General features: G+C 40.4%; 2 protein-coding genes across 5 annotated transcripts; one reads left to right on the plus strand and one right to left on the minus strand.

The window, feature by feature from the left end:
* Positions 1 to 3,900: 3,900 nt before the first annotated feature.
* On the minus strand, positions 3,901 to 17,981 carry METTL13 (methyltransferase 13, eEF1A N-terminus and K55). 2 transcript variants are annotated; one of them, XM_024739848.1, is made up of 9 exons: positions 17,817 to 17,981; positions 17,404 to 17,665; positions 15,239 to 15,998; positions 13,762 to 13,961; positions 12,118 to 12,313; positions 9,457 to 9,624; positions 7,933 to 8,148; positions 5,598 to 5,729; positions 3,922 to 4,382 (listed from the first exon to the last, which is right to left on the minus strand). In XM_024739848.1, exons 2-9 carry the CDS (start codon positions 17,554 to 17,556, stop codon positions 4,108 to 4,110), a joined length of 2,100 nt encoding a protein of 699 aa, XP_024595616.1. In that variant the 5' UTR covers positions 17,557 to 17,665; positions 17,817 to 17,981; the 3' UTR covers positions 3,922 to 4,107. The 2 variants fall into 2 exon arrangements, with proteins under 2 accessions (XP_024595615.1, XP_024595616.1); XM_024739847.1 differs by having other exon boundaries at positions 3,901 to 4,382; positions 17,404 to 17,981.
* Positions 17,982 to 29,808: 11,827 nt separating this feature from the next.
* Positions 29,809 to 57,933, plus strand: VAMP4 (vesicle associated membrane protein 4). 3 transcript variants are annotated; one of them, XM_024739844.1, is made up of 9 exons: positions 29,823 to 29,975; positions 30,509 to 30,743; positions 32,776 to 32,895; positions 38,851 to 38,897; positions 42,386 to 42,436; positions 50,719 to 50,819; positions 52,778 to 52,857; positions 55,752 to 55,803; positions 57,839 to 57,933. In XM_024739844.1, the coding sequence occupies exons 3-9, from the start codon at positions 32,830 to 32,832 to the stop codon at positions 57,865 to 57,867; spliced, it is 426 nt and encodes a 141-aa protein (XP_024595612.1). In that variant the 5' UTR covers positions 29,823 to 29,975; positions 30,509 to 30,743; positions 32,776 to 32,829; the 3' UTR covers positions 57,868 to 57,933. The 3 variants fall into 3 exon arrangements, with proteins under 3 accessions (XP_024595611.1, XP_024595612.1, XP_024595613.1); XM_024739845.1 differs by having other exon boundaries at positions 30,509 to 30,634; XM_024739843.1 differs by lacking the exon at positions 30,509 to 30,743 and having other exon boundaries at positions 29,809 to 29,975.
* Positions 57,934 to 72,089: the final 14,156 nt, after the last annotated feature.

The raw sequence follows: 72,089 nt of genomic DNA on the forward strand, positions 1-72,089 counted from the left end.
AAGGCAGAGGGATGGGGGAAGAGGGGGGTTGGTGGCAGTGATAGTAAAATGGGGGTCAAAAGATAAACTTCCAGTTAAAAAATAAGCAGGTTTTGGGACTTTGTGGTGTAGTGGTTAAGAATCCGCCTGCCAATAGAGGGGACACGTATTCAAGCCTGGTCCGGGGAGATCCCACATGCCGCGGAGCACCTAAGCCTGTGAACCACAACTACTGAGCCTGCGCTCTAGAGCCCGCGAGCCACGATCACTGAAGCCCACATGCCTAGAGCCCGTGCTCCGCAACAAGAGAAGTCACCGCAATGAGAAGCCCGCGCGCCATAACGAAGCATAGCTCCCGCTCGCAGCAACTACAGAAAGCCTGCGCACAGCAACGAAGACCCAACGCAACCGGAAAAAAAAAAAGGTCATGGGGATGTAATGTACAACATGGGGACCCATAGTTAATAATACTGTATTGCATATTTGAAAGTTGCCAAACGAGATTTTAAAAGTTCTTATTACACACCTTTCCCCTGTATATTAGTTTTCTATTGGTGCTGTAACAATTTACCACAATTTTAGTGGCTCAGAAAACAAACTGATTATATATGTCTATAGTGCAGAAGTCAGAAATTTCACTGGGCTAAAATTAAGTTATTGGCTGATTTGCATTTCTTACTGGAGGCTCTATTGGAGAAACAGTTTTCTTACCTTTACAGCTTTTAGAGGCTGCCCGAGTTCCTTCCATCTTCAAAGCTAGCCGAACCTTTCTCACATCACATCACTCTGACACTGGCTGTTCTGCCTCTCTCTCCCACATTTAAAGACTCTCGTGATTATGTTGGGCTCACCTGGATACTCTAGGATAATCTCCATATCAGAGTCAGCTGGTTATCAACCTCAACTCCTTCTGCTACCTTAATTCCCCTCTGCCATGTAATGTAACATATTCACAGGTTGCTGGGACTGGGATGTGGACATCTTTGGGGACCATTATTTTGCCTATCATATCGGATGACACCAACATGCAGCTGAGAACTACTGGTCTACCTGTAAGAAGATGGACTCAAGCAGCAGCCCAGTTAGCGAGCTGAGCCATGAAGGCAGATTGGAGACACACAGTGAAAAACTGGTGTGAGGGGGGAGGGGGAGGAACAATAACCAGTCTCACCAGTTCTACATTGTTGCAGAACGTGTCTTGGTGGTGGTGGGGTGGGTCGTGTGATATATTTTCATTCAGTTCTCTGACAGTCCTGGGAAGTTAAACTGTACACTATCCCAAAGGTGGTGGGACAATCCCCACTCAAGAGTAGCCATTACAGAAAATGTAAGTCATAACACAAGATGGAACTTGTCCAGAATTTTGAGATTGGTAGCTATCAGCTTGTTCCTTGTTTTATGCTCATTTGGAGCCTGGGTGTATGCCAGATTCTCAAGTGTTCTGAAGGCTGTCCCCTGTAGTGGAAGATGACTGGCCAACTGGTTGAATATGGCTTGAAGAGGTGTTCTGATTGGCTAACACTTTAATATTCACACACACACACACACACACATCCACTTGGGATTTCTGGCTTCTCTTTAAAAAATCTAGCACTCCTGCAGAACAACTCTCCACTGGAAGAAGAGCTGCTGCTTTTCTACGGGGCATATATTCTCTGGCTTACGGCAGGCTTTATCCTAGCCTTTCTGTTTCACACCTGGCTCACTTTACACTTTTGTAACTTGCCTGGTCTAGAAGGAATATGACTTTACAAGCTTCCCTATCCTCCAGAGTTCATATGCCTAAAGTCAGGCAAAATTCTCATGAAGAGCCATTTGCCTGTCATCAATGCCAAAGTGAATAGCATACTGTGACCATTTCACAATATATACAATTGAATCACTGTGTTGTACACCTGAAACTAATATAATGTGTCAATTACACCTCGGTTTAAAAATATGAAATAACATGAAATCCCCCACCCCCCCAAAAAAGAAAAAGTTAATAGTTCTCCAGTAGGAAAGATGGTATACAGGCCAATGGCATTGCCTTGTACACACAAAACCCTTTCCTCACAAGTGAGCACACCGAGCAGTTAGACTAGGGTTTGAGTAAAAGCCTGAATCACCATGTGTCCTGGTAAACACAGTGGTCTCCATCAGCATAAACCTCTTTGTAGGAAATTAAGCCGAAACCTGCCCAACTGTAATTTCTGCCCATTGGTCTTTCTTCAGCCTTTGGAGGCACGTGTAACCAACCTCACTCTTCTTACATACCCAGAGTCTTTCAAAATTTTTAAGACAATTATCATCACCACTGAGTGCCTCTTCCTACATCCAAAGGCTTCTCTCCAGTGAACCTAATTCCTTCAACTACTCCTCATAAGAGACACAGTTGAGACTTTGTCAGCATTCTGGTAATTCTCTAGCTTGGCTATACCACCAAGTATGCTGTTTCAAAGTCCACAGCACTAGATCCTCCAACTCAGACCCTGTGCCTCTATAACCTATCCTAACACTGCATACGTTTACAAATTAGAAAACAGTGGAGGAGTCCCAAGCTGAGGTCCTTGGGGTGCAGGGCATGCTAAGCTTTATGTTAGCTTCCCTTTACACAGTTCCAGGGAAGTCCCCCCCCCCCCCCGCTGAAGAAAAGACCTAGTATTTCTAATGGATACCATCTAAAATCATTACACAGCCTTCTCCTCAAGGGGCTGCAAATTTTGTAAGGATGACAACCTAGTTTTGAAATATGCTTCACCTCAAGAGGTTAGAGTTCATTTTAAGGGCCTGTGGAGAGAGGTACTGGGGTGGTGGATTTTCCATGGTGCTGCTCATTAAGTCAGCCTTGGCTTACTACTACTAGGAGAGGTGAAATTCCAGCCATTTTCTGAACTGCTGGCATAACAGTTTCAATAGGTAAGATTGATACTTCTGGCCAAGTGAGATTTGGGGTTAGATGCAGTTTTGGTTTAACTATCCTTTACCTCAGATCAAATGAGACAGTGTATTGAATTACTTAGAAAAGTTCCTGGAACATGTTAACTTTTATCACTAATTCGTGGTTTTGGGCAATTCTTAAACATCTTTACTTCCACTACAGCTCTTTACAGTGGGTCTGGCATGTAGCTGCCACTCAGTAAATGTGAGTAAACCAATACTGGAGACTTCAGCCTGCTAAGTCTCTGACACATGCAGTCATGGGGCCAGTTACATCCATTCCCTCCACTGGAACAGAATAGATGGCTTAGGCTACAAGGAAAGTTGTTAAGCAGAGGAGTGGGTTAGCAGATTCTTAAAACTTGGGACCATTGGGCTTCCCTGGTGGCACAGTGGTTGAGAATCCGCCTGCCAATTCAGGGGACACGGGTTCGAGCCCTGGTCCAGAAAGATCCCACATGCCACGGAGCAACTAAGCCTGCGTGCCACAGCTACTGAGCCTACGCTCCAGAGCCCATGAGCCACAACTACTAAGCCCACATGCCACAATTACTGAAGCCCGCACACCTAGAGCCCGTGCTCTGCAACAGGAGAAGCCACTGCAATGAGAAGCCCACACACTGCAACGAAGAGTAGCCTCCCCTGGCCGCATGGAAGACCCAATACAGCCAAAAATAAATAAATAAATTTATATAAAAAAAAAACTTGGGACCGTGTCAGCAGCTGTTCCATCTGTAGGGAGACAGCGTAGATGTTCTCTTAAATGATCCTACTCTATTTATAGTCTTTTGGCACAGAATGTTCTGCTACCTCACTTGAGATTGTTCCTTTAGGACCAAGAGAAGGAGAAAGCAAAGCAAACCAGCAATCACATTTGATTGTCTCCGGTCCTAAGGAGCTTGGGGCATGCTCGTTAAGGCATAACACCTGATGGGGGCTCCAGCAGGGACTCCTACTCAAGGACACAGTAAAGGAAGTGAAGGCAATCAACCCAAGCAGTACTGAAGAAGACAGGATGGAAAGGACTTTTTTATTTTCCCAGATCTTCAGGCAACCTCACCAAGCAGGAGGTCGCATGCAGGTGAGTATGAAACTAAGAAAAATACAAGGCTTAAAAAGTATTGTGCATTATATTTCTTCAATCTCTGGTAGGCCAGGAGCCCAAGGTCAGTCTGGCAGGAAGCTGAGGGGACTGCCTGGTCCTGACAATCACACAATCTTCACAGTTTTGAGCATGTCTGACAGGACGTACGTGTCATCCCAGCCCTTTCCAGGCTTCCTCAGGGTTTGCTCCAAGGCCTGGGCCATTTCCAGCAGCTCTGGCGTGGCAAGTTTCCGCTCAGGGTGCGGCTGACAGAACAGGATCTCGTTTACTTCACCCTCAATTCGCCGGACATACAGGAGGGGGAACACCGCCTTGAGCCCAGCCAGCACTGAGTCCTTTAGCCCTAGGTCTCGGCACACGAGGTTGAGGATAAAGACACCTGTAGGGTGGGGAGGAAAGGGTCAGAATGACTGGTTCAGGGGACACGTTGGAGACAGGGTTCAGCTCTGAGGAATATAGCCATTCCTGCCCCAGGGAGGCTGGGGGACCAAAGAACACACCTACAGCGGCAGTGACTTTGCAGAGAACACACAGCATACAAAGGCAGGAAGAGAAAAGCGTGGGGGATGTGTGAACCATGAGAAAACTTCAAGCTAATTTCTTGCTCTTTTGTGCTGCCAACAAATGTTACCATTCTCCATGCTTCAGTTTCACAAAGGATTGCTTTGAGAAAGAAGTAATTAATACCCCCAAGTAAGAATGTAGCAATTCCACAGAGAAATTATGTACTTGACATATATATCACATGCCTTCACTGGTGACAATTAAGGGTTCTAAGTCAACTCTGTTCACCACAGTACCTTAGCCAAATCAAAATACCTGGGAGGCAGTGAACATAAGGATTAAGAGCTCCAGCTTTCAAGTCACAAGGATCAGGGTTGGAGCCCTAGCTCTTATCTTGTGTCACCTTGGCAAGTCTCTACTTCAGTTTCCTCATCTGAAAACAGGCTGCTATGAAGATGAAATCACATACTGCCCAGTCCAGGGCATGTGGGAAGAATTCAAATGGTCACTAGCGCCCCATGCTGGTGGGGATGTGAATTGCTACGACTACTTTGTAACTGTGTGGCAGCATCTACAAAAACTGAACATATGCATCATCTGTGATCCAGCAATTATAGCCCTACATCTATGTCCAACAGACCTGCACACACATTTCACCAAAAAGCATCTACTAGAACGTTAATGGCAACACTTCTTATAAAAGCCCCAAATAGGAAACAACCCAAATGCCAAAAGCAGAATGGAGAAATAAATTGTGTATCACCCAGTGTCAACACAACACTATGGGCGAATCTCACAAACATCATGCTGAGTGAAAGAAACAGAGAACATTCCGTACGGGCAAAACTAAGCTGTGCTGATAGAAGTGAAGACAGTGGTTATCCCTGAGAGGACAAGTTACTGAAAGGAGGTAAGAGGTGGACTTCTGGGGCACTGGAAATGTTTGGTGTTTGGTGCTGGTAAATGAATATGTTCAATGTGGGGAAACCGATCAAGGTACACACTTATGATACGTGCATTTTTCATTAAAAAGAAAAATTTCCTTAAAGGGCCCATCCCTTCTCCCTCCCCAACCTTCTGTTCTTCATACCTTCAGGAGTCAAGATGCTTTTGACCTTCTGCAGGAAAGGCTGGGCCACAAACGCTGGGGGTGGACAACTCATTCCCAGGGTTGGGTCCTTACTGTCCACATCAAACATTATGACATCGTAGTGACGTCGTGCTGGGAAAGAGAAGCAAACGAGTCTTTGTCTCTGCTGGATAAAATAACACCATTTACATTCCTCCACCACATCTCCTCTGTGACCTGTGGTGGACACAGGTGGCTACGTCAGAAGGATGGCATGGAGGATGTGGTTTGCTTATAAGGGCACTAATGTCACAGTCCAGAGGAGCATGTCATCAGCGTTCTGCCGTGAGTACTCCACGTCTAAGATGGAGCCTTCATCTCACCTTCTTCCTCCACATTTTAAAGCCCTTTCCACAGACACACATTACTGGGGTCCACTCCAGCAGGAGTACTGCTTGGTTAAGAGTCCATCTATACCAATGATTTTCAATCCTGACAGACCATTAGAGTCAAATGGGAAAATTCTAAAGATTCAGAGAATCTGGGCTCCACTCCTAATCAACAGAGTTAAAACCCTGGGGTGGTAAGGAACAGATGGGAGGGGAGATGGGAAGCCTCCGGGTACTTTTCTTAAGCTCCCCAGGTGATTCGAAATATAGTCAGAGTTGAGAACCATTGATCTAGACAAAGCAGCTGCCTCTGCCTTTAAGGGCTGACCCTGCAAATGGTAACTTTAACTTAACTCTGGAAACAGTATATGTTGCCTCCTAGGAGAAAGTGTTCTCAATTAAAGTTAGCATATCTTTTCTAGCTGCTTGAACAATTACTGGCTCAAGAAAGAACTGATTTTGCTCAATGAGTGAGAAAGAACTGACCATGAATCTGATCCACTCCTTACTATAATGTTAGTTTTTACAAGGGGTAGGCCTGTGATACTAATGATGTGTTTTGGGCAAACTTCGAGACAGTGCTAATGATTATGCAATAAATACGTATTTACTTAGGACTACAGCATGTCCATCACTGTTCACAGCACAGATCTGATTTTGGTTTCTTCAAGAGCAGAACATGTTGGCTCATCAAAGTCCAAGGACAACCAAGGCCCACATTTGTGGCACTGAACCCTCCAACAATCCGAAAGGTTGTTGTTAAGACGAAGGCCAGGGCTGTTCAAAACTGACTTAGAGGTAATAACAACAGCAGCACATCATGGATTGAGTACCTACCATGTGCCTGGCACTGTTTTATGTGCTTCACATGTATCAGCCCTGGGCCCCCAGACTGGTCCCAGCCTCAGAGAGTGAACCTGTGAAACTCTGATAGAGTTAAGTTCAGTTTGCTATTACATAAGACAGCATCTGTCCATCCCAGCACCAAAACACTTATCCCAGGCAACCCGTTTTGCCACACCCTTCCTGGAAGATACTCTAACCCAGCGAGAACCAGAGCATCTACTATAGAATGAGCAGACCTGGAAGGGTGTGTGGCCTGGGCTCCCCAGGTTCACGTAGGACTGAACCAACCTAACTGAATTCTCCCTGAGGGGCTCATGTTCTTCAAAGCATCAGTCATCAGAAGCCTACATATTAAGCTACAGAAGGATCAGGGGAGCTATTGTAAAACATTAATATGCCTTTTGTCCAAGTCTGGGATACAAATTATTATAGCAAAATGGAGCCTTAATTCCAGTAGCAGCAAGGCTACTGGAATTCCCACTAACACCTGCATCACAGTTTAACCTCAGCACTATTGACATTTGGGCTAGATAAGTCTTTATCATCAGTGGCTGTGCTATGCATTGTAGGATGTTGAGCAGCACCCTTGGTCTCTGCCCACTAGATGCCAGAAACACCCGTACCTAATGGTTACAACAAAATAGTGCCTGCGGACATTGTCCCTGAGGTTTAGAACCACTCGTCTACGTGAATGCTGTTTTGCTCTGTTTCTGGCTTCACCTCTAGCTGAAAGATTTACCAAACAACTTCCCAACACCCCCCCCCAACGTTTCGTCCCCTTTTCCTCACTCAGATACAGATTCTGGGTTTCTTGGGGTGATGAGAAAGTGGCAAGGTTACAGGGTCAGAAGAGATTCAGAAGGGAAGCCCACTCGTTTGTTAGCGTCATTAGGGCAGGAAACGGTCTGTTTTGCTTGTTGCCATAGCCCAACCCCTAAGAGTACTGAGCATGTGGTTGACACTCTGTATTTACTGAATAACTGTCAACAAATGAATGGACAAACGAACTGGGATGATGTGGATGCTGCCCTCTCAGAGATGAGTTCTAGAGGCCCTTGCAGGCCTGACAACCTTGGATCAATCCTCCCTCAACACCCCTCCAAATTCTCCAATAGCAGTACCTTCTTCTTCTGCCAGGCTGGTAATATAGTCCAGGCCATCTGCGATGTGGACCTTCATACGGTCACTCTGGGAGAAGCCAAACCACTGAGTGGCCACTTGCAACATGGAGGGGTCGATCTCCACAGCATCGATGCAGGACTTTGGGAAATGATCGTGGACAAAAAGGGGGAGGCTGCCCCCACCCAGGCCTACCACCAACAATCCCAGTGGGGTCTCTGTAATAAAGAATAAAAGCATTGTTTTACTACCTGCTCACTGTAAAGTTTTGTACCACACTTGGGGAGGGCGAAAGAGGGAGTCAGATTGTTGGTGCTGCCCAGGGGAAACAAGATTTAGAGACCTGGCCTCCCTTGTCTCTTTCTAGAAACTCGGGAGTCAATTTAACATCTGAAAACTCAACCCTGGCTTCACAATCCTTCCTTTACTAGATCCAGAAGATGAACCAGTGTATTATTATTATGGCCCCTTAAAGAGCACAAAGCACTCAGCTGACATTATAGCAATAACCCCCACCATAAGCATTATTAAACCCCTCTAGGAAATGGGAGGGACAATGGCCAACATCTTGTTTATGATCACAAGGAGTGTAAATGTGATGCCCTCTGCTCAGCTTTCAACTCAAAGGCCACACTGCCTTCTCAGACACAGCCACCAAGTGAGGGCAATCCACCCAAGTTCCAGAAACCACAGGAAAACAAAGGCCCAAATCCTACACACAAGCACAGAAAAACCACAGCAACCACAGGGGATGAAAGGAAGGTAAGAAAAAAGAAAGAATCACCAAAAGGAGACAGACCCTGAGGATTAAATGGAAGACCTGAGACTCTAGGGATATACATCAACACCAAGATAGATCAAATGTACAGCGTGTTCCAGTAAGACATACTTGGGGACTTTGGGTGAAGACAGTTACAAGAGTAGACAGAATCACGAACATTTTTGCTACTGTGGTCAGATCCAAACCTATTATTAGTGATAAGGCTATGACTGTACTATCTATACTATGTTGTTTTTTTTTTAAGTAGAAATTCAAGATAGAATTACATCTAGTGCTCAAATAATGCATCACTGAAAAGCCAGAAATTCTCCTAAAGTGCACATGTATATTGCTCCGGAGATGTGATTTTTAAATATTCCATCTGGTTACATGGGTAAATGCATGTGCAAAAACTCATCAAGCTGAACAACTTAAGATCTGTATACTTTACAGATCTCACTGAATGTATTTTATACATTAACTTTTTAAACTGAGTATAGTTTATTTACACTGATTTTTAAAATAAATGAATAGAGGAAAAAAATTTAGGTATCAGCACATGTAGCTGTTTCAAACAATTTGAGTTTGAAGGAAAAGTTATTTGGATGTTCATGAATGTAGAAGATGGTTGGGAATAAGAAAGACATGACCATATGTGCATCTGTTGGTCTATAATCATGGTTCTTAAACTGCAAGGCAGCTGACACTGATTACCTCTGTAATCTTACATGTCCCCTCCTGTGGAAGGCAGTGGCGACCCCCTCACCTAGGAGCAGCTCCGGGTTTCTCAGCAGGGCAAGGCCGGCAATCATGGCTTTATGGTGTTCACAGCACAGGTAACTCTTATCAATGGACTGCCCCGGAGCTGCAGGGAGGTCCTCTGGAGTATCAGCAGGCCGCTGCTTCTTCCTGTCCTTTTTCCGTTTCTTCTGGGCTAGATCACAGACGGAGATGAATGAAGTCATATGCGTGGTACACTACTCCTTGGAAAGTAAGGCACACCAGCAGCAGTATGCTGCAACTGGTTTGATGAGACTCGAGAACCCAACTGTGAAACATGCAGGAATTTTGTGAACTGGTTGACATGTTGGTGCCTTGAAATCTGGCCATGGTGGCCATTTTTATGCCACAGAAATTGGCAAACAGTGCATATCATGGCTTTTTTCCCCAAAGAGACGGTTGTTAAATATTTAACATACACCAGAGAGTCAGAAAAGGGAAGTGGCAAAGAAACACCCCAAAACTCAGAACATTGGGAGAACTCAAGTGAGGAGTACTAGTACCTCTCCTCTGAGAAATATAAAGCCACTAACAGGTGAGAAGTTTATTCATCAGTTCTTTTAGGGGAAAAAGGACTTAGTTTCCAACTACCTCCTCTATGCCAATTACCATACTAGGACTTTTACTCTTGTAGCTTTGAAACAACCCTATATCAATGCTCTTATTCTAATTCTTGGCAGATGGAAAAACTGAAGATCTGAAGAGTTATTAATCAGGCCCAAATCAGTAGGCAATGCAGCCAGGATTTGAACCTGGGACTACCTGTCTGCAGCAGCTATCACCTTTCTACTACATCACACAGACAGTAATTCATACCACCCCATTGGACAAGGACATCACAAATGTTCACAGAAGGGGGGGAATCGTACAAAAGGACCCTCTACTCTCCCTCTACCTACTCCCTCAACTGCTCCAGGATAGAGTGAACAGATGGCTCTGGGGTTTTCCTAGGGACCAGCTGCACCATTGGGCACTGTAATGTAAGTGGCAGCATGCTTTTCAGAGATGTTAAATTGCTTTTTAACACATTCTTCTTCTTGCTCACCAATACTTCCATGCGGGAAATCATTCCCCTAAGAATTAAGTGATACTAAGAAGGCTTGATAACAGTGGGGAAAAAAACCAAAACCCAAATTGGAGGGCAAAATGTTCTTTGAAGCACTTTTACTGAGCTCTCAGTGAGAAGAAACTGAACCAACCTGCAGCCCAAGTGACCCAATGACAGCACAGGAACCCAACAAATATGGGTGCACATGACCAGGGGACACCCCTCAAGAGGAGACCATCCTGCTGAGAATAACCTGATCCTGAGCTGTGGGCAAACCCATGACCTCATGAGGTTGTGAATTTTCTCTCTTTTCACCCTCCTTCCAGATGGCCTTGCCGACAAGACAGCATCATCAGGCAAAGGGAACGACCGGCAGTCAGGAGAGCCAATTTCAGATTCCAAGCCTGACTCTCTGTGCCTCTAAAGGGAAGTTATACTGGAGAAGCGGTAGGGAGGAATATTTTCCTACTCTATACATGTGATCTGTGACTGATTACAATGAGTAAGTATTACTTTTATAATACAAACATATAATGCCCCAAGAAAATAAACAAACGATTGCTCTCCCCATTAGTGGGTGTTTCTGAGCAGCACCTGGGAGACCACTTAAAAGAGAACATGGTGGAGGGCTTCCCTGGTGGCGCAGTGGTTAAGAATCCGCCTGCCAATGCAGGGGACACGGGTTTGATCCCTGGTCCGGGAAGATCCCACATGCCGCGGAGCAACTAAGCCCGTGTGCCACAGCTACTGAGCCTTGCACTCTAGAGCCCGCGCGCCTAAAGCCCGTGCTCTGCAACAAGAGAGGCCACCGCAATGAGAAGCCCAGGCACCACAACGAAGAGTAGCCCCCGCTCACCACAGCTAGAGAAAGCCCACGCACAGCAACGAAGACCCAACACAGCCAAAAATAATAAATAAATTAATTAATTTTAAAAAGAGAGAGAACATGGTAGAGATCTACCCTGTTGACACCTGTAGCCACGCGCCACTTGTGGCCATTTAAATTTAAATGTAAGTTCATCAGAATTAAAAAAGATTAAAGATTCAGTTCCTTAGTCACACCGGCCATGTTCCTAGTGCTCAGTACCACACATGGTTCATGGCTGCCACCCTGGGCAGCTAACTGGGTATTAAACATTTCCTTCACTGTAGAAAGTTCTACCAGACTAGCTGACCTCTAGGGCACCCACCAACTGTACAACCCTCTAAAACAGGTGCTAGGAGGTGGCCCCATGAAGGAGGGCAGGCCTACTGAATTAATGTACAGACATATATGGAGCAACTTGTAAAACACGTGGTCTTTGAACTACAGGCGTTAAAGTGATTATCACATTTGTCTGGTAAACCACCACCCCGGCTCCTTATCACTGCAGAGTCAGGCTTTGCTCAAGAACAGAACATCGACCTCCCTTCTGTTCATCGCCACTCACACCCTAAGAGCCCAGATGATAAGAGGACAACCCACAGAGCCGTGTGCCTCTGGTCACAGGTATCCGGGTCTGTCCTACAGCTCCGCCAAGCTCCCAGGTCTTTCTGACCACCCCAAACTGTCCATACCACGTCCACGTGGGCCCCACCACTGTGCCCACGATGCCTCACCTCTGTGAGACACATCCTTCAGCAGCCTGGCTTCTGACTGCACCACGTTCCTGTTGCTGAGGAAGATCAGCCGCCGAAAGTAGCGCTTGTCATCCCCCTGCACATCCTCGATGACGTAGTCGCCACTCAAAGGGCTGCAGTCTTGGTGCTGAACAGTCCGGACCCCGATGTCCCCACCAACAGACAGGAAGGGTACCTGAAGGAAGAGCAGAGATGTGGTGAAAACACCAGCTCAACTGAGAAATACGAGAAATTATAATCCCTTCCCTTTGTGCGTATGTGAAAAATCCCCACACCAAGGTTCTGAGCAGCAACAACTCCGAAGATTTGCCATTTTGTTAAAGTATTCTTCTGGGGCGTTTGACTAGATCTCAAAAGGTTTAACTGACCTTTTTGAAAACCAACTGAACAACTAAAGATTCCCCAAACCATTCGTGAAATGCAGTTGGTTCTCCACAAGAAAAATATGAGTTTCTCAACAGTAATCCTTAAAAGGACTTTCAACAGTCCAAGACAATGAAAGCTAGAAGGAAGCCTCATGAAGGGACTAGAATCATGAGAGAAGGAATCTGAATAGGGATAAAGATATCAAAATCCATGGGGAAAGTAACCACTCCAAATTTGGCAAAGTGTCTCCCTTCCCCCAGTTATTCTCAACTTTTTTCTGCATTCTTCTAAACAGAAGAAAAAATTAGGAGGAAAAAATACATTTTCCCCTAAACTTTTCCACTCCCTTCCCAACCTTCACATTTATTTCTTTTTAAAGACTTACAAGAGTATTTAATAATCATGAGGGACTCCTGACTTTGCGGAGATGTAGGCACTGTTGAGAGAAAGTCACAAACGAGCCTCCCCACAGGATCTGGGTCTCTCTGATGGGACACCAACCTCAAAGTCTTCCAGAAAGCATCAAATACATATTCATCTGTAAGCACAAGCCAGCCTAGTGGGCAGAACCACAGGCTGGGAACCCAGGAGCCTGGGTTCTTCTTTTCAGTTCTGTTACTACAGCATCAAGCTTCCAGGTACCTTGTCTTTCCCACCTATCAAGAAGGATAAACTCCTTTCTATAAAGCCCTTGCAGTAAAGTCACCTATCAATTACCCTGTCTTGTGAGCAGGATAGTACAAGACAGATGGCATCAACTGATAATACCATATCACCATTTTGGCAAAAACCTTCAGTTTCCTTCCCAGTGGAACATCAGGCCAGCAATGTTAATATCCTGAAAATTAAGCTGAGCTGTTTTGGCCCTTTCCCATTCCACCTGATATAATGATGGTTCTAAGAGGCAAAATGGCCAAGGAAATCCTGCGCAAAGTGAGTTAGGAGAAATACAGCCTGAGTAAGCTTCAGTGTACAGAGCTGGAGCCTGCAAGGTGGAGAGTACTTCCTTCATGCCATCCGAGTGGCCCCACAGGCACAGATGCTACTGGGGTTCTCAATAAGGGCAACCACTCACCTTCTACTCACTGCCTGGGACATAACTTCTGCTCACTTAGCTCTCAGCTGCTGACATGCCCTCCAGGAACAGACTAGGGTCACAGACCCTAGTCCTAGCTTCTGCCAAGATACCCTCTGCCTTCCTGGCTATTAATATGACTTCTCCAGAGACCCTGAAAGCTGCTACCAAAGCTTTGTTACCTGCTGCTGGGCGGGCATCCCGGCCGGGGCCAGCTCCATGACTCTGGCCGACAGCTCGGCCTGGATGCTGTCCATGCCTTCGTACTGCTGACCTCGGTGAAGGGCCACTGTGATCAGCCTCCTGAAGCCCGCACTGGCTGCCAGCTGCTTCCGGCCCTCCTCCATGCCAAAGAGCCACTCAGTCTCCCGACCCTGGGGGACTAGAAAGAGGCATTTGTTGACAGGGAGTCCTGGGAAAAGTTCAAGCCCACAACCAATATGCCCCACGTGGCAGAGAGCCAGCCCCTACCCAAGCCCAGCAACCCTTCCAACTGTGACCTACTGAGGGGCTATCAATCCCCAGTCAACAATGTCCACAGCAAAGCTGCCATCAGACCCATGGCAGGACCCAGCGTGGAAAAGTGTGAGCGTGTATGTAAGGGGAGGGAGGCAAGTACCTAGTGCAAGAAAAATAGCAATAATGCTAACACTTCTTAATGCCAGGCATTATTACAAGCAGTTCACAAACAGAAACTAATCAAATCCTCACAACAGCCCAAGATGCAGGGAGTATTATTATTATTCCCATTTTATAAATGAGGAAATTGAGACACAGAAGTTACATTATTTGCCCAAGTTCACACAGCTCGTAACTGGTGAAGCTAGGGCTCAACCCCAGGCAGTCCAGCCCCAGACCCCATGCTCGTATCCTCTGTGCTATTAGTTCTAACAGGTGCACAGTTAGGATAAGGCAATACTTGGAAAAATGGATTCGATGTCAGGGAACAAATTACCAGCATGATGTATCACCACCTCACGTTTGTCTAGAATATTCTACTTTTGAAAGCATTTCCTCATACTACCTCTTCTGATCATTACTAAGGTGAATCTGGTATCATTTACCCCTTTCAATAATAACACTAACATCTGTAAAACTTATCATGTGCCAGGCACCATTCAAAGAGCTTTTACACTTCTCACAATTACACAGCTAAGATCTCACTTTCTAGATGAAGAAACAGAGGCACAGAAAGAACACTAACTTGTCCAATACCACCAGGAAGCGACTGAGCCAGGACTGGAAACTAAATAGTCTGGTTCCAGAGCTCACTTTTTTAGTTACTACTCTGTACCGCCTCTGAATTCAGCAGAGACGCACAGAAACTTCACCAGGTCACACAGCTTACAGGCTACAAGGCTGGGACTCCCGGTTGCTTCCACTACTCCTTGTTACAAAGTGACTAACATCTCTACAAATGCGTGACCTGCCTAAATGTATCTATATTACTTCAAGCCTTTGCAATGGAAGATGAGAAGAAATAAACCTCAAATCCAAGCAGGCAGCTCCCCCTTCCTCATGCCTTGGCCAGTCTAACCTCTTCAAGCACCGCCCCCTGCAAGATAAAACCAGCCAAGGCATACCCATCCGCCAAAGCCCCAGCCCCAGCCCCTGCAAGCCAGCCCCCTCCAGGGAAGAGAGGGAGCAATCCCAACTCACTGATGAAAATGGCAAAATGACTGTCCCGCGATGGTTTCACAGTGGGGCTGTCCACCACGTGGAGGGTGTAGCGTGGCTCCCCCGTGTCCCCACTGCACAAGTCCAGAGACACACTCCCCAGCCCGGCCTTGCGGTACAGCTGGCTGCACAGCCAGGCATACTGCTGCCGCTCCCGCACCGCCTCAGCCAGCCGCTCGGCACTCTCCAGCCGCACAGGCTTGCCCTGCTCCTGAGCACACAGCTCAAAGATCTGAAGGGCAGAGCCAGGGACCGGCCTGAACTTGGTCATGATGAAGGCAAAGACAGGCAAGGAGAACCGAGGCTCTGCTTCCAACAGCTGGTCTTGGCTGTTGGCCACCTGGTGCACCCTCACCATCCACCCCTCCCGAGAGAAGTGACCCACTGCTTTCTTCAGGACGTGAGCCTGAGCCAGGGAGATGCAGAGGTAGCGACCGCCCACCTGCAGGACACGGCCAACCTCAGCCAGCATCCTGTCCACCTGCTGCAGGGTCTTCTCCTCCTCATCTGTCAGGACAGCGTCCAGGGTGCCCTTGTCCAACACCACCTGGAATGAGGCATCGGGAAACTCCATCTGTGTCATGTCCATCTTCAAGAAGCTCATCTGGGGCCGTCGGCTGGCATTGCGTTCCTTCATTTGCTTGATGACAACCTCACTGATGTCAATGTTCACTATATCCTGATAGCCCACGTCATACAGCTGCTCGCTTAGCTCTGAGTTACCACACCCAATCACCAGCACCTAGGGTGAAAGAAAACAAGATGGAGGTGATCAAGGCAAAGGAATGAGCTTCAGACACTTCAAGGAATCAAGTCTCACCCTGGCTGCTGTATGTTTTCAGAGGACGAAGATGCTATGCCATGAGAGAGCACCATTACAAAGTGGATTCTAGGCTCCATCTTGAAACACCACTGATTAGAAGAACTCACTAGTAACAAACCACATTCCACTACAACAATGCAAGTTATGCAGAAACAAACTAACCGGGGTTGTTCTTTTCTCTGAATCAAGCTTTTATTAATCAACTGCAGGAACAAACTAATCATGGTTGTTCTTTTCTCTTAATCAAGAATTTATCATTCAAGAATTGATAGGAAGTCACAGAATCCAAATACAGTAGTTATAACTGAAATCTCCTATTTGTTTTACTGTTGAAAACCTAGGTCTGGCATAATCCTATTCCACTCATGCCTTTGGCTCCAACTCACGATATTCTGCTGTTTTCTGAAGCCAAACTTAAAACACAGGTTGCTGCCTCCCTCTCTGTGGAGGAATCTCCCATTGATCCTTCAAAATTCTGCCCTGATATCACCATCTCTGGAAAAGCATCGTACAATGACAAGTGCATAAGCTTTGGAGCTAGGTGGATCTAAGTTTAAATCCCCACACGACCACTTACTACATGTATGATCTTGGGCAAGAAACTGGCTCTCAGAGCCTCAGAGCCTCAGTTTCCTCATCTGTAGAATTCGTGTATTACCACTCACCTCAAGGTTTATTATGAGAACTCAATGACTGAGCAAACACACACACACACACACACACACACACACACACACAGCATAAGGTTTGACTCTTAAAGCTTCCTCCTAAAATCTTCGTTTTTTACCCTTCTTCCTTCCCTACTTCCACCTCTATCAAACCTCCTATTACTGTACTTGGCACTTTTCACTTCTGGAAAAGTGCCCAGGATTTATATGTTAATGCTTGTGTGGCTTAAGGGCTGAACACAGTGCCTGAAAGTCAGTGGGCCCACAACAACTATTTGATAACAGATTCATTTATCAGTAAAGCCACGGGTGCTGCCAGCTCCAGGGGGATGCACAGTGACAGAAAAGCACACTATCCTCACTAGGAGGAGATGTCTAGGTTGCACTACTAAAGAAGTCAGGTTATTCTTAATAACCTCACTCATTCTTCCAGTGGTTATTAATTCAAGAAATGATCTGGGGGTGGAAGCTCTGTTATCTGAAAACCTTTAAAAGGATACTTTGTAATTACCTTTTAGCTAGAATGTTGCATGGAATCCTGAAAATATGGGCCTGTTTAGGGCCCCCCCACGCCTGGCACCGTCTACCAAGTGCAGGATTTCTGTTATCAGTTCCTACCTTCCAGGGCACACACAGGGCTGCCAGGCCGCGCTTACCTTTTCCCTGGGCTTGATATATTTGTGCAGCAACCCGCACAGTTCCAGGTAGGTTCCATACCACTCGAAAGCTTTCCTTCCCCGCTGCTGGAAGAACTTCTCCCAATAGTCAATGGAGCCAAACTCCTTAGGGCTTTTAGGTAAGAGATTCATATTCCCACTGCTCGAGCTGCGTCTTCAAGACTCTCCTACTCCCTGTGCGGTACCATCCGAGGGGTTTCCCCACGCGCTGGTTCTGGAACACCGCAGCGGGAATTCTTTCCTAGGACAAACAGCCACATTGACTTGTCCCTCACCCAAAACCCAAAGAGATGATCCTTACACGCCCACCGCACACGTAAGGCACTGAACCTAGTAAACGCTCACCCCCTGTCCCATCCCAAAGCCCCAGACCCATGTGGGGAGGCCCTCACACTTTTTCAGAGCTCCTGTTTCAGAACCGGCAATTATATCCGGATGCGAGGCTTCGCGATTGGTTGGCTGGCCACACCATCTCAGCAGCTCATTGGTCAGTGATTTTCATCCTGGCACGTCATTGGCTGCAACGAGCTCGCCTCACGCCGGCGGCTTCGTCGCAGGCGCCGCGCTTTTATTTACGTGAGCCGGGGCGGGGCGGGCCGGAGGCAGGGCGGGAGCTGGGCTGTCCCGGTCCCAGGCTTGCGTCGGAGCACCGAGCGGGGGCAGCCTTCTCAGCTCTGGGCTTTCCAGCCTTGGAAGAGAGCTCCCGGGCCCCAGGCTGTTTGTTCCTTTCGTCTCTGAGCTCCCATTCTGAGCACGAGCCACATAAGGTCTGAGCGCTGACGGCGGTGGGCACACTGGAGGAGGGGGGCCTCGGAAAAGGAAGACTTGTAGATTAGAAGGAAGTGAGGCAAGGGATGAGTAGAGCCAGTCCATAGCAGAAGAAAGGTGCCCAGCCCAGCTCTATCTTCTGCATCTCCCGCCCCACCCCCGCCTTACTTTAACCACTTTACTTGTACAATTCAGGTTTAATTTGGAGGAAAGTAGCACTTAGCTGTGCTCAGCTTTCAGGATCTTAGTTTCCCGAGCAGGGATTTAAGCTGGGACCCCAGCAGTGAGAGCGCCTAGTCCTAACCACTGGACTGCCAGAGAATTCCCAGGGTTTCACTGTTAATAATGTAACAACACGGAAATTCAGGGGAAAAGAATAACAACCAGTTATTCAGAAGTGCATCCTCTCCCTCTTCCTCCTTGCCTCAAAGCACAATGTGCAAAACTTAAGGCTCATTTTGGTAATTGGCCTCCTCAGGTTGTCATTCGGATGTCATCTGAAAGTAGTACTTGGGACTTCCCTGGTGGTGCAGTGGTTAAGAATCCGCCTGCCAATGCAGGGGACACAGGTTCGAGCCCTGGTCCGGGAAGATCCCACATGCCGTGGAGCAACTAAGCCCGTGAGCCACAACTACTGAAGCCTGTGCGCCTAGAGCTCATGCTCTGCAACAAGAGAAGCCACTGCAATGAGAAGCCCGCGCACCACAATGAAGAGTAGCCCCCGCTTACTGAAACTAGGGAAAGCCTGTGCGCAGCAACGAAGACCCAAAGCAGCCAAAAAATAAATTAATTTAAAAAAAAAAGAAAGAAACCTCATAGTATCCTTGGGGCCATCCACTGTTTGGCAGAGAGGATGAAATACTTAAATCAGGGAACTCTTGAAGACCATGGATAGAATTCAGAGGGTCTGTGAACTTGAATGGGAAAGAAATTACATCTTTATTTTCAGTAATCTCTAACAGATATTAGCATTTTCTTCAACTATAAATGGAGCCCCCCCCAAAACCCTCAGCAGTTCTAGTGATAGGAATCACTAAGATTTTTATATCACATTACCACCATAGATATCTTGAAATATTGTTTATGCTATTACTAATTCAAAATCATGGTAGATGTTAGGCCTGGCGCTAGATTTTATTTAATGAGTTAATATATCTTAGTGTATCACAAATTGTCTTTTAAAATATTTTATAGCATTATAAATTTCCTTCCTTTGTAATTCTGTATTTTGATGCATTTAGAGATATTATTTTAATAAGAGGTTCCTAGATTTCACTAGATTGCCAAGGTTCTTGGTACATAATGTTTATGCACAGTGCCTGTCACTTAATAGGAGGGCCATGAAGGATGCTTCGTGGTCACGAGAATTTTTCCTGTGCTTTTGGTGCTGCCTTAAATCTATCATTACGTAAAGAATAAACCACAGAGGCCGGCTTAGTCCATAGAGAAAACTTGACTACATTTTTAAAAAACATTGTTAGGGAAAGATTTATTATTTCACTTTTTTTTCATCCTCTGAAGAAAGTTTGAAATGTATCTATTCAAGGTATTTTGATGACATAATTTCATTCCTTGTAAATAACTGCTCATATGCCATTTGTGACCACAGAACCTAAAGCAGGGAACTATGATAATGGAGCCCTTGTGATTTGCAACGTCAGTGAAGTGTGACTGTGACTCTGAGACCAACTTTATGGATTGTGTTATAGGCTTTGAAATGAGTGTGAACAGAGGATGTGATCATTTCTTTGCTTAAAAAAAAGATTAAAAATGAAAAACGAATAATTCACTGCTGTAATAAAGGAAAATAGGAATGATGAATGTGTATGTATCATGCATAAAAAGGTTTAGATACAGCCTATATATAAAGAGAAATATAAAGTAAAAGGAGACCCTACTTTTCTTTCTACCAACTCTGTAATATGTGGGCAAACGGGAGCTGACCCAAGTATTTCTGAATAAACGATGCTGATTGAATGTGCCTTCATTGCCTGAAGAAACCAGGATCTTCTCACTCTGGCTCACCACCCAGCCAGAACCTATAATAAGTAATGCACTCTAACTACCCGCTTGTATGTGGGAGGACTTAAGAAACTCTCCCTTTCAGAAACCCCTCCCTCCCATTTTCTTGTGTAGTCACTGCAAGTGAGCTTATCTCTTTATAGTAGTTTAAGAGTAGCTTGAATATAGTTCTACTTTCAGGTCTGACAGAGTAAATTGAGCCACACCAAATCTCCCTCTAGGAATAAATGGAAAAGCCAGATAAGTACCAAAAGCATCTCTATAAAGCAATCCAAGAGCTGTTGGAGCAACAAGACTAGAGGAACCAAGATTCCAGAGGAGGAACTGCAAAATGGTGAGCTTTTTCCTTTGCCAGCTGGAGGTGCTTATAGATTCTGGGTACAAGGCAAGATGCTGAGCATCGGGGCTTTGCCTGGGTCAAGGGTCATTGTTGGGGAACAAAACAAACAAAGCACTTACATTTTGGGTTCTCACAGGACTGAAGAGACAAAGCTGAAATCTTGGAGAGCCAGGGTTTCAGGGAGAAGGGAAGAGTGAATAACTGAGCGACACAGATGGTTTCCCCACAAAATTTTGCTGAATGCTGAAGCTACTTGGGGTGGGAGGTTAGGATGAGAAAATCACTGTTTTTCAGAAGCTTTCTGCTTAGCATCTTTATCTATCCAGCAGAGATGAGAGTGACTCCACTTTGGAGAGGGATAACATCACATAGATGTTCTTTCTTATACTCAATTTTTTTTCTTTTTTTTGCTACACCGTGCAGCTTGTGGAATCTTAGTTCTCCCATCAGGGATTGAACCCACACCCTTAGCAGTGAAAGCGCAGTCCTAACCGCTGGATGGCCAGGGAATTCCCTCTACTCAATTTTTCATACTTGGTTATTTTATATTCAATAGTCAATATCGAATGAATATCAAAAGCTATTAGGTATACCAAGAGATAAGAGTCATATCACCAAAATCCAAGAAAAAAATAGATAATAGAAACCAGTAATTCGGGTATTAGATTAGCAGACAAGGACTTTGATTAAAATATTTTTAAAATATGATAAAAAGATAGAGAATTTCCCCAGGGAATTAGATCTATTTTTAATGGAAATTCTGGAACCAAAAAATACAATAACTGAAATCAAGAGTAGCCTGAAAATCAAGAGCAGGTAGGGAAATATGTCTGTGCACACAGATGCTGACACAGGCTCGGGATGTGACTCAGTTGCATCTCTGGAGCCCTGTGTCAGTGCCGGAACCTTGAGATCTAGTGCAGACTCAAAGGATTTGCGCACACGTTTAAAAAAAAAGGAAAACTTTTAAAATGTAAACACACATTTTTCTTCAAGAGTATACTCTTAGAACTGTGTTGCAGTAAACAAGTTTCAAAACATAATGATGAGTTCTTTGGTCACAAAAACTTCCTCAAGAATTCTCTCAAAATAATTCTAAGCACAGGTACATTATTAAATTTACTACCATGACATTTTAGAAAATAGTTGCAAAACTTGTTATTTATCTGTAAAGGATTGAGGGAGAAAGGCAGCACGGTTATTGCCAAAAACTTTTCCTAAAATTATTCCATAGGGATGGTTGTCATTGAGCTTGAGGCCAGTTAGATTTCCCACAGTTAATCTCATATGCCATGGTTCAGACCTGGATCTGCCTGACATTGAGGCATTCACTGTAATGTAAGCTAACATGATGAATTCAGAGTCACAGAAAAGATGCTATGAAGTTTTCTGGTTAAATAATTGTTTTTCTTTTAAAGTGGGGGAGAGTTGGATGCTTAATAAACTCAAAATAACAACATAACCAGAGCCGGAAGGAAAACTGTTCTATTATTAATTATTAAAAGAGACGTGATCTACTACAACATAGGGAAAAACTGAATATGATACAGCAAGCTATGGATGACTTAGAAAGGTGTTTTCCAGTTAACATTTTTTTTAAAATTAAAGCATTTTGCTTGTTTACACTTTATGAGTAAAATACAAAGACAGAGTGCCTCCTAGAAATAGATTATGATTTTTTTTTTAATTTATTTTTGGCTGCACTGGGTCTTCATTGCTGCGTGCGGGCTTTCTCTACTTGCAGAGATCAGGGGCTAGTCTTTGTTGCAGTGCACGTGCCTCTCATTGTGGTGACTTTTCTTGTTGTGGAACACGGGCTCTAGGCACGCGGGCTTCAGTAGTTGTGGCTCACGGGCTTAGAGCCCAGGCTTAGTAGTCGTGGCACGCAGGCTTAGTTGTTCCGCGACATGTGGGTAGTTGCTCTGTGGCATGTGGGATCTTCCCGGACCAGGGCTTGAACCCGTGTCCCCTGCATTGGCAGGCAGATTCTTAATGACTGTGCCACCAGGGAAGTCCAGATTATGAAATTAAAGTGCACTTCAGGTAAACTGATAAGGTGAAATGACTATGGAATCCCAACATAAACATTTATTTAAATACTTAAAGACAGTGATATTGACTAATTAGACTTGGAATCAAATTGCCTCTGTTTCCTTTCTTCATTTTATTTTTGTAAGTCACAAATTTTCATTTTTCATACTTTTTGTTTTGTTTTGTTTTGCAGTACGCGGGCCTCTCACTGTTGTGGCCTTCTCCCGTTGCGGAGCACAGGCTCCGGACGTGCGGGCTCAGCGGCCTTGGCTCACAGGCCTAGCCGCTCCGCGGCATGTGGGATCTTCCCGGACCGGGGCACGAACCTGCATTCCCTGCATCGGCAGGCAGACTCTCAACCACTGCGCCACCAGGGAAGCCCATTTTTCATAGTCTTTTTTCTCACTTCTGTTTTCTTGAAATGCCAAAAGAAAATCAATGGCAATAGGCCAAACTCTCACTAGCTAACTTTTAATAATAATAAAACAGTACAGACAAAAGAGCAGGAAATCTTTAAAAATGGAGAAATTGTATATTATCTTGTTTATAAAGTGAACAAAAGAATATGTAAATATTATTTTACTAAGAGCTTGTGATATTCTTGGAAGACAATAGGAGGTGGAGATTACTCATTCTTTTGCTGCCTGGGAAATGAAACCAGTACTATTGAAAGTAAGTGACTTTGTGAAGGTCAATAAGCAGGCAAAGTGCTTCTAGGAATCCCACGCACTGGCAATATAAAACATTCTCTCATGCTTTCACTTCCCTTATTTTCTTTTTTCTCTTGTCTTTTCTTCATTCAAAAGCAAACTTTAAAAATTAGAATCATCAATAAATATTTATTGTGTGCTTGCTCTGTGCAAGGTACCATGGAGGATAAGAAGGAATCTAAGACAGAGTCCTTGATTTAAAGGAGCAGTCAAAATCACAATTCTAGCCTGATTTTCACAGCTGCTGAGAATTTCCTTTTGTTCACCATTTCATCATGGTTAAAGCAGCTATTCCAAACCATCTCCATTTTCTTTAAGCTTCCAACTCCAACACTGCTTTCTTGACCCTTCACATAAGACCTTGCTTGCCTTTTACTGATCATTTTGAGTCTATGAGTTTCCTTAACTTCTCTCTTTTCCATTTCAAAATCTCTTTATCTTCATCATCAGTCACTTCTTTCCCCCTTGCCTGCAAGAAGGTATTCTCTCTCCATCTTGCCCAGAACTCCCCTCTGCTACTCTCCAACACTGATCCCCCACCTCTTCAGAGATATCACTCCAATGTCCGTTGGTGTTTTTTCTTTTTTTGATTTGCATTTTCAATCTCATTCTCACACTGGCTCCTTATTCCCCATTCCTAAATATAACATAGTTATTTCTGATGGTACCTTAACCCTATTGCTGCTTTGAGTTGCAACTTCTCTTTACAACTGAATTCCTTGAAAGAGGAATATATAATCTGCATTTCCCCTAAAACTCAACTCTTACAATATGGCTTCCACTTCCACAACGTTACTGAAACACTTCCTGAAGATCAATAGTGGTCTGCGAGTCAACAAATCTGATGGCTTTTTCTAGCCTTCATTCCCCCCACCCCTGCGCCCTCCCCACTCCCTCCCCACCCCCAATTTCTCTGAAGTCTTTGGTGCTAATGACCATTCCTCCTTCTTTTACACTGTCCTGTCTCTACTGTTTTTCTGTGTACTGCTCTGGCCACTTCTTATTGAACACCCCTCATCCTCTCACCCCTAAACACAGACATTCTCCTAAATTCTGCTTTTTTTCCTTATATACACTCTTCTTTGGATTCTTCTTCATAGAGCTAATAGTTGAAGCTGAGGATTCCCATGCTCTGGGAATGCTAAAACACTTTCCCCAAAAAGTGCATTTAAGGGAAGGGGCAGACTTTATCACCTTCCTTTTGTCTTTCCATGGGGTTCACTTAGTTGGCAAGAGAAGCGGGAGGCGAATAGGTCAGAGCTGTCTTAGCAATGGCTAAGATTCCTCTATCTAGGACCATGGCTCCTGCCAGATAGCCCCTCTCCTACAACTGTGGCTCTTGCTTTGTTCTGTTGACCCTTCTCTTGCCTCTTCGTACCTGGGAATAGTAATGGATTCCTCTTGCTTGTCCTGAGGTGTATCAGCATGTCTGCTTGATTCCATCTGTGGTTTAATTTACTGTTAGACTCCTACAAGTAATTCAGGTTTGATATTACAGTTCACCTTAGGCAATTCTATTTGCTAAGATATCCATATATGTGTGTGTACATATAAGTATATACTCCATTGTTCACTTGAATCTATAATTAACTTTACTCAGTTTTCAATAGTTGCTGAGTCTTGTGTTTCTATGTAAGAATGTGGGTTCTTGGAGGGCAAAAAACACTGTTTACCATCTTTATATCACCAGACTTTAATAGAATACTTGTCACATAGCTGATGGATGAATTTATTCACTTTGATATAACACCCAAGATTAATATTACTATCTTCAGCAAGAAATTAAAGTTGTGTTTGACCTTCAACAGACTAAAGCCTCCTTAGTCATATAAGATCATCACAAGAGGGGCTTCCCTGGTGGCGCAGTGGTTGAGGGTCCGCCTGCCGATGCAGGGGACGCAGGTTCGTGCCCCGGTCCGGGAAGATCCCACATGCCGCAGAGCGGCTGGGCCCGTGAGCCATGGCCGCTGAGCCTGCGTGTCCGGAGCCTGTGCTCCGCAACGGGAGAGGCCACAACAGTGAGAGGCCCGCGTACCAAAAAAAAAAAAAAAAAAAAAAAAAAGATCATCACAAGACATTAAGCCTGACAGATTCCACCTTTACCATACTTTAAGAATAAATTGTCTAATTTCTATTTTAAGGGCAAAGCATGCAACCCATTTCAATAAAATATTTATCTCATCTTAATTTAAACTTATAGCTCTGCAATATTTACTAATGTGCCCAATTTTACCATACTTTTACCTTGGACAAATTACATAATTCATCTCAAAGCCTTGGTTTCCACATTGATAAAATGAAAAAAATGATACTTGTTATCAGAGGGTTGTTGCGCTGAAATAACATATGCTAATCACTGAACATAGTGTTTAACAAAATGGGCATTTAATAAGTGGTAGCCATGTTTAACTTTCAGAGAAGTAGCAAATAAATTTATAATACAATTAGAGCATATTACTACACAGGTCTCTGTTGTTGCCATCTTTGTGGGAGGCAACTTCTCCGAGATAAAATGCTTATAACATGTCACATCAATAAACAAGAAGTTAGGAGAGGAACAAAGCATCTCTATGAGTCTATATTATAATGTTAGATCTAACATTCCATGAGGAAAACATAGGGGACATTCCATTTTATTACATATTTTTTAACAAAAATTAAACTACCGTAGAGTCTATCTTTAAAAACCAGACTCCACTTAACCCACTTGCTCTGTTACTCATTATTGTACATTCTCTCTGTGAACTCTACTCACTGTTGCCACAAAGGACACAACTGGCACTATTGGCAAACTTTGAATATGGAAACTTTATTAGAAAATAGCATTGTATCAATGTTAAATTTTCTGAATTTGAAAATTGAATCATAGTTATGAAGAGAATGTTCTTGTTCTTAGGAATAGCCACTGAAGTATTTAGGGGTAAGGATGCATGATTATGTAACTTTTAAATACTTAGGTGGGGAAAGAGGTGGGGAGAGAATAAAGCAAATGAAGTGAAATGTTAACAACCCCCTTGAGTTAAGTCGAGTATACTTTCTGGCCCTCTGTTCCTTCTTCTACTAGGAGAGAGAGATTGGGCTGAACTCTTTCAGTATTATTTACACTGTGAGCCATGAAATTCAATGAGGAATGGAGCCTGGCATCAGAAAATGTTAACCAGTGAATCTGAATAAAGTGTTTGCAAGAGCTCTTTGTATTTATTCTTTGGTAAGTCTGAGATTCTTTCAAAATCAAAAGTAAAACGAGCTAATTATATTTACATAACACCAAGGCCCTCTGAGCACTAACAGGTTAGAGGCTAACAGGTTAGCTATATGATATACCTGTGTACTTCCTCACCAAAACAGTTGAGCTGTATGCTTATCAAGAGTCAATTTGGGGCTTCCCTGGTGGCGCAGTGGTTGAGAGTCCGCCTGCCGATGCAGGGGATACAGGTTCGTGCCCCGATCCGGGAGAATACCACATGCCGTGGAGCGGCTGAGCCTGCGCGTCCGGAGCCTGTGCTCCGCAATGGGAGAGGCCACAGCAGCGAGAGGCCCGCCTACCGCAAAAGAGTCAATTTGTATTTGTAACCTAAAATATTTATGCCTCTTATTATACTTATGGAATTTAAACATTCAAACCAATGAAATACCAATAAAAAGTTGTTTCCATGAAAACTAAATTGATGAAGGTGAACAACAAATAAATTACTATAGAACAAGATATGGGTAAGAAAAATCTGTAAAACTTTGGAAAAAAATTGTACAAAATCTAGATTGACTTGGCAATCAAATTGCTTCAAATGTGTCTTTAAGTTCTTGCTCTGCTTTGAAGAAAAAGAAAATGTAAACAAAGTAATTTATAATAAAAACAATGAGGTGCTCCAACAAACAGATTCAGGCTCAGATAAAAGGTCTTAGCCCTACTTCAAAGATTAGTGAGTTGAATGTATAATTACACATTTGAGTCAAAAATTTTAAAGTTAAAGTATATCTGCCATTTTTATGACCTATTGCTTTAACTGACTTTTTAAATTAACTGATCAACAATTGGTCTCTATAATCAATCCCAGCCCAAGGACATCTTGCTAAAGGAATTCCATAGATACAAACTCTCCTGCTAGTAAATACTAGTTTGTAGCCAGGAAGTCTGTTATTACCATACTTTTAAGATTTGCATGCTTGCTTGCTCTCCTAGAAGTATTTCCCTCTAAAGGGAGAGCACTGATTTTAGATCTGCTGCTTAACTCCTTCCTTCCCAGTCATTGATAGATTAAAAATGATATTTCATTGTTTATTTTGATTTACATTTTGACTGATGCTGAACAATTGTTCACAGGCTTATAACTGATTTGTATTTTTTTTCTGCCTCATAGGAGAGAAGATAACAGCAACAAAATATTGAAACCTGGAAAGTATATTTCAGTGGCAATTATCTTAGCCAACTTGAGAGACAGGAATCCTAAGCAGGTTATGAAGCAACCTAATTCACACAGCTAAACCCCACATAAGGGAATTGAAAGCACCAGATACTTCTGAGCATGGTGTGGGCTAAAAACAGAAGGAATAATAGAAAGCCTATTTAAGAATCAATCAGAAGTCCAGAGATTTAGTCTTCGAAGAAAGGATCTCTGAAAAGAAAGAACAAAGGATCTCTGGCGAGGAGGATATTAGGCCCCACTAAGGGTGAAGGTCTAAAATTGGAAGAGAAATAATTAAATTAGAGGACCAACATCTGAATAATTGGAGCTTAAGAAAGAGAAAATAGGGTAGGAGATAATCAAATAATTCAAATTGGTGAGACTGGAACCCCATCCTGACTTTATGTCCAGTGCTATTTATATTCTTTCAGGATAACTGGCATATCTGATTCATATTAACTGTAAAAGGACATTTTCTAAGCTTTCAGAAATGTTGGGGATAGTCAGAGACTTTGTTCAGGTGATTAAAGGGTGAGGCTTGCATTAGCCCTCCCCAAACCAATTATACCAAAATATTTGGCAGAACTAAAGAACTATGGTTAAAAAAACCAAAAAGAATGGTTTATTCATGCAAGCTATGCAATGACATGCCAGTACAGCTCAATAATCATATTGCCTTAAGTTGTTCTGTAAGAAGGGCAGAGGCTGTAACTGGCTAAAGCTCTAACTGGCTGAGGCACCAATGCAGGGAAGCAGCCATAGCAAGCAGATATGCAGATATAAAGTCAACTGTGGACAGGAAAACACAAACCAAAAAACTTCTGGGTTATCTGTGGATGGGTAGTCTCATCATCATGCCCAAGCAGAGAAACATACTATAAGCAACTTCCCTTCCAGGTGGACTATTTCAGTCCAAGTCAACCTGGATCCGAGTAGTGGACTCACAGATGATGAGCGAGTCTAACATCAGGCTTTCAGAAGCTTCAATTGACAACCTATGGCTTACTGTTTCTCAACATCCCAGGCCAATTAAATCAGAATCTCAGAGTAGTGCGGGGGCATCCATTTCTAAAGCTTTCCAGGTGGTTCGACTCTATGTAATTAACTTGAGAGTCATTGCCCTAGCCAAGGTATCATTCAATTAGTGTTTGTTTGGCTTAAATATGCACTAAATCAAAACATTGTATTAAACAAAGGACCCAAAGATATTTAGTAGAAATGACGTGTAGCAAAAAAATTGATAGGAAAAAAATGATAAAACAATCCAGCTGGGGCGTGTGTGGGAGGAATGGATAAATAAGACAAACAAGAGAAAGCAAAAACGAAACTGGAATTGTTTCGGATTACTATGCCCAGCCACTGCAGGCTTAAATATGCTACTAACTTGGGGGGAGGGGAGGTAGGCGGTGTCAAGAGAACAGTGGAATGGACGTGCAAGAGTGAATTCCCACCTGAAATCTGAAGGCTCTGGTGTCTGCCTGGTGTCTGGATCCGGTTATTTTAGGTTAGAACTCTACTGCATACAGGGGAAAGAATGAGTCCTTGTCCCAAACCTGTCCAACTAGCTGTGCAACGTCAAGTAAATCTCTTTGGACGAGAGATTCCTAATGTCTAAAATAAAGAGCCTGGATTAGTAACCCCGAGGATCTCTCTCCTGAAGATCTCTCATCAGTCTAACTCTGATGCTATAAACAAGGGATCAGACACATCTCCTTACTTCAGGAAAGGCCCAAGACGAGCTGAAGCCGGTCGTCAGGCTTCGAGCCATCCTCATTTTTCTGCTAGGCTTCCTTAGCCCGGGGAATGGACCAGGCACAAAGCACCACGTTATTAAGGCCTCATCAACCCCTGCCAGGAGCAAGCCCTAAGGCGCCCCACCCTGCGTGACTTCTCAGAGCTTCCACCACCTCCCCTGAACTTCCGACCTCCGCTTGGGACCTCAGGAGCCCGCGGCTGTTGTTCCTCCCTTAAAGCACAAAATCATCCCGGGGATCCAAACTTCGCGTCCGCTAGGGCCTCTAGGTAGAGAGCGGAGGGGGGAATCGACTCCCTCGACGATCTCTGCGGCCTGGACCCGCTCCCTCCGCCTGGCGCCAGGCTGCGGAGCGCCGAGCGGCTCGATGAGCGGGGGTGCAGCTGCGGCGGAGCGGCAGGCGCCGGGTCCGCGCCTACTGTCTTCCCCCTCCCCGCTTTCTTCCTCCGCTTCCCACTCCTTCCTCCGCCCGCCCAGTCCTGCCCATCCCCGGAGAGCTGCCCGGAGCTCCCCGGGAGACTCAGGTACGGCCGCCCGCCTGTTCCCGACGGGAAGGGGTGATGTGCGGAGAAAGGAAACGGAGACGAAGTCCCTGCCCCGCCGCCCCCAACGTCCGCGTCGGGCAGGGGGACCGGCCTCGGGGGCAGTGGAGGGAGCCCAGAGTGGGAAAAGGCTGGGGTCGGACCGGGGGTTCCCAGAGGAAGGGCGACCAGGACAGGGGTGTGCGATGGGGAGCGGTTAAGGGGGAGACGAATGGAAATTGTAGGGTGCTCTGGGGAAATGGGAAGAGAATAGTGGCGGGGCTGGGGAAGATTGGAGAAGAGTGGGAGGCAGCCCGGACTGCGAGTGGGGATCTTGGGACAGAAAGGACTAGAGTTAGGAGATGTCAGGGGACGTGGCCTGGTGCGACAGATGGGGTGGGAGGTGGGGGGTGTGAACGGAGCTGCTTGCTGGAGGGATGGATTTGTTTCACCATGAAAAGGTTTGGGAGAGAGAGCACCAACCCCGCTGTGTTTATAATGACCGGAAGGTGAGGTGAATCATTACACTTTGACAGGTTTTGTGAATAACATCTCCAGGCTGTGTCCATCCAAGTCACTTATTTCCGTGAAACTGCACCAACCAAGACTGCTGATGAGAGATGAGGAAGAGGAGTCAGAAAGGGAACGCAGGCTGGGAAAAGGGAAGCCTCTGCCCAGATTCAAGCTTTTTGTGAAATGAAATACTAGGGGGGTTGGTGTGCTTGTTGTTTGCATAAAGCAAAATAGAAGCCAACATTTGCTAAACAACAGGTTAGAAGTTTATTACTTGTAAAGCCATTGAATTCAGAACGTACTGCCTCTTCAAAAAATACATTCATGAAATTGTAAACGTATGATGATGGTATAAGAAGCGTATGGTGATGTGACATTTTAAAAATGTATTGGTGATGTTGAAATACATCATGAAGGTTCTCTTATTTACATATATACCTAGACACAAACACCTGAATTCATATGTATTTTGTACAGGAGAACTCTTAGGTAGAATATGTATAAATCTAATTTCTGAGCATTGTTTATTTCTACTAGTCATTTGGTGCAAATACCATCATTTACCCTGTGCTTCCTCAAGCACAGTTAATTAATCTGCCTGCTGCTTTGCTGATGGCTTTTATGTTTGTCAGACAGTGACTTCTTGCCTTCATGAAGCTGCTTCTTGGATTATGGGACCTGAATTTGGGTTTGCTCATCATTAAACTTGTAGCTTTACTGTATATTTCATAAAGATGTTATGTAAGTTGGCCTGTTATTTGCTTTTGGATATTGAAGCAGACCCTTTGTAGGGTTTAAAATATAAATAAAATACAGGTATTATTAACAGTTCTAGTTCTTCGGTTGCTTCCTTTGTCATCTGTTTCTCCATGCATTCTGTAACATTTCTGCATGAATGAATTATTCTGAAATCAAAGTATGAGGAATAAAATGGGTCAGATGCCGGATGTACGTGACAGAAATACTGTAGAATGAAGAACTCTAGAGCTGTTACTTAGGTAGCAAGTATTTGGTTTTTGTTACAAGTGGTTAAGTTTCTGGTTTGGAAAATCATTTCTTATCAAAGACAAGTGTATCAATTTGTTTTGATGGGAAGTCAACTTAAAATTTTACTTTATTTTGTTTATGAAACTGGGCTTATTCTTTTTTAAGTGTATGATATTAACCAACAAATGTCTAATTACACTTAAAAATCTTAGAGGTTCTCGTGGAAAGGGAAAGAGGACTGCTGGATTGTTACAGGGAAGTGGTCTTTCTAGAACAGAACTGTATAACCTGATAGACAACTAATTGGATAAATATTAAAATGGATCATGCACAGCCATTAATAATTTAGGCCTATGTTTCTGATATTTCAATCAGTAGAGTGACTAACACTATTAGTTACTTATCTTTTACCAAGCCTTAGTTTTCTCTTAGTTTCTTTGTGTTTACTTTGAAGGAGTGTTGTAATGAGTAAAAGAAAATGTGTGTAAATCGCTGAGCATAGTGCCTGACACATAGTAAAACATTCAGTACACCTTAGCTATTCTTATTATTCATCCATCTTCTAGTCCAAGATGCTGAAAACTCGTATTTGCTTGTCAGCTTTTTCTCAAGAAAATTTTGAATATGTTGCGTATTCAAGCATTTTCCTGGAAAATCATAATGCAAATTAGTATATAAAAGACTGTGAGACTTTCTGTAGCAAACCAAAAAAACAAAAAACCTGGCTTTGTTTAACCCAGTACTTTCCAAACTTACCCCTTTTCTTGGAGCACCTAGTGTTATGCATTAGAACAGGACGTTGTAATTGACAGAATGTTTTTGCATGTGTGTATTAATCTGATTTGACCATCCCAACTCCATGCAGAAGGCTAGAAATCACTATTTTACAGATGAGGAAACAGAATCATTGTTTAAGCAACTCCCTAAAAGTGAGAGAATTAGAAGTGTTCTGCCGTCTTCTGACTCCAAGTTAAAATCTTTAAGCATTTGATGTCTCACTTGCAAGGGGACAACCTGCTAATTTTCCCCGTCTCCTGTACAAGCTGCTCTTTGATTTTATAAAAATATTTTCGCTAATTTCCCCCACGTGTTCTCTAAAAGTTACCTCCATCTTCTCTTTTTAACTGTTGTGTATTGAGGCCTAGCTTGGAGGCCAGGGTCACTGGAGTGGAGCAGGTGAGAGGGAGCAGCTGCAGTTAGAGAAGTGGAGGGGCCCCACCATATAGGGCCTTGTACGCTGTTTTCAGTACTTTAGCTTATACCCCAAAGTCTCAAATCTGATGAAATTTATTTTCTCCTTAAGGTGGTGAAGACTTATTCTGCTGAGAAGTAGAAGAGTACTTCTTCACTAAAAAAGATGCCTCCCAAGTTTAAGCGCCACCTAAATGATGATGATGTCACTGGTTCTGTGAAAAGTGAAAGGGTAAGTTCAGAATCTTAATCTTTAAAAAAGAAAGATTCAAAATATCTTTCCTTTGTAAATAATTTGTTTTAGAATAATCTAATATTTATGGCTATATTCGAATCCTATTTGTTTTCTTCATAGTAAACATTAAAAAATATATGTTACTTAGATTGGGACTCAACCAAATTCTATTTCCATTATTGACCAAATTATGTTCCCAGCTTCTTTCTAGTCTTTCAAAGGGAATTTTGTACAAATACACAATATCTTATTTAGTACTCTGGAGCCAAATGTGGTTGGAGTTCCTCAGAATTTTTCAGATTTTACAAAGCTAGTTAGTGCACATTATACAAGAGCCTTTTGGGGGTCTAGAGCAGCACCTCCAAACATATTAATATTTCTCAGTGGAATGTCTGATTATTCTAATTAAGTATATAAATTAGCTGACATCAATTCAGGTAAGATTTTCTTCCAAATGAGTTTTCACTCCAAAGCTTATAAAATCTCTTGGTTTTCAGAACTTTTTAGATTTTGGAATTGCAGATAAAGGATTCTTGTCCTGCAGTTGCCACAGAGTCCAGAGTAGCTTTTATATAATGTTCAATTTTTAGTTTATTTCAGAACATTCTGTGCAGGATTGTATAAATCTAGAAATTATGCAGCATTTTGGAAGATAGCGTTGATATGAGTATTGTAGATAGGCTACTTTTAGAATAAGTAATAAGTATTTATTGAGGGAAGGAATTAGAGCTATTCTTTTTCATCCAGCAACCTAAAGCCCTCCCTCACTTCCTATCTTCTTGCCATTCCTTTATTTTCTGATTCATGCAACGAATGTTTATTGACTACCAACTATGTGCTAGGCATTGTGCTAAAAACTAGAGGGCATGGTCTCTGCCCTTAAACAGCAGATAGTCTGTTTGACTTCATTTTACATGCTCCTTTTTTGCACAACCTTAGAACCTCTGTCTAACATCTTATGATTTAGGAGTATCTTGAAATACAGTACAGGAATCATTTGTCATCCCTTTATTCTAACTCTTATTCTAACTCTTTATTCAGTGTCTGTTTTTGTTTTGCTTGAAGGAGGATACAATCCACCAACAGACTAACTGCTAGTAAACTTTTTAGAATAAGCTTCATTTACTCAAAAATATAAAATATACAGTTTCAATCAGTTCTACTTCTAAGACCATAACTATGGCACTTTCTTTTTACATTGTTGGTTGAATACTACCTCAATTTATTGTAAAACTAGGATATTAGTTAGCAGAATTGAAAAAAAAATTGGCTGTTTAAATAGAGTCCTCCTTTTGAATGTTTATCAGATCATGAAATTTGATAACTGATTGGTTCTAAGAATTTATAAATTACTTTTATAAAACTTTAAAAAATTTTGTTCCTCTTTCCTGTAACACTTTCTTGATAACAGCTTTATTGAGATATAATTAACATGCCATACAATTCACTCATTAAAAGTGTACAATTCAGTGGATTTTAGTAACTAGTATTTAGTACCAAATTGTGCAACCATCACCACCATCAATTTTAGGACACTTTCATCATTCCAAGAAGAAACTCTGTACTTTCTAGCAATCATCCCCCATCCTCCTCATCCCTTCAGCCCTAGGCAACCACAAATCTATAGATTTGTCTATTCTGGACATTTTATATAAATGGAAGCATACACTATGTTGTCTTTTGTAAATGGCTTCTTAGCATAATGTTTTCAAAGTTCATCCATGTTGTAGTATGTATCAGTACTTCATTCTTTTCTATTGCTGAATAATATTACACTATATGAATATACTACACTTTCTTTATTCATTCATCAGTTGATAGACATTTAGGATTATTTACACTTTTTGGCTACTATGAATACCACTGCTATGAATGTTCACATACAAGTTTTTATTTTCATTTCATTTCATTACATATGTTTTCATTTCTCTTGGGTAAATACCTAGTAGTAGAATTACTGGGTATTATAGTAACTCTATGTTCAACCTTCTGAAGAATTGCCAAACTGTTTTCCAGAGTGGCTGCACAATTTTTATATTCCCGTCCAGCTGTGTATGAGAGTTCTAATTTCTCCACATTTCTCCTCACCACCAATTTCTCCTCACCAACACTTGTTATTATCTGCCTAGTGGGTGTGAAATGACATCTCATTGTATCTCATTACCCTTTTTTGATAATGTATCCCTAGCTCTTGTGTTTTTGTTCAGTGAATAAGTGTAAAGACATTCGTTTTCATTGTGTTTCTCATTGGACAACTATAATAAACACACTTTAGTATCATCACCCTCTAAGGCAAATAAACTGTATTGTAAATGTAATGATTGTTACTTATTAGCTAGAAATATTTGTTGAAGGAAGTAATGTATCTTCCTGAATATTATTGACTTTGAACATGTTTTCATGTGGTCATTGGCCATTTCTTTTTCTGTTAGGAATTGTCTATTTCTCTTCTTTGATGATTTTTCTATAATGTGTCTTTTTCTTACTAGTTTGTCAGTGATCTTTATATAAGAGAGATACCAGACCCTTTAGTCTGAAAGTATGTTGCAAATTTCTTTCCCAGCCTGTTACTTGCCATTTAACCTTGTGTATGATATTGTATGTTCTTTACGTTTTAAATTTTTATGTAATCAAATTCATGAATTTTTTTTCTTTAGAAATTCTGGGGTTGTTTGTGACTTAGGAATAATTTACTCATCTTAATAGTTAAATACTTATTTTATATATTTTCAGGCTTTGTAATTTCATAAATAAATGGATTTAAGGTCACATTTTCCTTTAGGTACTGCTGTGACCATACTCTACAGATTTTGTCTTGTAATGTCCCCAGTGTCATTGATTTCTAAATAGTTTGTTAAGTTTGCATTTACCTTTTAACAGAAGACTGTTTAAAATTTCCTTTTATTTGTTTTAATTTCCATTGCATTATGTCCAGAGAATGTGGCCTGTGTAATTTCTAGTTTGGGCTATTTATTAAAATTCTTTTATTGCTTATTCATTTCTTGGATATTTGAAAATAACATTTGCTGAGTACACAGTTCTGGATTATTTATTTTTTTGTCTTCCTGGTTTCTCCATCTTTGAAGGATATGTTAAAGCTTTCCTATGATTTTGGAATGTATCCATTGCTTCTTATAATTTAAGCAGCTTTTGCTTTATGTATTTTGAAACTATATTGTTACATATAAACATTCGTTGCTGTTAAATCTTAGTGGATTGTGCATTTTGTCATTGTAAAATCTTATTTGATTGTTTAATGCTTGTCCTAAAATAATCCCTTTATATTACTTTTGCTAACTCTAACATTCTTTTTGTTAGAATTTGATAATATATCTCTTTCATCTCTTTTCTTTCATCCTTTATTTGACATTTATTTTAGGTAAATTTCTTATAAACAGATATTGGCTGCAATTTTTTTGAACTCTAATCATGTATAGTTTTTACTTTGAGTAGGAGCATTCAAACCATTCACATTTATTAAGGTAACTGATATATTTGGACTTTTTCTGCACTTGCTAGTCCCTCTGCTGGCAGTGAATGCTCTTCACCCTGATCTTTGGTTGGCTCTTTGTTATTGTTTGGATCTCAGCCTAAATTTCACCTTTTAAGAATGATTTTCCTTGACAGCCTAATCTTATTTAGTCACCCTGTCACTTTTTATCCCATCACTGTTTTAATTCTCTGCATAACATTCATCACCATCAGGTGTTTTTTTGTAAGAGTTCAGACCTTGTCTGTCTTGTCCAAAGCTGATGCTTGGTACTTAGAACAGTGCCTAGTACATAGAAGATGCTCAGACATAGTTGTTAAATGAATATTGAACACATCCTCTTTTCATTTTCTTACTCTTTGTGTATTATTTATTATAATATATAGAGATAATGACATTCATTGTACTTCTTATGTTTTCCCTATTTTCCCTAACTTCTTTAGCTAGATGGATTATTTTTCCTCACTTTTTCCCTGCCCCCAGGACCACTAGGCAGTTAAAAATTTCCTCCCTTTCTTTCTCTTCCCCTCTCTATTTTTAATTAACTTTATATGTTAACAATAATGTTTAAATTTGTGTTCTCTCTCAACATGCCAAAAACTATGCCCCTCCACACTACTTTTTCATTCTAGGCCTCTTCCCACTTCTCCACTCCTCTCCCCACCAGGATGAGCATGTTACTTTGCTTTTAACTTCCTCATTTTACTCTCCACTTCCTGCTTTTGGGTTTTGTGAGAAAAGTTTTAGATTCTTGTAGAATTTTTCTTTATATTATGCATTTTTATCTTTCAAGTTATAGTTCACAATCATCTTCCATTTAGATTTTTTTTTTTTTCTTTTTTGCGGTAGGCGGGCCTCTCTGTTGTGGCCTCTCCCATTGCGGAGCACAGGCTCCGGACGCGCAGGCTCAGCGGCCATGGCTCACGGGCCCAGCCGCTCCGCGGCATGTGGGATCTTCCCGGACCGGGGCACGAACCTGTGTCCCCTGCATCGGCAGGCGGACTCTCAACCACTGCGCCACCAGGAAAGCCCTTCCATTTAGATTTGACCACACATTTTATTAGATGTACTGAGTATGTCAATCTCCATCTTAAGATCTTTTTTTTTTTTTTTTTTTTCATCTTAAGATCTTTGTTCTGATTTAATTTTCTTTTTAGCTGGTGTAATTCCTTAAGTAGTTACTTCAGAAGAGGTACATGGGTGTTGTATTTGCTTCCTGTTGCCGCTTTAACAAATTACCACAAACTTAAAACAACACATTTATTGTCTTATAGTTCTGGTGACCAGAAGTCCAAAATGGATCTTGCTGGGATAAAATCAAAGCACTGGCAGGGCCATGTTCCTTCTGGAGACTATAGGGAAGAAGCTCTTTCCTTGCCTTTCCCAACTTTTAGAGGTTGCCTGACCTCCTTGCTCATGCCCCTTCCTATATCTTTAAATACAACAGGGTGACATCTTCCAACCTGTCCCTCCCTCCCTCCCTCCCTCCCTCCCTCTCTCTCTCTCTCTCTCTCTCTGTCTCTCTCTCTGTCTCTCTCTCTGTCTCTCTCTCTCTGTCTCTCTCTCTCTCACACACACACACACACACACACATACACTTCTGCCTCTCTCTTTTTTAAGTACTTTTGTGATGACTTTGGGCCCACTATATTGATCTTCCAACCTCAAGATCCTTGATTTAATAACTTCTGCAAAGTTCCTTTTACCATTCAAGGAAACATTTTCACAGGTTTTGGGGATTAGGATGTCGATATCTATGGGGAGCCGTTATTTGGCCTACAAGTTGTATACTGTTTGAGTTCTTGCATGCTGAAAAGGTCTGGGTTTTGCTCTTCTTCAGCCTCCTTTTGGAACTTTATATCTTCCCCTTTTGCGTAGAAGGTGAGACATTCCTCATTTTAATAAAAACAGTTGTATCTTATAAGGTAAAAGTATAAAGTTGTTTTTGTTTGGAAGTTCAGATATGTGTAGAGGGCTATTCGTAGGCCGAGTAGCTGTTAGGTGGACTGTGCCAGTTAATAAAGCCTTGTCTCTCAGCTCCAAACCTACCTTCTATACTCTTCTCTCTGATGCTAGAGTTGGACTCTGCAGCTACATTTCTCCTTTGCCCCCAGCTTCTTCTTAGGTTCTGCTGATAGAGAGAGACTGGAAAGCAGGGGGAGGAGGAAGGACTTGCCCCTCCCTGATTGCCTGCATCCCTTACTCCCATGCCAGCTTCAGTGACCTCTCTACCTTGTGGTCAGTCAAAGGATTCCGGGCTTATAAGCATTTTCTTAGAAAGTCTGCAGTGTGGTTCCATATCTTTTAGCTTCCAGTGAAGCACCTGTAATTATTCTTCCCTGTGTCTGGAAGCTTGGAGTTAAGAAATTTCACCAGGATAGAACTTGTTTCATTACTCTGCCCCTGACAGTTTGTAAGCCCCTTGGAATCTAAAAACTCAAGTCTTTTTCTTTTTTTGACAGAGAAATCTTTTGGAAGATGATTCAGATGAAGAAGAGGACTTTTTTCTGTAAGTTTTTTGTTTTTCTTTTTACAGCTTTATTGAGGTGTAACTGGCATACAATACATATAAAGTGTACAATAAGAGTTTTGGCATATCCACTGTACACCTGTGAAATCATCATGAAATTCAAATAGTGAACATAGCCATCACCTCAAAAGTTTCCTCAAACCTCTTGGTAATCTGTCACTCTCCCAGTCCCAGGCAGCCACTGATCTGCTTTCTATCACTGTAGTTTGTATTGCCTAGATATTTTTTTTGGAAGTGGAGTCACACAGTATGCCTCTTTTTTTTTACTGGCTTCATTCACTTTGCATAATTATTTTGAGATTCACCCATGTTGTCGCATGCATCAGTAGTTTGTTTCTTTTTATTTCTGAGTAGTGGTCCATTGTATGAACATACTGCAATTCATTCACCCATTCACTTATTGATGGATATTTGGGGTGTTCCTAGTTTTTAGCTATTACAAATAAAGCTGCCATAAACACTCATGTACAGGTTTTGTGTGGACTTATGCTTTCATTTCTCTTGGGTAAATAGGAGTGGAATGGCTGGTGTATGTTTACAGCTGTTTCCCAAAGTTGTGTACCATTTTATATTCCTACCAGTACTGTATGGGGGTTCTAGTTGCTCCAGATCCTCATCAGCACTGCATATGGTCAGTCTTTTAATTTTAGCCACTCTTGTGGGTGTATAGTGGTATCCCATACGGTTTTAATTTGCATTTCCATAATTACAAATTATGCTGAACATCATCTTTTGTGTGTATTTGCCATCCTTATATCTTCTTTTTATTTATTTATTTATTTATTTATTTTTGGCTGTGTTGGGTCTTCATTGCTGTGTGCAGGCATTCTCTAGTTGCAGCGAGCGGAGGCTACTCTTTGTTGTTTCAGTGGCTTCTCTTGTTGTGGAGCATGGGGACTAGGCGCACAGGATCCAGTAGTTGTGGCACGTGGGCTCAGTAGTTATGGCTCGTGGGCTCTAGAGCACAGGCTTAGTAGTTGTGGCTCAAGGGCCTAGTTGCTCCGTGGTATGTGGGATCTTCCCGGACCAGGGCTCGAACCCGTGTCCCCTGCATTGGCAGGTGGATTCTTAACCACTGTGCCACCAGGGAAGCCCCTTATATCTTCTTTGATGATGTACATGTTAAAAATCTTTTGCCCATTTCTAAGTTTGTCTTCTTATTAAGTTGTGAGTTTTTTATATATTCAAGATATAAGTTCTTTGTCAGATATATGCTTTACAGATATTTACTCCCAGTCTGTAATTTAATCGTTTCATTTTCATAACTGTATCTTTTGAAGAGCAGAGTTTTGATTTTGATGAAATTAGTTTATTAATTTTTCCTTTCATTGTTTTTGTTTATTTAAGAAATCTTTGCCAAACCTAAAGGTTCTAAGATTTTCTTCTTTGTTTTCTTCCAAAAGTTTTATTGTTTTGACTTTGACATTTAGGTCTATAATCTATTATAAGTTAATTTTTTTATATATGGTTGAGTTAAGGGTGAAGGATCATTTTGGGGGGGCCAGGGAGCATATCCAACTGTTCCACCACCATTTGATGGAAAGATTATCTTTTCCCTGTTGGACTGCCTTGATGCTCTGTCAGAATTAATTAACCTGGTCAATCCTTTGCAGTTTTGATTAGAAAGGGCCTCGGTTTTATTTGCAAAGTCAGGAAGGATGACATATTGTTGCAGGAGTTTTCTCTGGAGGCTCATACCTCCAGAAGGGTATGCCTGGGAGGAAACATTTACCTCCCACTTTGCTATAATGTTGTGGAGTTTTTTATAGAGGCTTTTTTTCCCCAAATAAAAAACATTGTATAAAACATTTTATAAAAAGTAATTGACAGCCATGAAGCAATTGGCAAAAAGAGCCTGCAGGATGGAAATCAAATCCAATAACAGGAAATAGTATCATTTTTGGCAGGAAAGTCAGATGAAGTGGGAAGATAATTTCCTACAGGTAACAAGGATTCCAGAGTCAAAAAGCTAATTGCTCATAGTGCCAATTACAGTGAGAAGCCTTAGACTAGAGCAACAGCTACCTGTCAACAAAGGACTCAGTATTGAAAAGGTCAGATGCTTTGGCTAAACAAGTGATCACCTGAATGTAAGTGAGAAACAAAAACTTTTCAGGCTAACTGTACACTGGAGGTTCAGTCCCAAATAACGCTGTACATCTTCCAAAGGGCCTGATGACAAAACCGGCACACTACCACACCCTGTGGTTCTGTCTATGTATTGAAAGGGAGACAGAGCTAATAAGATTTCTGAAATAATTTTTTAAAAATTAATCAACATGGGCTTCCCTGGTGGCGCAGTGGTTGAGAGTCCGCCTGCTGATGCAGGGGACGTGGGTTCGTGCCCTGGTCCGAGAAGATCCCACATGCCGCAGAGCGGCTGGGCCCGTGAGCCATGGCTGCTGAGCCTGTGTGTTAGGAGCCTGTGCTCCGCAACGGGAGAGGCCACAACAGTAATTATGAACAATAATCCTGTTCATAGCAGGATTATTCATAATTGCCAAAAGGTGGAAGTAACCCAAGTGTCCGTCAGTGGAAAGATAAACAAAATATGGTACGTACATACAATGGCATAGTACTCAGTATTAAAAAGGAAGGAAATTCTGACACATGCTACAACATGGATGAACCTTGAAGACATTAATTATGCTAAGTGAAAGAAGCTGGTCACAAAAGGATACATTTTACATGATTCTTCTTATCTGAGGCCTAGAGTAATCAAATTCATAGAGACACAAAGTAGAATGGAGGTTGCCAAGGGCTGGGAGGAGGGGGAAATGGGAAATTAGTGTTTAATTGGTACAGAACCTATTCTTTTTTGAGTTTTATGGTTTATACCTTATTTTCTATCATCAGAAGATGGAAAATTACTTAAAACATCAAAAAATTTTAATTTTCAGATTATTAAAATGGATTGGTTTAAATGATACAACACTTGACTATAATGGAGAGATAATAATTTGAGAAATGTTAATATTTTCATAGACTCTTAAATTTCCCTTTAGTTATGTTGCTAAGTTTTAAGATGAGTAATCAAAAAACATACTTGAAAAATTTTAGGGTTTTGAATGGATTTTTCTCTACATCCATCCCCCAAATCAGCATTTCATTAGAGCCTAAATTCAAGGTAGTTGGACTTCTAGTGTTCTATAATTGATCATAAAGCTATTAATAGTCACTGGCACTTTAGTTTTATGGTATTTCAGAGTTTAATGATTAAAACTACCTGTGTATAACTAACAATTATATTAAAAGTGATAACATTCAGAAGAATTAAGTTGTGATGGCCTGCACTAAGTACCAATGAAGTACAGACATAATTAAATATCATTAGGTTCCATCAGTACCAGTAATATGTGGTTCCTTATGATAAATGATCCATGTTTAGAATTCAGCAAGTGTGTGTGTTTTCTGTTTTGGGGTTTGTTTTAATGCTCATTAATATGTACTTGGTGTTTTGTTTTCAGAAGGGGACCATCTGGACCAAGATTTGGACCTAGAAATGAAAAAATTAAGCAGTAAGTTTGTGAGACGCTCATTTGTTTAAATGATTATCATATTTCTACAAGGACCAGGGGTTGGCAAACTACAGCATATGAGCCAAATCTGGCTGCCACCTGTTTTTGTAAAGTTTTATTGAAACACAGCCGTTCCTATAGATATATTGGCTGCTTTCAAACTACAGTGACAGATTTGAGTAGTTGTGACAGAGACCTTATGGCCCACAAAATCTAAACTCTCTATTATCTGTCTGGCCCTTTACAGAAAAATTTGCTGAGCCTTGATGTAGACTAATATTACTACTAGGTTGTAAAAACCCAGTCATTCTTTTCATTTTCACAAAGTTACCTCTTAATTATAGCTAAGGAGATGCAATTCCTGGTTGCTGGTTTTCTTAATTTAATTATTATATATCAAATTCATTTATTTAGCATAATCTCAAGGTCTATTTTGGTTTTAAATCTATAGCTTGATTCCCATTTTCAGCATGATAATAAAAGTAATATAATAGATTTAGTTTTCTGAAGTACAGTATCTTGTTTATATACTTCCAGAATTTGTTCATATCTATTACTTATCCTAATCCATTTATTGATCTAAGTTTTATGGCTCATTAATTTTCAGTTTAGAGCTTTTCTGTATATATTGTTGATGGTAGCTGGTGGATAATGCTGTAGTGAATGTATCTAACATTAGAATCATATGAGTCCTGGCAAGAAGGGAGAAGGAATGAACGGAGCAGTGAAATAGGCCTGGAAACTTACCGAGCTATAAAAGATAAACTGGAAGATAAACTGAATGGCCCAGGTTCAGGATCTAAGGAGGGGTAGTTGCTACCCTAAGTCTGGATATAGATGGCACATAGTGGGAAGGGTACTGTAATGGGATATCAAGTTATTGATGAGGGACTTTCCTGGTGGTCCAGTGGTTAAGACTCCATGCTTCCACTGCAGGAAGCATGGGTTCGATCCCTGTTGGGGGAACTAAGATCCCGCATGCTGCGTGATGTGACAAAAATAAATAAATAAATAATAAACCACAGTTTAAAAAAGTTGTTGGTTAGATACTTGGGCTTTAGTCAGGTAGTGGTGGTTGTGAAGAAATAGGTCCACATTTATCCTGATCCTAGCTAATGGATTCTGTAATACAGAAGCAAGGTACCAACAAATTGATTTGACTACTAAATGGGATGTTTTCATCTTCTATTGCTGTATAACAAGTTACCCTGAACCTAGCAGCCTAAAACAGCAAACATTCATCATCTCACATTTTCCATGGATCAGGCGTTCAGTCACTGCTTAGGTGGGCCCTCTGCAGGGTCTCACAAGGCTGAAATTAAGGTGTCACCAGGGCTTTGATCTCATCTGAAGCTCCTGAGTAAGCTCAGGTAGTTGTTGACAGGATGCACTTCCCTGCACCTGTACAACCCACAGTGCTTGCTTCTTCAAGGCCAGCAGAAGAGAGTCTCTGCTGCTTCAAGTGTCTGATTCAGCCAGTAAAGATACAATGAGCCACTGAGATTCAGACAGTTTATTACTTACATAGATTGTCAAAGGAAGAGTAGCCAAAGGTGCCAGCTCCCTGGGTTCTTGTCCTAAACACCAAAAATGATGATACCAAAATAGAGGGGTCCAGGTGGCTACAGTATGAAAAGTAAGATGCCCTATTACTAAGGAGCCAATTCTCGCCTGCAGCTAAGTGGTTTTATAGTCTGCAGGTATATCCTGCCGAAAGCCTTATATGTCATCAGAAGCTGGGAGGTGATAAGAAACTGTCTCATGACAGTCTCCTAGGGGAGATGGGGAGGTGAGCGGGAGATGGCCTCAGAAGCCACTCATCCTCATCTTTGGAAGGATCACAAGGCATTCAAGGTTGCGAGGATGCCATGGCAGAACGGTTGCCCTTCTCTGAGCCAGAGTGACTTCTCTATCCACCCACATATATACCTCAGCTGCCACAGGAGAAGAGGACTCCACTGATGACACACCTGTTTTTTTCCCTGCCAATGTGCTTCATTTCCTGTCTGACATCCTCTGCAGAGTGAGCCTGGTACTGAGTGTGGCCCAGTGAGTCTTTTGAGTATGACTTTCCAGCTGACCCCAAAACCAGTGCCAGTTGTACAGAGTGGGGATTGCAGGATATGTCTATGTTAGTAAGTGCCAAGCACACATGTACGTGAATGTGTATATGTGCATATTAAATTACCATAATAACATTGGTGATCACAGAATTTTAGAACAGTAAGGCACTATTGAGGAAGTGTAATGGCTCTTACTCTAGAGCTGAAGGCTTATCATACGTACTCAGAAAATGGTCAGTCACCAAAACACACAAATTAACCTTTGGCATAACCCCATGAGTGTTTATCTAACCAGGGCATGACTCAGGCCTGTGCCCAAAGTGGCCCCAAATGGTGGAGCACAACCTGCTACGCTACTTGCCCAAGGACAGATTCCTGGCATTTGTTTAGTAACTAAAATTGGGAGCACTGATGAGTTTCTTTAAGGTGTGTTGTCACCACTTAATGTGTAACGTTTCCATACAGGGTGGTTTTTTTTTTTTTACCCCCCCGGTACGCAGGCCTCTCTGCCACAGCCTCTCCCGTTGCAGAGCACAGGCTCCACACGCGCAGGCCCAGTGGCCATGGCTCACTGGCCCAGCCGCTCTGCAGCACGCGGGATCCCCCTGGACCGGGGCACGAACCCACGTTCCCTGCATCGGCAGGTGGACTCCCAACCACTGCGCCACCAGGGAAGCCCCAGGGTGTTTTTTTGATGTGTGGATCAGCAACATTGTTGCTTTGTCTGCATTTGATTGACATGTTGATAGCAGATTAATCCCACAAAAATGCCCAGTGTCACTTTCTTTTTTTAATTGAAGTATAAGTTGATTTACAATGTTTAATTTCAGTTGTACAGCACAGTGATTCAGTTATACATATATATATATTCTTTTTCAGATTCTTTTCCATTATAGGTTGTTACAAGATATTGAATATAGGTCCCTGTGCTGATACAGTAGGTCCTTTTAATGGGTTCTTTAGTATTCCAATGTCACTTTTCAGGGAAGATTTTTGGGAAAGATTTTATTTATTTTATTTTATTTATTTTTTTTGGGGGGGAAAGATTTTAAATAGTCACATGCTTATATAAAAAATTTATGATTCTCTTTGGAATGTTTCCTTTGCTTTTAAATTAAATAGTAGCATTATAAATGCCACTCCAATGAATTGTAGACATTCTCTGCCACAAGTAGGAAATCTCCTATCTATAGCCTTGGTCCAGCAAGTTTAACTTTATTCCCCCAAGGAATGTTCTATGATGAACAGATACACATATGTATACATATATACGTATATATGTACATATATACTATATGTGTATATATATAATTGCAAAAATACAGCATATATACTACATATAGTATATATGTATGTGTGTGTGTGTATATATATATATATATATATATATGTGCAAAAATACAGCATATATTTAAAACTTTTTGTCAACAGTACCTTAAGAGGCCACAAGATGGGGGTGTTAACTGTGAAAATAAATATTTTCTTTATAAAATAACAGATGAGTGTGTGTTGCAGAGCATGAGCTTTTTTTTTCCTTAATGGAAGAACACTGACATTAAACACATGCTAAGTGTTAGGAACCGTGCTAAGTGTTTAAAACACACTTGTCACATCTAATTCTCATAAGAGAAAGATTATCATCTTCATTTCAAAGGTGAGAAAATATGAGGCTCAAAGAGGCTTGCAAAATGACTTGCAAAGCCACATACATAGTAAGTGATAACGCTGAACTGCAAACCCAGATCTGTCTGTGTCCAGAGCCTGGCCTCTCTACACTACACCATGCAGCTTCCCTGTAGTGGTGATAATTAGAATAGAGACATCTCAGGAACACAAGTGCTGTCAGACTCTAATAAGCAGGATTTAAAACAATGTTAAGGGCTTCCCTGGTGGCGCAGTGGTTGAGAATCTGCCTAATAATGCAGGGTACACGAGTTGGTCTGGGAGGATCCCACATGCCGCGGAGCAACTAGGCCCGTGAGCCACAACTACTGAGCCTGCGCATCTGGAGCCTGTGCTCCGCAACAAGAGAGGCCGCGATAGTGAGAGGCCTGTGCACCGCGGTGAAGAGTGGCCCCCGCTTGCCACAACTAGAGAAAGCACTCGCACAGAAACAAAGACCCAACACAGCAAAAATAAATAAATTACTAAAACAATGTTAAAATGTCTTTTCTCTACATGTCTTGATATTTTCCTGGGTATGTTCTCTCGTGTCCTTTCTTCTACTATATGACTCTAACAGGAAATGATATAAATCTCCTCCCCCTCCTTCAAAAACTTGCTTTTTCTTTGAGTCCTTAATTTTCTATTTCAGTTAATGACCATCATCTACATCTACTCAGTTGCTCAAATTATAAATCTAGAAGTTCTCTACCCTTTTCTTGCCCCAACTCCATCACCCATATCCAGGTAATCATTGGTTCCTGAAATATCCCCTCCTGTTATTCCTTTAGCCTAGACTTTCCCACCATCCATCACCTTTTTTACTCTGCCCAGTTCACTCTTAACCTCTCAAAACTCAGCACCAGGATCTTGATGCCATCTCTGGTCCAGGCTGGATTCATCTAGGCTGCACGACTGATATCATGTGTTTCCTTCCATTATGGCACTTGACATATGGTAATATAATCCTCGCTACCAGTGTTCCTCACTAGACTGTAATCTTGCTGAGGATCAAAACATTCACATCAGTATCCTCAATGCATAGGATAATAATAACTCCCTAATATATATTTTTGAATAAATGAAATACTTAATTCAGATCAGAAAATATTTGTTGAATGCCTGTTTTCTACTAGGCACATTTCACATGACCTGGGAAACAGATGAGTGGGACAATCTCTGTTTTTAAGGCATTTACAGTATAATAGTGAGGATAAGACCAACATAAAATAGAAGTCAAAATATTGTAACTACTATGAAAATGTAAAAAATCATGGGGAAATATGTTTTCACTTTAAAAAAAAAAATTTATTTATTTATTTGGCTGTGCCGGGTCTCAGTTGCGTCACGTGGGATCTTCATTGTCACATGCAGGATCTTTAGTTGCAACTTGCTGGATCTTTGGTTGTGGCATGCGGGCTCTTAGTTGTGGCATGTGGGATCTAGTTCCCTGACTAGGGATCGAACCTGGGCCCCCTGCATTGGGAGCGTGGAGTCTTAATCACTGGACCACCAGGGAGGTCCCTTTCCACTTGTTTTTTAAAAAATTATCCTTTATATTAAATGAGTAGATGATTTTCTTCTTTTTTTTTTTTTTCTATAAAAGTTGTGTTCTGGGCATGAAAATATCTTGAAATATAGAAGCACAGTCATGAGATTTTCCGTTATCTTAAGATTGAATGACAGTTATACAGTAGCTGGATTAAGAGGGTTATACCAGTGGATAGTAATATGTGAAGGAGAAAGTAACAATAATTTATTAATCACTTGGCAGGAAAAATTAAAATGTTGGGTGGTTTCCATTAGCCATAGAGATTACATGTGTGTCATGTTGTTGAGGTAATACCCCTAGGTTTATCATAATCTAGTAAGACTTAATCTGTAAGTTTATGAATTCTATTCCAATTAATCTGCCTGTATTATTCATGGAGTCTTTTGCTTATAGGGATTCTGGGACCATAATGATTCCTTTAGTTATTTTGGTTTTGTTTTAAAATCACATGTAGTATAGGTATATTAACATCCATAATAGCTATAATCTGATTATGTGTAGGTGCTGCCGTACATTCTGTCCATTTGCACTGTGCTGCACCTTACTTTAGGCTATTATCTCTTGCATATGATGGAAAATAACTACCTAGGAATTTCAAGATTGGCCCTTGATAAACAATAGCTCTGCTTCCATTATAGTTAAATGGAGACCTCTACATTCTTATATCTGCCTTATAACTCTTTCTTAAGTAGCTGGATGTGCTTTGCAGGACTTATACCCAAACTGTTCACTTATTCAGCTGTTAAGTATTAAGTGCATACTCTTTCCCAAGCAATGTTTCAGGTACTGGGGCTACAAAAGTGAACAAAGTAGGCAAGGTCTCTGCATTTGTTGAACTTACCTTCTAATGGGGAGAGACAGGAAATAAGCATGTAAATAAATAAATACTTTCGCTTAGTGTTAAATGCTGTAAACAATATACAGTAATGGGTTAGACTGTTAAACAACTCTGAAGGTTAATGAAGTGCATTCATTGCACATTTAAGCATACGTTCCATGAGAGCCAGAATTATTGTCTGCTTCGTTCAGTATTGTTTTCCTAGTGCCTAAAACAGTACATAGTAAGCTCTTCTTAATTATTTATTGAATAAATTGCTTAAGTATTTGTGCCATTGTTCTTGTATAAGATTTTACATCTTTACCTGTCTGCTTAGGAGTTGCAACCAGACCTCTTAGACCCGTGGGGGCTCTTTCAGATCTGTGTGGGCAGAAGGGAATTCTCCATGTCCCACTTTAGTTGTGCTTCAGTTTTATACAGTTTAGTAGAATACTGTGTGAGAGGCACAGAACTCTAGGAAGCTATGATGAACCCTGAAGTCTATGTGTGGATAATCAGTGGGTGCTTTTAACATGGGAGGGGGGGTGACTATCATCAAACGTAGTAATTCTACTTGAATCTGAGGATGCTTCTTACGAACCCGTATGCGTCTAAATGGGCCTTCATTTGTTTTTAAAGCAAACTTTTTGAAGATATATCTTCGTGGCAGGGAAGGGATAGAACTCTTTTTCAAAATTACACATGTCCTGCCTTACTCCCAACTCACTATAGAGTAGAGGGGCAGTGAGGAGATGTGTATTGTGAAATTTTTTTAAAAGCTTCCTAGGTGATATTTGATAAATTGATACACTTCCCCGACTAGAAAGAATAATTGCATATCCTTATTTATTTAAAACATATATCTACTTATAGTTGCTAGTAATCCACTTTAAACAGTTTTTATATTTTAAACAGTTTTCGAGTTACAAGAACTGTGAGTTCATTTTATTTCTCCTTTTAAATATTGCTCTGGCATGACTTATTCCATAAACTAATTTAACGTAACATTTTGTCAAATGATTGAAGCAACAGGGGAAAACTAGACATTTGTCAAATGATTGAAGCAACAGAGGAAAACTAGACACTTAATCATTTCTATGTTTATGTACTCTGGGGGTAACTTCTGAGTGAGAGTAGGCAGCTGAGGTCCAATTATTAAATTTTTGAATTTAGTTTAAATCTTCATTGAACATGGGACTTCCCTGGTGGCGCAGTGGTTAAGAATCCACCTGCCAATGCAGGAGACATGGATTTGAGCCCTGGTCCGGGAAGATCCCACATGCCGCGGAGCAACTAAGCCCATGCGCCACAACTGCTTAGCCCATGCACCTAGAGCCCATGCTCTGCAACAAGAGAAGCCACTGCAATGAGAAGCCCGTGCACCACAACGAAGAGTAGCCCCTGCTCATTGCAACTAGAAAGCCCGCGCACAGCAACAAAGACCCAACGCAGCCATAAATAAATAAATTTATTTTAAAAAAAAATCTTCATTGAACAGTCTGAAGTTTGGTTGAAACAGGCTCTCATCACCTGATATAAAGAAGAAAATCATATTTTCATTTTGAAGAACAACCAAAAATGTTTCCTCTTTGCTCCTTCATGGGTGCTTCAAAACCCTCCCAAGTGTTGCTCATTGTTTTAAACCCTGTTTAAGAGGAAACTGATGAGCTGTGAAGAGTTATACCCATTGAGCCTTAGTGTCCTAGAGCATACTGTACCTTTCCATTTTGGAAACTGAATATTTTTCATAGGCTTCTAACATACCTGGGCAAACTTTTGTTAGCCTTAGTGTGTGAACTATATGTATAGCAAAAGTAGCTTATAGCTGTGTCTATGTGATGCCTCAGTGGCCTATTGAAAAGAAAATGAAACGGATTATATAGAGTCAAGCTATTTGACTAAATTCTGCAGTTACTGAGCATTCTGACAGTATATTTAATTTGAAGAAACAGGGTTAAGAATAAACTATAAGTTAAATATTACTTTATTTGTATCATGTTGTCTTTTAATTGCCTGAGTAATCAAGCCCACAAATGGAAGGACTGTTGCTACAAGCCTTAAACTTAAACATTTTAGAGTTGAATAACTGAGAACTTGCTGTTTTCTATCATGTCTAATGAAAGTCTCAAAAACTGTAAAATTCTCAAAAGAAGAATGCATTATTTTTTAATCTTTTTTTTTAAACTAGTGTTCAGAACCAGGTGGATGAAGTCATTGATGTCATGCAAGAAAATATTACAAAGGTAATAGAAAGAGGGGAGAGACTAGATGAACTACAGGACAAATCAGGTACAGATACTTCATATAATTCTTGATGTTATAAATCTGTATTTTGATAGTTTACTTCTTGCATTTTTCTAGCCAAAGTTTAGGAATCTTGACTTAGGAAAAATGGCATTTATGGTTTTAATGTTTTTAACTTTAGCTCCCTTTACTTTATTTTTTTATATACAATTTATTTTATTCAAGTATAGTTGATTTACAATGTTGTGTTCATTTCTACTGTACAGTAAAGTGATTCAGTTATACATATATATATATATTCTGTTTCATATTCTTTTCCATTATGGTTTATCACAGGATATTGAATATAATTCCCTGTGCTATACAGTAGGACCTTGTTGTTTATTCATTCTGTGTATAATAGCTTGCATCTGCTAATCCCAAACTCCCAATCCATCCTTTCCCCCACCCCGCCACCCCCCACCCTTGGCAACCACAAGTCTGTTTCCTATGTCTGTGAGTGTTTCTGTTTCGTAGATATGTTCATTTGTGTCATATTTTAGATTCCAAATGTAAGTGATATCCTATGCTATTTGTCTTTCTCTTTCTGACTTACTTCACTTAGTATGATAATCTCTAGTTGCATCCATGTTGCTGCAAATGGCATTATTTCACTCTTTTTTCTGGCAGAGTAGTATTCCATTATAATATGTACCACATCTTCTTTATCCATTCATCTGCTGATGAACATTTAAGTTGTTACTATGTCTTGGCTATTGGAAATAGTGCTGCAGTGAACACTGGGGTGCATGTATCTTTTTCAATTATAGTTTCCTCCAGATATATGCCTGGAAGTGGGATTGCAGGGTCATATGGCAACTCTATTTTTAGTTTTTTGAGGAACCTCCGTACTGTTTTCCACAGTGGCTGCACAATTTACATTCCCACCAACAGTGTAGGAGGATTCCCTTTTCTCCACACCCTCTTAAGCATTTGTCATTTGTAGACTTTTTAATGATGGCCATTCTGACCAATACAAGGTGGTACCTCATTGTAGTTTTGATTTGCATTTCTCTAATCATTAGAAATGTTGACCGTCTTTTCATGTGCCTCTTGGCCATCTGTATGTCTTCTTTGGAGAAATGTCTATTTAAGTCTTCTGCCCAGTTTTCAATTGGGTTTGCTTTTTTGTTATTGAGTTGTATGTAGCTCCCTTTGCTTTGAATCATCTTATTGTTGTATTATTTCTTTAATTGATCAGTTGAGAATGGAAAGATTAAAAATTCATTGTTGAAGAGTTAGATTATTTTTTTCTTTTGTCCTGTTACGTTGATGTGCTTTGTATTTCTCCTGATCTCAGGGAGGATAGGTCTAATCACTTCTTTTCAGACTTATTTCACACATATCTAATATTTTTATCTTATGCTTTCTCTGATGACTTAGTAACATTTTTTTACTGACAAATGTTAGTCTCTGTTCTTATAACAGTCCATGGCACTTATTAGGCACTCACATATTTTTTAGATGATGAGTGGCTGAATGAATATCTGATTAATCATTGATAGACTTTTTTAACCAAAAAACTTATTTAAACACTTTAGAAATACATTGTTTTGCTTCAAAATCAGTCACTTTTGATATCTTCTAAGAATCTAGCCTTCTCCATGTGTAAATTTTTTTTTTCTATAGTTGTGCCAAGTATTTGAATTTTTAAAGAGTATTTCTACCAGAATTCATAAGTTTATTTGAAAGCATTGAGGCCCTGGGAAGACTTCTCTTACTTTTATTGTAGAAGTGGATTGAGCAAACTGACCTGCAGCCATTTTTTACTTTTTGGGTTTTTTTTTTTTTAGAATACAGAATGCCAGAGTTTGTGGGTAGAGGAAAGGAAAGATGTTGTTTTCATGCTTAAAAGGGAATAGATTTGCAGAAGTAGAAATTAATGTTTTCTTGTCTTTGTGTGACTAGATAAAAGAATGCTGTTATGTCGATTAATCCTTCTCTCCATCCTCTATGTGATATAGAAAGCCTATCGGATAATGCAACTGCTTTTAGCAACAGATCCAAACAACTTCGAAGGCAAATGTGGTGGCGTGGATGCAAAGTAAGTAAATTGGAAGATATTGGATAGGTCTGTCAGCATATCCAGTGGTATTCAAAGACATGAAGAAAAAAGGGCCTCTAGGTGATAAGCTCTGTGGGGAACTGGACTACAGCTGTCTTGCTTATTATTATATCTTCTGAACCTGGGACATGGTGGAACTCAGTAAATATTTGTTGAATTAATATCTTATGGGTCAGAAATAACTAAAGGAATCAAGCAGTGCCTAAAAGGATGTTTTCATGGATTTCTTCGTAGAGAGTAATCCACATTTTATTAATAATTTAGCTTCCTCTAGATTTATCTTGTAAGAAATATTAACTTGTAATTTATTTTTAGTACCTTTTTGGAGCAACCTATAGCATTACATAGAGATATTTAAAAGACAGAAAGCAAGCCAGAGAAAAATATAATTTTCTGTTGGATGGAGAAAAAAATAAAAGTAGTTTAATGTGTCAGAATCCATATGGCAAATGGGGCTAAAAAGAAAATCCCACTGTCCCTCATTATTCCAGAGAAATAAGATACAGTCTTATGCCATACCACCCTCAACCTGCCTGATCTCAGAAGCTAAGCAGGGTCAGACCTGGTTAGTACTTGGATAGGAGAAATAAGATATAAAAGAAAAATTTGTCATTTTTGGCTTTGATGAAAACCTTGGATATACCACATTGTTTTTAGTCTCTCATTTTCAAGTTTAGCAATAACTTTCAAAACTTGATGTTGACATATGCCAAAGATTTCATTCAAGAGTTGCCTTGGATTTGCTTATTTCTGTCTGTTGACCTGTTGAATCCTCTTACTTTCAGAAGTAGAACTTAGGGAAAGAAACAAGTTTCATTGCTCCTCTTATGTAGAATTTAAATTTTCTGTTTTTCTTTAATGAATAAATTTTCTATTTCTATAGAAATTTTCTGTCCTGCAGACTAGTTTGGAAGAACAAAAGGTCCGTGAGCTACCTCCTCTCCCCACATGACTCATTCATGTGGCCATTAACAAAATGATAATGTGCATTTTGCCTAGCTTTTTTTTAGCTATATCTAAAGAGTTTCATTTTGTACTTTACGGGGTCCACATTCAAAGGAATAGTATGCTTTTAAGGGGAAAAATTGAATTCTATTTTTAATTTATATTTTTAAATAGTCTCTATATCACTACCATTTTCTGGATTAACTTCATAATGATTATTTGGGAAGAGCTAAGGAAAGGGATATAGGGACAGAAAAGAGATCAGAGGTTGCCAGTGGCTAAGGATGGAGGGGTGGAGATTGACTACAGCAGGGCATGAGGGAACTTTTTGAGTGATGAAAATGTCTTATGTTTGACTATGAAGGTGATGGTTGACAACTGTATGTATGTCAAAACGCATCAAAATGAACTTTAAGAGGGTGAATTTTATTGTATGTAAAGTATATTTTAATAAACCTGACTTTAAAAATAAGTAAGTGAACAGAATTATCCAATGGGTGGGGAGAGAGAATCAGTGACACCTCTCTTAAGTATCTTATGGGGCTCTGAGGCTCTTATGTGTTTAATGAGAAACAGATTTTTGTCTATGTCGTCTGGGAGAAGAGAGCTTTGGACATGCATGAATACATTGCTGCCATTTTTGGTTGTAAACATTTCCTGGCCAGCGTTAGAAACTCCATTTATTTAGGTGTTTTAAAATTGGTATTGATATTTCCATTTAAATCTTCTAAATGTTAAGGCTAGCACAAATTAACAGGGCAAATTAAGATATATTTTTGGTAAAGTTGAAAAGCTATTGTAAAATTCCACATTACTTGAGAAATGTTTTCAGCTTAAAAAAAAGATGCAAAGCTTCCATATATTCTCTGGATCACTTGGTCACTAAAGTACTTTACAGTGTAAAGTACTTTCTACATTTTTTGGTTATCATAATTAATAATTTTAATAGGTACGTGGTATTCAAATTGGAACGCTTCCATGTATTCTCTTGGTCACTTTGTTCTCGTCATGAATGTAATGCCACTAAAATGCAGCCAGTAGTTTTATTTTAGAAACATTTCATTAGCTACTTCTAGTTGCTGTTTGTGATATTCATCAGAGTGTTTTATGTGTTTATAATAACTGGGTATCTTTTTTCTGAATGAACCATCTTTAATCAATTATCTATGAAAATGTTTGGTGAAAACAAGACTCATTTGAATTCATCAGGAAAATCAAGTCAATTTATAATTTATGCATTTTAGGATTAGATGAGGAATGTGACAATTTCACGGAGAGAGGTGATGTAGACCTAAAATATTAACTAGCTAAGGACTAATCTTAAGGTTTCTCCTCTCGACTGTGAAACTGACACACAGAATGCTCTTAGGCAAGTTATTTATTAAATGAGGTTCTTCACGAAAAGTATAAATTATATTCCTCAAAATGAAGATAAAAATGCTAAGACGAAAGTAAGGGGAGCAAAAACTAACAGAATTCTAATATACTTGGAGAATAAGTGCTATAAAAAATGCTGCCTTATACTATATATATTGAACCATCTGTATTGGATGCCAATCTTATTCGTAATATCCTGACACTTCTGAACAGAGTTGATAAAATATTGTTCTCTTCCTGGTCTTAGATTAGAAATGTGTGAGAAATCATAGACAAAAAAGATCAGGCCCATAAAGGCTTTGATAATTACTGTTTACTCTGCAGCCTTAAACAATAAAATCTAGGCAAGCCAAAACCCTCAAATTTGGGGAACTCTGATTATTACAGAAAGATGCAAATAGTCAGAAGTTCATATGAGAAAAAATTTGGAAACCTTTCAAGGAATGAGCCTGTCCAATGATGAGTTAGTGTAATGTGGTAAACAGCACAACAGATAGCCTTTATTAACAAGTCAGACATTAATCTTTCTCATGCCTTTTTGTGTGTTGTAGATAAAAGCCATCATGGCTTTGGTTGCTGTTATCCTTTTGTTAGTGATTATCAGTAAGTATTTACTGGATTATAAATTTGGGGGGTGTCATTTGTTTTGAAGTTCATTTAAATTTCCTTTTTAATTTATATTCAGTTGACGTAGCATGACTAATGTCAGGATTGAGTAATGACTTCTGACTCCAGTAAGGAGCTCTTAACCTCGAATCTGTAGCTCTCTGAAAATGCACATAAATTGTATGTAAAATTTTATGTGAATATGTATATGTACAGTTTTATGGTGAGAGTATATCTTTCATCAGATTCTCAAAGAGAACCTCTGTCCTACCCTCCACCCCTACCCCTGCAAAGGCAGGGCTAAGTGATTTGTTTAAGGCCAGATATGGCTACTATTACACTCAGGACCATAACACACATTTTCTATTTATTTTTAACTTTTAGATATGGCAGCTTGCATTTCATAATATTGTGTTTGAAGGAAAATCCAGATAAATTCTCCAGATGATAATTTTTCTTTTGGGTTTGAGCTTCATTTCAGTCATTGAAACATAACTCTTGCCCTTCCTTTTTCCCCTTAATATTCTTTTTAAAGTCAGATCATTCAAAAAAAATTTTTTTAGTGTAGTTGATTTACATTGTTGTGTTAGTTTCAGGTATACAGCAAAGTGATTCAGTTATATATTATTCCAGATTATTTTCCATTATAGGTTATTACAAGATATTGAATACAGTTCCCTGTGCTACATAGTAGGTCCTTGTTGCTTATCTATTTTAAGTATAGTATCTTGTATCTGTTAATCCCGTATTCCTAATCTATCCCTCCCCCTCCCCTTTCCTCTTTGATAACCAGAAGTTTGTTTTCTATGACTGTGAGCCTGTTTCTGTTTTGTATACGGATTCATATGTATTATTTTTTAGATTCCACATACAAGTGATACCATATATTTGTCTTTCTTTGGTCAGATCATTCTTAATATCTCCTTTTCTCCAAAGCTTCTTTATCTCTGTTTACAGGGATTTTATAAAGATTTGGAAAGCATCTCAGAATAGCCATTTGAAAAATTCCATGGTGATACTCTTTTTAAACAGAAAAAAGATTTTGTTCTAAAGAAAAAGTCAGTCCTCATCATTTGTGGAGTCTGTGTTTGTGACTTCACCTACTAGCTAACATTGATCAGTTACCCCAGTGCTTTCGGAGTCATTGGCAGATGCAGTCAGAGAAGCGAATGTTAGTGCACAGTTTCTCACATTTTTGTGTGTCTTGTTGATGCTTTTGCTGTTTAAAAAGGCCCCCAAGTATACTGGTGCTGCAGTGCTGGCTAGTGTTGCTGAGCACAGCAAGGCTGTGATGTGTCTTGTGGAGGAAATACACGTGTTAGATGAGCTTTGTTCAGGCGTGAGTGACAGCACTGTTGGCCAGGAGTTCAGTGTTAATAAGCCAGCAGTATATAGTAAATAAGGTGTCTTCACACAGAAACATGTAAAACAAGGTTATGTATGGATTGGTTGTCAAAAATGTTGTAGCAAGAGGCTGGCAGGGATTTAAGCCTGCGTTTCCCCTCAGAGCAGTGGTTCAGTGTTTACTCATTCAGTGTTTGTGGTGACTTTATAGAACATAACTACTGCCAGTACCAAGAATCAACCCGTGGAATGTTGAATAACATAAAGAAGAAAATAAAATCCAACTGTTCTCTTACCACACAGAGATAGCTACTATTAATATAACTATTGTATATACTTTAAGTCTTTTCCTATTAATATATAAACATGTTTTTCAAAAACTAAGATCATATGTATACTTTCTAATAAATATATTGTAAATATTTTCCTGTTATTAAATATTTTAAAAGTATTTTAGCTGCTTTATGCTATGGTTATATATTAATCTATTTGATCAAAATGCTAATGTTTGTTAGACATTTAGGTTCATATTTTTGCTTCTCCATTCCCATTTGTTATCTATCATTTCAGATAAAAGTTGTCCTCATTAACTATTTTCAAAATGGACACAGCTACATTTAGGAGTATTGTTTCTAACAAAGCATATGAATCTGATTTTGATGTTTCTTTTTCATTTTTTCTCTTGCAGTTCTTATAGTTGTGAAATACCGTACTTGATTTGATGACAGATCTTCATTAAACAAAATCTAGGACAATAATAATAAAAGACTGCTGCATAATTTAAATGAAACCCATGTATATAACTTTCAAAGCTTCTTTTTCAAGAAACTAAGAGGCAAGTATCACTTCAAATTGGAGCATTGAGAATGTCCCATTATCTTCTTCCCTTCCAACAAAGTGTGCTTTTAATAATTATGTTTAAGGCGGGGCTGCCCTGGTGGCGCAGTGGTTGAGAGTCCACCTGCCGATGCAGGGGACACGGGTTCATGCCCTGGTCCGGGAGGATCCCACATGCCGCGGAGCGGCTGGGCCCGTGAGCCATGGACGCTGAGCCTGCGCGTCCGGAGCCTACGCTCTGCAACGAGAGAGGCCACAACAGTGAGAGGCCCGCATACCGCAAAAAAAAAAAAGAAAAAAAAAATTACGTTTAAGGCAAAGATAACCAGCCTCGATTTTGCCATATTCCAAGGGTCTAATTTGAAACTAGATACTTGCCAGTTCATTATTTGTATATATAGTTAAACACTGATAATGATATTTCATACTGTTATTTTAATGGCATAAGGACTTACATTTGTTGCATCAAGGTGGGGTTCAGGCTGGTGATCAGGGAGCCTCTGTAGAGTACCAAATCATTATGCCGAAAGACGTGTGTAACCATTCCATTGATATTTGCAAGATTCTTCTCATATTACAATTGCTTTGCAAGCAATTTTCACATGTTTATGGGTGTAACAAAAGCTAAATGTAAATGTTGCTGCCTTCAGCTATAACTAACAACATTCCAGTAAACCTATTTTTGACTGTATAAGGGAATGTAGTAATTTTTTGGCATTTGGATTATAGAAATGGGAAATTTAAACAGTGTGAAAAACATAGTATGGTGCATTAAACTGGAGATAATAAAATTATTGGAGAGTGTCATTGGAGTATTTGAAAGTGACCAACATAAAGCTAGAAGTCATGGTCTGGTCTGTTTTCAGTTAGCCTCCAATAAGGAGGACCAGTCCAAATGTGAGTAAATGAAATCCACAGGTATCTTGTCCCCTACTTTTCTTTTTGTTAATCGCTTTCCTGTTTAACTTCAACTAGCCCTTTTACCAGAAGTGCTAAAAGTAGCAAAATCATCGGCTTAGAATTTGCGTTTTTTGTATTCCCTCTTTATCTCCTGGAAAATGCATGTGATACGTACAATCCAGTGTCAAATTAGCCAACAATGATGAATATAAAAAGTCAGGAGCCTAGCTAATCAGTCTGAGTAACCAAATGCTAGAGTCACCATTAATCTCAGTCTGTTTTTATGATAAAAAGTGTTGTTAACTTTAAAATATGCCACCCTTCTTGGGTTGTTTAAACATGTGAAAGTGAACATACATAGTTCTCTAATGTGTGTGAGGAAGTTTTTTTATAATAAAATTGGAGGTTCTGCAGGAACTTGTGCACATGGACATCTTCACAATGTGCATATAACTCTAAATTTGAAATAGGGATAATAGAAAGTACCAGAATTTAAATAAGAAAAAAAATGATCCTTATTGATTTGGTAATTTTAATTCAAAATGTATGAAACATAGAATCTTTGTTTTGTTTTGTTTTTTTAATTCTACAGGATTAGTACTAAGATGCAAAAATGTTCTCTTTAGAATGGAAAGAATTTGAAGGGAGAAAGCAGATTAAGAGGTATTGAAGACACCTTCAAGTCATGAAGATCTAAACATAATTGCTTAGTATTATAGTCTACTAAGAACATTTAAAAAGAGATAAAGGTTTTACATACTCTGGAGTGTTTTCTCTGGTCTCTCCACTTTTCGTAAATGTCAATTACTGTAAATAACATAATAAATACTAAACCCTTTGACAAAAGAGGATACCCAGGAAAATGAGCATTTTTAGAATTTCAGTAGCTCATCTACTTCAGGAATGGGAGTGTTTTAACTGAGTGGACAGAATCAGTACTAACATGTGTGTCCTTGATTTGGGATTGGAACTAGACTCACCAGTGGTTAATTTTCCATTAGTTGGTATAGAAATCTGGTTTCTTCATATCTGTCGGTGAAGAGGAAGATTATTTCTCAAGAAGAATCCACATTTCCAGTGTTTCTTTAATAAAGTATGCTTTTAAATAAAGAAATAAAATTTAAAAAGTTTTTAACCATGAAAAATAAAGGAAATATTTATATGACAATACCACGTATACGTAGTTCTCTTTGTATTTAAATATATTGCTGGTGAGAATACTGGTGGCGGATATGTTACTCTGTTAGAGCTTTGCACTAGTGGTGGCTTGGCTCACAGTTTGTCATTTCATCTTTCTTGGTCTTCATTAATCCTGAGACCCTTAAAGTGGCTGGCATGTTTATGACTTTATTATCATAACCTTGGAGACATGAGCCTTCAGAAAAAGAAATATTTGTTCAAATTGATGCCAGGCCTACCTTCCTCCCCTCCCTTAATCATTCGTGTTCAGCTCGGATCATCCTGCACTTGAAAAATGAAGTTTCCCCACCATCAGGACTCTCATTGTTTAACAGCAATGCAGAGCAACAGAAAAATTCAGGTAGCTTTGTAAATGCTGGTTGGTACCCAGTGAAATCAGGTCACTATTTTTATAATGCCTGCAACATACCCTCATGATTTATGTTTAATTACTGAAACCTATTGCCCTGCAGCAGTTTCATGATAATGCTGATTAATTAGTTCCTCCTACTGATTATAACCCAGTAATACCTGTGGTCTTTTGGCCCCTCTATCCTGATAAAGCTCACTGGAAATTGCCCTGAGGTTTTATAAACGTGGGGATTTCTTGACTAAAGAAAAGTTCAATGTTGAAAATGGAACGTTATCTAAAATGGAGGAAGGGTAATTAGTACACATCAAATACAGAAATACCTTCTGTTAGCGCTCCTGTAGATTGCTTATGGTAGTCTTCCTGTGCAGTCACTCTGCACTAGAAAATTATAACTTCATTTTTTTAATAGAAAAATTGGGCATCTTTCAATTCTGTGTAGCATGTGAGTATCCTGGAAATGATTATACGTGTACAAACTGAGAAGAAAAAAAAAAGGAAATTTCTCATCAGAACAATCTTAAACGTGCTTAATGGCCTGTCAGCATTGTTGCCCACACTATCTACATCTAAATGTGTATATACTACAATTAGAAAATACGCAAGAAATTGTCCTTCCACGTTGAGAATGGATGCCTTTAGAAGATGTCTAACTGTGTTGCGTCAGTATTCCTAAGTCTAGGAAAACCAACTCATATTAGTCTAAGGTCGTGTTTTCACATGGAAATGTGACTGGCGTCAATTTTATTTTTCCCTGAGTGGGGAGTAAGAGCATGGGTGGATCAGCCCAGAAGCATTTATACACTTGTTTCAGAATGCAGCGTAGTGCTGATGTCTCTGTAGGAAGTTGCTGCAACGTAAAGACACTGAGTCAGAAGGAGCTGGAAGGCGCCAGATGTCTCTATTTTTGCCTTGCAAACCAGTTCATCTGTACCGTTTTTCTAGGTTCCACATATGCATTAATACACGATATTTGTTTTTCTCTGACTTACTTCACTCTGTATGACAGTCTCTAGGTCCATCCACGTTTCATTCCTTTTCATGCACCCTGTTCTCTAGACTGTCAAGTCTTCATAACCATTTTTAGCAGTGTTGCAAAGTTTAGTCCTTGGTGTTCCTATCAGATATGTATTTGTAGCCCCTCCATAGTAAACAGTAAAATAAACTATTTCATAGAAAACAAAATTAAGCACTTTCTTGGCTCATTCAATATGTGTTACCTGTTGCCTTAACTTTAAAGCATAACTTATTTGAAATACCATCTGGCTAATCACCCTGATTTAATCCATCCCAGTTTTCCAATAAAGTACATGGAGGAAAAATAAGGAAAGGTGTTCCGTCACCAAAAACCATGCCCAATGCCCAAGCTATTAAGAGAATCTAGGAAGAATGTCTCAGTGTAAAATTACTGAGTCTCAACTGCAGAAAAAACAATTGCTGGAATACTCATGCTTTACCTCAGTGATGTCTATTTGAAAGGGAGGAAGGGGGACCAATTTCTCTCATGCTTTGTGTTCCAATCAGAAAACCTGGCACCTCCATCTCAGCTGCATATGCTGCTTTTAGAGGCAACTAGAGTAGTGTTCATTCTCTTCAACTTTCCTCCACCCATAAACTAAATTTTGTCTCTTTAATTCTCCAAAAAGGTGTGGGAAGGGGATGATACTGGGGGCATCTGTACCCAGAGGTATATAGTCTCTATAAATAGAGGGCTGTAGTCAGGAATGGAGATGGGAAGGACCCGGGTATGTGCATTCTGAGAATGATGGTATTTAATATAATTCAACCAGTCATTTATGAGAGAACCAGGCAGGAAGGTCAGATCCTACCTGAATTCAACAGTCACACTTTGTGAACAGCTACTGAATGCTAGAAACATCTGTGGAGCACAACACGCTGCTTTTCAGCTGCAGGTATAAGAAGAGTTTTGACTAGTAGCCAAATGTATAACTGAGCAGGGCCTGGGGTAGTGTACTCACCCTGTGTATTGAGTAAAAGGACTGGATCTCGTCCAAGGATGTGTGAAAAGCTGTGCATGGAGCCTATGAGCACACTGTAAGAAGCGAAAGAGAACATCCTCCTGGGTCATCCCCTGTAACATACAAAAGCACTGTTGTTTCTTCCTTCTTAAAAAAACAAAAACCGGGGGCTTCTCTGGTGGCACAGTGGTTGGGAGTCCGCCTGCCGATGCAGGGGACACGGGTTCTGTGCCCCGGTCCGGGAAGATCCCACATGCGGCCGAGTGGCTGGGCCCGTGAGCCATGGCCGCTGAGCCTGCGTGTCTGGAGCCTGTGCTCCGCAACGGGAGAGGCCACAACAGTGAGAGGCCCGCGTACCGCAAAAAAACAAAAACAAAACACCAACCACCTTTCCTCACCACTTCCCCTGTCAGCCTCCACCTCATATCTTTGCTCTTTATAGCAACAGTCCTTGAAAAATGTGTCTATGCTTATGGTTTCTAGTTCTTTTTCACTCATTCTCTTAAATGCTTCAGTAAAACTCTTGCCTCCACACTCCAAACTTAAACTCTTGTCAGGATCACCAATGACCTCTGCTTTGCTAAAGCCAGGGTTCCAGTCTCAGCCCTCTTCCCTGCACATCAGCAGCATTTGATGTAGCTGATTGTTCTTTTCTCCTTAATACACACTTCCTGGGCTTGGTTTGTTCTTACCTCATTGGTTGCTCCTCTTCTCCCCAGCTCAACATTGGACTGCTCCGGGATTCAGGTCTTGGTCTGAATCACACATCTCCACACACATCCCCTTTGGTAATCTTATCTAATCTTATAATTTGAAATAACATTTATGTGCTGACAAATCCCAAGTTTATGTCTCCTGCTTGACTTCTGAGTACGGACTTCATTCAATATTCTAGAGGACCTTGGCCAAGATGGCAGAGTAGGAAGGCCCTGAGCTCACCTCCACTTACAGGCACATCAAAATCACAACTATTTACAGAGTAACTTGATCTAGCAGAAAAGATCATCTACAACTAAAGATATAAAGAAGGAACCACAGTGTGGTGGGTAGGAGAGGTAGAGTTGCAGTATGGTTAAGACCCACGCCCCTGGGTAGGCGACCCACAAATGAGAGGATAGTTAAAATTGTAGAGGTTCTCTCCAAGGAGTAATGGGTCTGAGCCCCATATTGGCTCCCCAGCCTGGGCATCCTACACTAGGAAGATGAGCCTCTAGATTCTTGGCTTTGAAGGCCAGTAGAGCTTACATTTGGGAGAACCAGAGGGCTGTGGGAAATAGAGTCTCCACTCTTAAAGAGCACACACCAAAATCTCACATGCTCTGGGATCCAGGGCAGAAGAAGTAATTTGAAAGGAGCCTGGGTCAGACCTACCTGCTGTTCTTGGAGAGCCTCTGGGAGAGACAGGAGGTAACTGGAGCTCACCCTGGGGACAGAGATGCTGGTGGCAGCCACTTTTGGCCACTTGTTCTACCATGTGGACACTGGTGCTGGCAAGCACCATTTTGGTATCTTTCCTCTAGCTTATTAGCACTGGGACCTGGCCTTACCCACCAGCCTGTTGGCACCAGTACTGGGACACCTCAGGCCAAGCAACTAGCCAGGTGGGGACACAGCCCCACCTACCAGCAGGAGACAACCTTAAGAACCCCTGAGGCCACAGCCTGTCTAGGACACAGCCCTGTCCACCAGAGGGTCCAGGATCCAGCCCTACACACAGTGCATTGGCAGTACCACCGGGACTTCCAAGGTCCTGCAGCCAGAGACCCCAGGACCTGGTGCTGCCCACCAGTGAGCTGTCACTAGCCACAGGAATGCCCTCACACATCAGTGGGCAGGAACCAGCTACCCAGACACCCTGGGCCCTAGCTCTACTGACCAGCAGGTGAACACCAGCCCCAGGATGACCACAGCCCTGCAGCCTGCCATGACAGGACCCAGCCCACACACCAGCAGGCCAGCACCAGTCTGGGGACTCCCCAGGCTACAGCCCCACCCACCATCAGGCCAATACCAGTTCCAAGACACATTGGACCCCTCAGCCAGCTGCCCCAGGATCCAGCCCTACTCACCAGTGGGCCCGTACCAGCTTTGAGACACACCAGAACCCACACCTAGCCATGTCAGGAACCAGCCCCAACCATCATCAGGATGACACTAGATCCAGGAACCCTGGCCCTGCAACTACCTACTTCAGAACCCAGCTCTGTCCACCAGCAGGCCAGCACTAGCCCTGCCCACCACCCAGGGTTCCACAGCCAGCCACCATGTGACCTGGCCCAACCAGTAGCTGCACCCTCTGCACAAGGTAGGGCCTGCAACCTACCGGACTGGGAGCCAGCCATGCCTACCAGACCACCCACAGTAGTCAGCCCGCCACAATAGAAGGATCCATACAGCCCACAGAGGGGGCACCTCCAGAGCATACAGCTCTGGTGACCAGAGGGGAGTGCACTGCTGGAATGCACAGAACATCGTCTACAAAAGGCCACTTATCCAAGGTGATACAAACTCATAGAAATAACAGCAAATTAGGCAAAATGAGGCAGTAGAGGAACATGCTCCAAACTAAGGAAGAAGATAAAACCCAAGAAGAAGCACTAAGTGAAGTTTAAAGGCAATCTACCTGATAAAGAGTTCAAGCTATTGACTGGAAAGATGATCAAAGAACTTGGTAGAAGAATGGATGAAGACAGTAAGAAGTTTAACAGAGATTTAGAAGATATAAAGAAGAACCAAGCAAAGCTGAAGAATACAATATCCAAAGTAAAAGACACACTAGACGGAATCAACAGACTAGATGATGATACAGAGAAATGGATCAGTGAGCTGGAAGATAGAGTAGTGGAAACCACTGAAGCTTAACAAAGGAAAAAAAAAGAATAAAAAGAAATGAGAATAATTTAAGAGACCTCTGAGACAGCATCAAGTTTACTAACATTTGCATTATAAGGATCCCAGAGGAGAAGGGAGAGAAAGGGGCAGAGAACATATTTGAAGACATAATAGCTGAAAACTTCCCTAACCTGGGAAAGGAAACAGACATCCAAGTATAGGAAACACAGAGTCCCAAAAGGATCAACCCATAGAGAATCATGCCAGGACACATTGTAATGAAAATGGCAAAATTAAATATAAAGAGAAAATATTAAGCAGTAAGGGAAAAGCAACAAGTCACATACAAGGGAACTCCTATTAGGCCATCAGCTGGCTTTTCACCAGAAACTGCAGGTCGGAAGGCAGTGGCAGGATATATTTAAAGTGATGAAAGGGAAAAACCTACAACTAAGAATACTCTACCCATCAAGGCTTTCATTTGGATTTGATAAAGAGAGCAAAGGTTTTACAGACAAACAAAAGCTAAAAGAGCTCAGCTTTATGAGAAATGTTAAAGGGACTTCTCTGAGCAGAAAATAAAAGGCCACAGTTATAAACCTGAAAATTACAGAAGGAGAAAACTCTTTGGTAAAAGCAAATATACAGTAAAGGTAGTGAATCAACCATGTGCAAAGCTAAGTAGGAAAGTTAAAGACAAAATTAGTAAAATCATCTATGGCCACAATGAGTAGTTAAGGGATACACAAAACAAAAAGATGTAAAATATGGTGTCGAAAAGAGTAATCGTGGTGGGGAGGGGGATAAAAATGCAGGGTTGTTAAAATGCATTTGAAATTAAGATCTCAACAACTTACAATAATCACAAATATATAGGTTACTATATATAAACCTCATGGTAATGACACACCAAAAATCTATACTACATACACATGCAAGAAAGAAGAAGGAATCCAAACATAAACCCTAAAAATAGTCATCAAATCAAAAGGGAAGAGAACAAAAGAAAGGAACAAAAATAACTAGAAAAACAACCCCAAAACAATTTACAAAATGGCAATAAGTATATACCTATCAATAATTATTGTAAATGGAAAGGGACTAAATGCTCCAATCAAAAGACAGAGTGGCTGAATGGATGAAAAATAAAAACCAAGACCCATATATATGCTGCCTACAAGAGATTCATTTCTGATCTAAAGACACAGACTGAAAGTGAGGGGATGGAAAATGGTATTCCACGCAAGTGGAAATCAAAAGAAAGCTGAGGTAGCAGTACTTATACCAAACAAAATAGACTTTAAAACAAACACTGTAACAAGAGACAAAGAAGGACAGTACATAATGACCAAAGGTCAATCCAAGAAGAAGATGTAACAATTGTAAATATATATGCATTCAATATAGGAGCACCTAAATACATAAAGCAAATATTAACAGACATAAAGGGAGAAATTGACAGTAAAACACAGTAACGGCAGGGGACTTTAACACGCCACTTACATCAATGAACAGATCATCTAGACAGAAAAATAAGAAAACACTGGTCTTAAATGACACATTAGACTAAATGAACTTAATAGATATATAGAGAGAATACTGCATCCAAAAGCAGCAGAATACACATTCTTTTCAATGCACATGGAACATTCTGCAGGATAAAGTATATCTTAGGCCACAAAACAAGTCTTAGTAAATTTTAAAAATTGAAATCATATCACGCATCTTTACCGATCACAACACAATGAAACTGGAAATCAACTACAAGATAAAAACTGCAAAAAGCACAAACACATGGAGGCTAAACAATATTCTACTAAACAGCCAATGGATCACTGAAGAAAAGTTAAAAATACCTGGAGGTAAATAGAACAACACAGTGATTCAAAACCTATGGGACACAGCCAAAAGCAGTTCTAAGAGGGCATTTTATAGTGATATAAGCATACCTCAGGAAACAAGAAAATCCTCAAGTAAAAAACCTAACCTTACAACTAAAGGAACTAGAAAAAGAAGAACAAAACCCAAAGTTGGTAGAAGGAAAGAAATCATAAAGAGCAGAGCAGAAATAAATGAAATAGAAATTTTAAAAAGCAATAGAAAAGATCAAAGAAACTAAGAGTTAGTTCTTTGAAAAGATAAAATTGATAAACCTTTAGCCAGACTCATCAAGAAAAAAAGAGGGAGGGCCCAAATCAATAAAATTGGAAGTGAAAAAGGAGAAGTTACAACATATATTTTAGAAATACAAAAGGATCATAAGAGATTACTACAAACAATTATATGCCAGTAAAATGGACAACCTAGAAGAAATGGACAAATTCTTAGAAAGGTACAATCTCCCAAGACTGAACAAGGAAGAAATAGAAAATATGAACAGACCAATTACCAGTAATGAAATTGAATTGGTAATTTTAAAATTCCCAACAAGCAAAAGTCCAGGCCCAGACGGCTTCACAGCTGAATTCTACCAAACATTTAGAAAAGAGTTAACACCTATCCTTCTCAAACTATTTAAAAATTGCAGAGGAAGGAACACTTCTGAACTCATTCTTTGAGGCCAGAATCACCCTGATACCAAAACCACACAAAGATATCACACACACACACACACAATTTCAGGCCAATATCACTCATGAACATAGATTCAGGAATCCTCAACCAAATATTAGCAAACCAAATTCAACAATATATTAAAAGGATCATAACCATGATCAAGTGGGATTTATCCCAGGGATGCAAGGATTTTTTATTTTATTTATTTATTTATTTTTAATTTTTTCCCCCATGTGCCAATTTTTCTTCTTTTTAAAAAAAATTTTTATTGGAGTATAGTTGCTTTACAATATTGTGTTAATTTCTACTGTACAGCAAAGTGAATCAGCAATACGTATACATATATCCCCTCTTTTTTGGATTTCCTTCCCATTTAGGTCAACATGGAGCATTGAGTAGAGTTCCCTGTGCTATACAGTAGGTTCTCATTAGTTATCTATTTTATACATAGTATCAATTGCATATATATGTCAATCCCAATCTGCCAATTCATCCCACCACCCCACCTTTCCCCCTTGGTATCCATACATTTGTTCTCTACATCTGAAGGATTTTTTAATATTCACAAAATCAATGTGATAAACCACATTAACAAACTGAAGAAGAAAAACCATGTGATCATTTCAGTAGATGCAAAAAAAGCTTTTTACAAAATTAACATCCATTTATGTTTTATCATAAACAAATTATAGAGAGTTTTTATACTCTCAATAAGTGGGACAGAGGGAACATACCTCAACATAATAAAGGCCATATATGATAAGCCCAGAGCAGACATTACACTCAATTATGAAAAGCTGAAAGCATTTCTTCTAAGATCAGGAACAAGACAAGGATGCCCACTCTGGCCACTTTTATTCAACATAGTATTGGAAATCCTAGGCACAGCAGTCAGAGAAGAAATAAAAGGAATCCAAATTGCAAAGGAAGAAGTAAAATTGTCACTGTTTGCTGATGACATGACCCCATACATAGGAAATCCTAAAGATGCCACAAAGAACTACTAGAGCTCAATAAATTCAATAAAGTTGAAGGATACAAAATAAACATACAAAAATCTGTCAAATTTCTATACACTAACAAAAACTATTAAAAAGAAATTAAGAAATAATTTCATTTACCATCACATCAAAAAGAGTAACATACCTAGGAATAAATCTAAGGAGGTAAAAACCTCCTTGGAAAACTATAAGACAATGATGAAATAAATTGAAGATGACACAGATAGTTGGAAAGATGTATCGTGTTCATGGATTGGAAGAATTAATATGGTTAAAATGACCATATCCCCAAGGCAATCTACAGATTGAGTGCAATCACTATCAAACTACCAATGGCATTTTTCACAGAACTGTAACAAAAAATTTTTGACACAAAAGACCCTGAATAGCCAAAGAAATCTTGAGAAAGAAAAATGGAGCTGGAGGAATCAGGCACCCTGACTTTAGACTATACTACAAAGCTACAGTCATCAAAACAGTACGGTACTGTCACAAAAACAGAAATATAGATAAATGATACAGGATAGAAAGCCCAGAAATAAACCCACACACCTATGGCCAATTAATCTATGACAAAGGAGGCAAGACTATAAAATGGAGGAAGGACAGTCTCTTCAATAAGTGGCTGGGAAAACTGGACAGCTAGATGTAAAAAAATGCAATCAGAATATGCTTTAACACCATACACAAAAATAAACTCAAAATGGATTAAAGGCCTAAATGTAAAACCAGATAGTATAAAACTCTTAGAGGAAAACATAGGCAGAATACTTTTTGACATAAATGCAGTAATATCTTTTTTGATCATCTCCCAAAAATAAACAAATGGGACCTAATTAAACTTAAAGCTTTTGCACAGCAAAGGAAACCATAAACAAAACAAAAAGACAACCCACAGAATGGGTGAAAATATTTGCAAATGATGCAACTGACAAGGGAGTAGTCTCCAAAATTTACAAACAGCTTATTCAGCTCAATATAAAAAAATTAAAAAAAAATTGGCAGAAGACCTAAAGAGACATTTCTCCAAAGAAGACATACAGATGGCCAAGAGGCACATGAAAAATGCTCAACATTGCTAACTAACTATTAGAGAAATGCAAATTAGAAGTACAATGAGATACCACCTCACACAAGTCAGAATGATCATCATCAAAAAATCTGCAAACAATAAATGCTGGAGAGGGTGTGGAGAAAAGGGGACCCTCCTACACTGTTGGTGGGAATGTAAATTGATACAGCCACTATGGAGAACAGTATGGAGGTTCCTTAAAAACTAAAAATAGAGCTATCATATGATCCAGCAATCCCACTCTTGGGCATATATCCAGAGAAAAACATGGTTCAAAAGGATACATGCACCCCAATGTTCATTGCAGCACTGTTTACAATAGCCAAGACATGGAAACAACCTAAACATCCATCAACAGATGAATGGATAAAGAAGATTTGGTACATCTATACAATGGGATATTACTCAGCCATTAAAAAGAATGAAATGTCATTTGCAGCAACATGGATGGACCTGGAGATTATCGTACTAAGTGAAGTAAGTCAGACAGAGAAAGACAAATATCATATGATATTGCTTATATGCAGAATCTTAAAAAAATGATACAAATGAACTTATTTATGAAACAGACACAGACTCACAGACTTAGAGAACAACCTTATGGTTACCAGGGAGGAAGGGTGGGTGGGGGGAGGAATAGATTGGGAGGGAGTTTGGGATTGACATGTACACACTGCTATATTTAAAATAAAATGCCTTTCCATGAAAAATAAATTATATATATATACATACACACACACATATATATATTGTATATATATATATCTATCTATCTCATATAACTCAATGTCAAAAAGCAAACAATCTGATTACAAAATGAGTAGAAGACCTGAATAGACATTTTTCCAAAGAAGACATACAGATGGCCAACAGGCACATGAAAAGATGCTCAACATCGCTAATCCGAGAAATGCAAATCAAAACCAAATGAGCTATTACCTCACACCTGTCAGAATGGCTATCAAAATGACCACAAATAACAAATGTTGGAGAGGATGTGGAGAAAACGGAACCCTTGTACACTGCTGGTTAGAATGTAAATTGGTACAGTCACTATGGAAAACAGTATGGAGGTTTCTCAAAAAACTAAAAATAGAACTACCATGTTATCCAGTAATTCTGCTCCTGGGCATATATCCAAAGAAAAGAAAAACACTAATTTGAAAAGATACATGCACCCCAATGTTCAGAGCAGCATTATTTACAATAACTAAGATATGAAAACAACCTAAGTATCCATCAACAGATGAAAGAATAAAGATGATGTGATGTATATACAATGGAATACTACTCAGCCATAAAAAGAAATTTTCCCATTTGCAACAACATAGATGGACCTGGACAGCATTATGCTAGGTGAAATAAGCCAGACAGAGAAAGACAAATACTGTATGATATTCTTATACGTGGAATCTAAAAAATACAACAAACTAGTGAATGTAACAAAAAAGGAAGATGGGGCTTCCCTGGTGGCACAGTGGTTGAGAGTCCGCCTGCCGATACAGGGGACACGGGTTCGTGCCCTGGTCCGGGAGGATCCCACATGCCGCGGAGTGGCTGGGCCCGTGAGCCATGGCCGCTGAGCCTGCGCGTCTGGAGCCTGTGCTCCTCAACGGGAAAAGCCACAACAGTGAGAGGCCCGTGTACCGCAAAAAAGATAATAAAGGAAGACAGACTCACAGATATAAAGACAAACTAGTGGTTATCAGTGGGGAGAGGGAATGGGGGAAGGACAGATAAGGTAGGAAATTAAGAGGTACAAACTACCATGTATAAAATAAGGTACCAGGATATATTGTACAACACAAGGAATATAGCCAATATTTTAAAATAACTTTTAATGTAATGTAATCTATAAAAATTTTGAATCACTATGTTGTACACCTGAAACTAATATGTTGTAAATCAACTATATTTCAATGAAAAATAAATAAATATTCGATGTGACATTTTCATTATTCTTCATTTCAAATTTAACACATCTAAAACAAAATTCCAATCTGCTCCCCCAGAATTACTCCACAAGCATTTTCTCCCATCTCAGTTGATGACAACTGAATCCCTCCAATTGCTTAGCCCCCAAACCATGGAGTTATATTGACTCCTTAATTTCTTTCACAACTCACATTTGTCAGAAAATCCTTCTAGTTCTACCTATAAAATATATCTGAAATCTGACCAGTCCTATTACCTCCACTGTGACCATATGGTCC

Source organism: Neophocaena asiaeorientalis, unplaced genomic scaffold, assembly GCF_003031525.2.
Source record: "Neophocaena asiaeorientalis asiaeorientalis breed wild unplaced genomic scaffold, Neophocaena_asiaeorientalis_V1.1 scaffold589, whole genome shotgun sequence".
NCBI classification, from domain to species: Eukaryota; Metazoa; Chordata; class Mammalia; order Artiodactyla; family Phocoenidae; genus Neophocaena; species Neophocaena asiaeorientalis.

What these genes read in the sequence shown, in the direction of transcription:
- METTL13 (XM_024739847.1), bottom strand. Translation starts at nt 17,556, where the DNA reads ATGAATCTCTTACCTAAAAGCCCTAAGGAGTTTGGCTCCATTGACTAT. An exon ending in ATATCAAGCCCAGGGAAAAG is followed by an intron (nt 15,999 to 17,403) that starts GTAAGCGCGGCC and finishes CTTTCACCCTAG; the next exon opens with GTGCTGGTGATTGGGTGTGG. An exon ending in GGATGCCCGCCCAGCAGCAG is followed by an intron (nt 12,314 to 13,761) that starts GTAACAAAGCTT and finishes CTCTTCCTTCAG; the next exon opens with GTACCCTTCCTGTCTGTTGG.
- VAMP4 (XM_024739843.1), top strand. Translation starts at nt 32,830, where the DNA reads ATGCCTCCCAAGTTTAAGCGCCACCTAAATGATGATGATGTCACTGGT. An exon ending in GAAGAAGAGGACTTTTTTCT is followed by an intron (nt 38,898 to 42,385) that starts GTAAGTTTTTTG and finishes TTTTGTTTTCAG; the next exon opens with AAGGGGACCATCTGGACCAA. An exon ending in AGAAATGAAAAAATTAAGCA is followed by an intron (nt 42,437 to 50,718) that starts GTAAGTTTGTGA and finishes TTTTTAAACTAG; the next exon opens with TGTTCAGAACCAGGTGGATG.